The sequence below is a fragment of the Schistocerca piceifrons genome, chromosome 3 (genome assembly GCF_021461385.2).
Source record: "Schistocerca piceifrons isolate TAMUIC-IGC-003096 chromosome 3, iqSchPice1.1, whole genome shotgun sequence".
Lineage (NCBI taxonomy): Eukaryota > Metazoa > Arthropoda > Insecta > Orthoptera > Acrididae > Schistocerca > Schistocerca piceifrons.
In genome coordinates this window covers 385,955,666-386,027,754 of record NC_060140.1, presented here as the reverse complement: position 1 = coordinate 386,027,754, position 72,089 = coordinate 385,955,666, and the positions used below count along the sequence as shown (strand labels likewise).

At 44.1% G+C, this 72,089-nt stretch overlaps 1 non-coding gene across 1 annotated transcript; it reads right to left on the bottom strand.

The window, feature by feature from the left end:
* Positions 1 to 43,282: 43,282 nt before the first annotated feature.
* On the bottom strand, positions 43,283 to 43,354 carry Trnat-agu. The gene has a single exon. It is a non-coding gene; the product is annotated as a tRNA-Thr (tRNA).
* Between the last annotated feature and the right edge of the window lie 28,735 nt (positions 43,355 to 72,089).

The following is a 72,089-nucleotide window of genomic DNA, read 5'->3' as shown; positions in this document are numbered from 1 at the left end:
TGAGACGACGCTTCATCCAGTCCCAAACATGCTCAATGGGGGACAGATCCAGAGATCTTGCTGGCCAGGGTAGTTGACTTACACCTTCTAGAGCACGTTGGGTGGCACGGGATACATGCGGACGTGCATTGTCCTGTTGGAACAGCAAGTTCCCTTGCCGGTCTAGGAATGGTAGAACGATGGGTTCGATGATGGTTTGGATGTACCGTGCACTATTCAGTGTCCCCTCGACGATCACCAGTGGTGTACGGCCAGTGTAGGAGATCGCTCCCCACACCATGATGGCGGGTGTTGGCCCTGTGTGCCTCGGTCGTATGCAGTCCTGATTGTGGCGCTCACCTGCACGGGGCCAAACACGCATACGACCATCATTGGCACCAAGGCAGAAGCGACTCTCATCGCTGAAGACGACACGTCTCCATTCGTCCCTCCATTCACGCCTGTCGCGACACCACTGGAGGCGGGCTGCACGATGTTGGGGCGTGAGCGGAAGACGGCCTAACGGTGTGCGGGACCGTAGCCCAGCTTCATGGAGACGGTTGCGAATGGTCCTCGCCGATACCCCAGGAGCAACAGTGTCCCTAATTTGCTGGGAAGTGGCGGTGCGGTCCCCTACGGCACTGCGTAGGATCCTACGGTCTTGGCGTGCATCCGTGCGTCGCTGCGGTCCGGTCCCAGGTCGACGGGCACGTGCACCTTCCGCCGACCACTGGCGACAACATCGATGTACTGTGGAGACCTCACGCCCCACGTGTTGAGCAATTTGGCGGTACGTCCACCCGGCCTCCCGCATGCCCACTATACGCCCTCGCTCAAAGTCCGTCAACTGCACATACGGTTCACGTCCACGCTGTCGTGGCATGCTACCAGTGTTAAAGACTGCGATGGAGCTCCGTATGCCACGGCAAACTGGCTGACACTGACGGCGGCGGTGCACAAATGCTGAGCAGCTAGCGCCATTCGACGGCGAACACCGCGGTTCCTGGTGTGTCCGCTGTGCCCTGCGTGTGATCATTGCTTGTACAGCCCTCTCGCAGTGTCCGGAGCAAGTATGGTGGGTCTGACACACCGGTGTCAATGTGTTCTTTTTTCCATTTCCAGGAGTGTATTTACTAAAATGCCTAATGAAATGATGAGCTACATTTTACATCTATTGTCTTTCTAGTTGAGAGATTGCTCATTTTGTTTAATATCTGGTCTCCAGCTGTGTTGCAGCATTGGTTTTATAAAATAAACTTAAATGCATCTGCTAATGTGAACACTATCTGTCAACAGATCCATTAAATAATTATTTTCTGATCCACATTCTTCGAAAAAGGAGCTCTTGGAATGGAAAGAACAATAAGAAGGGACTAATAACAGTAACTGCTCATATAATTTTCTTTTCAAGTACTTGGTAATTTTTTTTGTAGAATTAGTTTTGTGGTGCACCACTTTAATTATATAGACATTAAGATGTAAATATACATTTCCCTTATCTGCATTGTTGTCTTTAGTGTACTATTTTTTTTTTTTTTTTTTTTTTGCTTGAGCTATGTCATGTTTAGATATAAGTTATTGCATTTGCTGCTGCTGTTTGCCAGGCATAGTGCTACTAAATTTCGCTTTACATTACTCTGTTAAGCCAGTTTTGCTAAGAATTTATTTTTCTTGTTTGCTGCGCATTGCCTTATATTAGTTGTAATATTGCATTTGCTTTGCTAATTTATGCTGCTTGCTTTGCCATTTGTATTTTTTATCATTGCTGTTTGTGTTAATTGTTTTGTGCTGCTGCATTGCCTCATCCCTTAGTTTATGCATCTGAGCTCAGTAGATTTAAGTTAGCTTAAGAGGGGGCAGACTATGTAAGAGAATGAGTTGCGATGAATTGGAAGAAATGCATTGAGAAGTAATATGAAAAAAGTACAGAAAGCAGGTATAGGTAGGATTTTCTTGGAAATAAATGATGAGGTAAGATAATGGAAAATAAATAATGAGGTAAGAAATATGTGTACATATAAATACAGAAAGCATGCTTGGATAGGATTTTTTTTGGTGGAAACACATGTTGAAATAAGATGAAAGATCTATGGAATGAAGTTTTGGGTTGGACTGCAGTACCAAATGTTACACTGAGCACAAACCCTGTCCTTTCCTTTTGTGTTATCCCACTATGTGTTTGTGTACCCTTGTGTATATGTTTTCTTCCTGTCTCTGTGTACTGTTTCATAGAATTTTTTCTCTTCTAATACTAAGCTACATTCACTATGATGAGGAATACTGTTATCCTCAAATATAATTTGCATTAATAATATGTTATTTACTTCGTAAAGATTTTTAGACATTATTTATTCTGTTTTGTTTTAATGCTCATGTGTGAAATTGATGTTTCAAAAGTTATTCTAATCTTTTATGTATTTACTTAGGTCATAATTCCTGTAACACTGATGTATATGTTTATTTCTATTGTTTTGTAAAGCCTGTACTACAAATATTATCTGTATTTTTATGTTCTTTAATGATGTATTTTGTACCTTTGTAATTGTATTCTTATTTTATAAAATTGTAATTGACACCAGTTCATCAAATTAAGTGACTTGTAAGTTCCATTTCACTGCACACGTTTCTGTTGGTCATAGTATATGGACAATATGTGAGAAGTAGGGACTGTTAGTGTTTGCACGTGTGTTAATAATTCAGCAAGGGACTGGATAACAGCATTGCTGGTTCTAAGGACAATTCCAAAAACTTTGTGAGTGCACAAGTGGTGGTTATGAACTTGCTATATTATCCGCAAGACTCTTCAATGGTGATTGTGCACCTGCACAGTCACAACAGATGGCTGATGGCCATCTCTACAAGGACTACTGTAGGTCTGCATCTTTGATGACCCACTAATACGATTATTTCTACAAGGACTACAGTGGGTCTACACCTTTGCTGACTCACCAGTACCATTATTTCTACAAGGACTGCAGTGGGTCTGCACATCTGGTGGCCCACCAATACCACAATCTCTACCAGGACTACAGTGGGTCTGCACCTCTGGTGGCCCACCAATACCATAATCTCTACCAGGACTACAGTGGGTCTGCTCTGTGATGACCTATCTACCAATAGTCTTCAAAACTTCGAATGACTCTGTTGTGGGTTTGCTCTGTTGTGGCCCATTACCTATCTGCATGTCAAGAGTCAACACTGTCTTTTCGTTGGAAGGACAACACTACTTCTTCAAGACTGCATGGAAATCCACTACTTCCGTGTGCTTTTTCTTCTACTGCTCAGACTTTGAGAAAAACACTGCTATTTTACTGTGATGAACGATCAGGACTGTCTTTATGGACTGTGAGAAAATTTTAGCTTTTGACCAACATTGTATCAATAAGTGTGTGCATTTGATATCTTTGTTATTGTAATTATGAAAAATTTTATTAAATCGTTATTGGCCACTGCCCAAAACAATTTGTAAATTTTTTTGTGGGGAGCATGGGGGCTATGTAAGTAGACTGTTTATGTTTTCTTATTGGTAACGCCACGTAGCGCTCTGTATGAAAATCACTGGCTGTGCTGTGTGCAGTCTGTGGCTAGTTTGCATTGTTGTCTGCCATTATAGTGTTGGGCAGCTGGATGTGAACAGCGCGTAGTGTTGCGCAGTTCGAAGTGAGCCGCCAGCAGTGGTAGGTGTGGGGAGAGAAATGGCGGAGTTTTGAAGTTTGTAAGACTGGATGTCATGAACTGCTATGTATATTATGATTTTTCAACACTATTAAGGTAAATACATTGTTTGTTCTCTATTAAAATCTTTCATTTGCTAACTATGCCTATCAGTAGTTAGTGCCTTCAGTAGTTTGAATCTTTCATTTACCTGGCAGTAGTGGCGCTCGCTGTATTGCAGTAGTTAGAGTAACGAAGATTTTTGTGAGGTAAGTGATTTGTGAAAGGTATAGGTTAATGTTAGTCAGGGCTATTCTTTTGTAGGGATTATTGAAAGTCAGATTGCGTTGCGCTAAAAATATTGTGTGTCAGTTTAAACACAGTCATGTATAATTTTTCAAAAGGGGACGTTACAATATGTGATTACATTTTCACGCAGTTTGGGTGCATAGATCCTGAGAAATCAGTACCCAGAACAACCACCTCAGGCCGTAATAACGGCCTTGATACGCCTGGGTATTGAGTTCAAATGGTTCAAATGGCTCTGAGCACTATGGGACTTATCATCTGAGGTCATCAGTGCCCTAGAACTTAGAACTACTTACACCTAACTAACCCAAGGAAATCACACACACCCATGCCCGAGGCAGGATTCGAACCTGCGACCATAGCAGTCCCGCAGTTCTAGACTGAAGCGCCTAGAACCGCTCGGCCACCGCGGCCCGCTGGGCATTGAGTCAAACAGAGCTTGGATGGCGTGTACAGGTACAGCTGCCCATGCAGCTTCAACACGATACCACAGTTCATCAAGAGTAGTGACTGGCGTATTGTGACGAGCCAGTTGCTCGACCACCATTGACCAGACGTTTTCAGTTGGTGAGAGATCTGGAGAATGTGCTGGCCATGGTAGCAGTCGAACATTTTCTGTACTCAGAAAGGCCCGTACTGGATCTGCAACATGCGCTCGTGCATTATCCCTCTGAAATGTAGGGTTTCGCAGGGATTGAATGAGGGGTAGAGCCACGGCTCGTAACACATCTGAAATGTAACGTCCACAGTTCAAAGTGCCGTCAATGCGGTGAGCGAGACGTGTAACCAGTGACACCCCATACCATCACGCCGGGTGATACGCCAGTACGGCGATGACGAATACACGCTTCCAATGTGCGTTCCCCGCGATGTCGCCAAACACGGATGCGACCATCATGATGCTGTAAACAGAACCTGGATTCATCAGAAAAAATGACGTTTTGCCATTCGTGCACCCAGGTTCGTCGTTGAGTACACCATCGCAGGCGTTCCTGCCTGTGGTGCAGCGTCAAGGGTAACCGCAGCCATGGTCTCCGAGCTGATAGCTCATGCTGCTGCAAACGTTGTCGAACTGTTCGTGCAGATGGTTGTTGTCTTGCAAACGTCCCCATCTGCTGACTCAGGGATCGAGACGTGGCTGCCCGATCCGTTACAGTCATGCGGATAAGATGCCTGTCATCTCGACTGCTAGTGATACGAGGCCGTTGGGATCCAGCACGGCGTTCCGTATTACTCTCCTGAACCCACCGATTCCATATTCTGCTAACAGTCATTGGGTATCGACCAACTCGAGCAGCAATGTCGCGATACGATAAACCGCAATCGCGATAGGCTACAATGCGACCTTTATCAAAGTCGGAAACGTGGTGGTACGCATTTCTCCTCCTTACACGAGGCATCACAACAACGTTTTACCAGGCAACGCCGGTCAACTTCTGTTTGTGTATGAGGAATCGATTGGAAATTTTCCTCATGTCAGCACGTTGTTGGTGTTGCCACCGGCGCTAACCTTGTGTGAATGCTCAGAAAAGCTAATCATTTGCATATCACAGCATCTTCTTTCTGTCGGTTAAATTTCGCGTCTGTAGCACGTCATCTTCGTGGTGTAGCAATTTTAATGGCCAGTAGTTTGGGTTCCAAAAGTCCTTTCTGAGATACAAAAAAATTCAGTACGCTATTACTTCTCTGGACTTCGTATTTTGTTACCGTGCGGAACGAGGCCTTCTGAACAGAGCTGCGACCGCTCTACAGACTCTGCTTTCCTGTGCTAAGACAACTGTCAATGGTGTTGGTCATATCGCTTCGCCCAGTATCCAAAAAAAGCAAATAAGCATTGTCAGTCACAAAGGTTAAGGCTGCTTAATTTTAAGGCGCTAAAGGAATCTTGCTTGTGAAATTTTTAATGGAACGTGCTGCGAGATATGAAAAAAACTGAGAAGAGCCGCTAAAAACAGGCTATACTTCGCTACACCTGGTATCGAGTTGCTTAACTCTGGACTACTTGATTTCGACAACGACCTTCAGGATGCTCTGTAGGGGCGTTTGCAGGCTCAGGAAGGAGAATTTTATACAGAGGGTATTTGTCAACTATCAAAAGACAAGATAAATCCTTAAGGTTGAATGGTCTCTATATAAAGAAGTAATGAAAAGATATAGTGTTTATATTTTTCTAATAAATTCTTGTAAGCATTTTATGTTCATTTTTGTCGTGTTGTCAGCGCAGAGCGTTCGTGACCCCTATTGATGTGACTGTGGAGGTTACTAGTTTGTTTTAAGAGACTTGGGGATTGATCACTCATGCCACGTTGTATACACACCCACTGGACAAGGTGTGTTATGGGCTATTGAAAGTATATAATATCCTATATGGAGATAACAGATTTAGCTGTAGCTTATAGAACAGCCATGAATTTCTTCCCTTGGAGCACTGTTAGGCAGTGTGCTCCACCGTCTACTCTGAGACTCTGGAGTGAAATTTAGGGTATCAGCGAGTTCTACTCTAAATACGGTACCCTAGTTCTGGCGTGACCCGTTACGATTCTGTTTAGCCAGCCTCAAATCTTTTCGGGTGTATCGGACACTGACGCTGATATTGTGGGGTCTTTGCAGCCGTTGCGATGGGTCTCTTTGCTAGACTTCCATCTTGCTTTTCATTCTTGCTTCCTCCACGACAAAGATTTGACGCTCCTACGATACCTGTCCACCCTCTAACGCAGGCACAGCCGCTGCTACCCTCAAGCGGACGTTCGTTAGTGTGGCGGGCTAGCCTAATCGTCCGGTGGCAGGCGTGCGGCTTCTCGGACACATGATGTCATAGCGGCACTCCTCAGCTTTCTGTGAGATCTACAACCGAGACACTTACGGCGTCCGGAAACCAGTCGAAACATTATCATTCTGTCAACCGTTGATGGCATTCACGTCGTCTACTCTCCCTTTAGGAGCTATTGGTTGATAAAGCGATGTGTTCGTTGCCTTTCGGAAGGCGGACGATACACTTCCACACTGCCCGTAATAGACAGAATACTAACGTACGGAATATCAGATCAGCCTTGTGACAGGATTTAAGTACTTCTTACTGAACATAACAGGGCATGTCGTTCTGAATGGAGAGAAATTTGCTGATGTAGAAGTAACCTAGGACGTACCCCAAAAAAGTGTTATAGGACCATTACTGTTCACAGTACGTATAAATGACCTAGTGTATAACGTCTCTATGATGCTGTTCGCTATTGCTCCTGTTGTATAAACGGAAGCTATAACCACAGAAAATTGTAGTGAACCGGAGGCTGACCTTGGGAGCATCGCTTGGTGCAGTGATTGTCAGTCGAACCTCAACGTAAGTAAACGAAACGTACGGTGCACAAATAGGCGGAAATTCCTGTTATTCTTTGATTACATGATTGCCAAATTATCATTTGAAGCAGTCACATTCATTAAATATCTGAAAGCATGCGTACGGGAAGAATCCTCAGGGAATGCAGTCCACCCACACTGGAGATAACGTACAAAATCCACTCTCGAATAATATCTAGATATTGGCTTGTCAGTCTGAAACCCCGTATCAACGCAGACGAAATAAAGAAAATCCAAAGAACGGGAGCGCATTTCATCACACGGAAGCGTTAGGAAGATGCTCATCTAACTCCATTGGCAGACGGTACAAGTGAGGATTTGCGCATCACCGTGAGGTTTACTTTAAATATTTCTTGAGTGTACTTTCCTGGATAAGTCAGTTTATTGCTTACTCCCATGTATATTTTACTAAAAGGCCATGGAGGTAAAATTAGATAGTGTTGGGCTCAGACGGAGGCTTCTTAGCAATCGGTACTACACAGCAATCGCGACAGGAACAGGAAAGCATGTAAGCTACAGTGGTAAACAAAGCACGCTGCGGCACACAACAACAAGAGGCTTGCGGATTAAGGATGTACGTTTTGATGTACATGGCATCAAATTCGTTTGCCAGCGTTTTAGCGTCGACAGATAAGGTAGAACGACACACATTTACATCGCACAAATATCGAATATATTTAATTACGTAGTATTTGTGATTTAAAAGACGCGACATGGCAGGTGAAACGCAGTATTAACATGAAACTTTTCTAAAATTCAGTCAGTTTTTGAAGACAAGTTTCAAGAATCAGAAAGAGATATACCGCTCATTATTACTCTACATGTGCTTTCGGCAGGAGTCAAAATTCATGGCTCGTTTTATCTTGTTCTCAGAATATTCGTTCTTGTGATACACAACGCAGTGCAGCTGATTAAGATACCATCAGCGCCAGAGACACACGGTATTCGTCGCTACTGCACCGGTGCGGTTAATGTCACTTCAGCAAATACAGTGTGCTATGGTGTACGCGTAAGTTTGTTTTGACGCTGTGTGCCCTAGGATTCGACTGCACGTCCTGTATGGATCAAATAATCCAGGAAAGGAACGAAACAAATCTACCCGGTATAAAAATCAACTAAAACATGTTGAGGGAAATACGATTACAGTATTTACAGACAACTAGATACTAATGGCTGAAAGCGAACTTAATGTACAAAGATCTCCATACAGACTTTCACAAAGTAAGGCATTGTAGTTTCAGAATATAAAACTAAGGCAATACCTGTAACTGGAATAAATCTTTAAAGATTAAGTATTTGAATCAACAACAAAATAGCAGAACAAATTACAGATTTTGAAAATTGGTAGTGCCGTATTTTTCAATTTACCAACCAGATATAGCTAAAGCTTAAAAAATTATAATAAATTAAAGTGAATATTAAAATGAAACTTTGATTAACAAATGCGAAAAGATATGCAAATTATATTTCGCGATGTGATATTAAATCTGCCACTTCTATGTGGAAGTCAGTATTGGACTTTTCGCAATGATAAAATCGACGGTAAATATTGCACAGAAAATATACCTATGTGCTCCAAGTTACATAATTTCGAAGGACACGGTGAGAATATCATGCGTAAGAAATAGTACATAATATAAAAATATAGCAATCTCAATGACACCTGCATGTTATTAGGACACCGCAAATAGCATGTTATATACAGTGCTCTAATATGAGTCGCAAATAAGAAGAATTTGTGACAAACGCGTTGTCGATGGACTGAACAGTTTGCGTAGTCACAGAACGTGTCATATCCAGTGGTGCTAATGAATGGTATTGATGAAGATGATGATGACAATGACAGTGTGCACTTACCAACCGGAATGTGAATATATAACAAGGTATCTTGACAAAAACGTTTGTCTGGTACAGAGCACGACTTCTAAATTCTTGTTTAACTTGATCCTACGGTTTTGGCTGCAAATACTTCATTGTTCCCACGCAGCTGAACTCAAATGAGCTCTTTTAGCTTTACATTTTTCGGGATAGCAGCGAATATCTGTCGTGACGAAGAGTCTCTTTAGACCGTTTGGCAGCTTTCTAGGTAAAAAATATTGACCATATTAGTTTTGACTCGATAGCGCATTAAAACGCAATTCCTACACTCTATCGTCACAGGTTTGTGCAAGTGACACATGCAGAATCCAAGATAGCTCGGAAACGAAAACAGCTATAGTGGAACAACTGTGCAGATTCCCGTCAGATTCCACACCGAATATGACGAAGAACGGATTCCTCTTCTAGCAGCAGCCAGCTTAATGTCACTGGAACAAGAGGCTGTCAAAATACATTGAGAAAATATATAAAGAAACATCGTCTGGACCACAACTTTTCATTTGAGTTTTATGCCACTGTTGACAAAGTGTACTTTGCAATGCCGGAACTGAAGATGATATGCGGCCTAGGTTGAAATCGGTAGTTGGTAATAAAAAGTTGATTCGATTGCGGTATTTGTCTGATGTGCAGAACTGGAGCCCAGGATCACAAACTCGTCCACTTGCTGGAGTTGTCAGAAAACAAATGAAATCCAAGTACAAACATAACACAAAATTAACTTTAACTCTCCTGTACCATTGCCCAGGAGCAGGGCATTCAAAATTGCTCAAAGTGGTGACCCTGGACACCGGTACACTGATGCACTCGTTGAATGAAAGAATTATCTACTGTTTCCAGTGTTGCTTGCTGAAGAGAATTCAAGCAAGCACGATACGTTCCTGCATGTCCTCTGGAGCTGTTGGAATATCGCGATAGACAACGTCTTTAATGCATCCCCAAAGAAAAAAAGTCCAGAGGATTTAAATCAGTATACCTACCAGGCCAAGTAACTGTTCCTCCTCGACCAATCCATCTGGCAGGATACCTTCGGTTCAGAATACAACGTGCACATAAGGCATTATGTGCTGGACGTCCATCGTATTGATACCACATAAGCATTGTGGTTCTTAGCGGCATTTCATCCAGAAGAGGAGGAAGAATTCGTCTGAGAAAGTTGGCATACGCTGTGCCGTTTAGACTACCATTGATGAAATGAGGACCAATAATTGTAGTACCAAGCATCCCACACCAGACGTTAACTCTCCATTGACGCTGATGTTCCACCTGTCTAAGCCATCGTGGGTTGTCGCTAGACCTATAATGCATGTTTCTTGTACTTACCTGTCCTTTGTTTGAGAAGGAACATTCATCGGTAAACTGAACATTGGAGAAGAAGTTCGGGTTGGGGAGGATTTGCTGCTGTGCCCACTGACACAACTGTACACGATTCTGGAAGTCATTCCCGTGCAATTCTTGATGTAGGTGCACACGGTAAGGATAGAACCGGTGACGTGTAAGAATACGATGTACACTGGTTTTAGGAATGCCAATCTCGTGTTCAGGCTATCGTGTGCTCACATGTGGCTTCATAGCAAATGAAGCAAGAACAGTAACTTTGACAGCTTCGTCTGTGCTACGACGATTCCGTTGCCGTGGGTTGAAACTTCATGTTTCCTGAAGCGTGGCAACAAGACGAGAAACGTGCGTTCTTGCCAGGATATCGCTCTCTGAACAGTTCCACTACCTGCGTAGCATTTCGCCTGCCTTCAACAACAATAATAAAAGAAAGGTAATGTCGATGCGGTTTGTAGGTAGGACAGCCTTTACTGTATGCCTACTCTACACAACAGTATTTAAAATGACTAAACTACTGTACTAAATGTACCCGTACATAAGAAAAAAGTATTGCAGTTACTGTTCTGCTAACTTACATTCCCCATAGATGATTTGAATTTCTACCTTCTCTTCGTTGATGTACATTTTACTCACAGAACTCTTCAGCTGACGATGGTTGACGGAATGACGGGTGTGCATTCTACTTTTGTTTACATTTGTCCTCTGTTAACTTCAGCATGGGGATGAATTCCATTACCCCGAGTACCTGCACTAAGAGCTGGGAGCGTCAACGTCAATGTTCTGTTATGTAATTAATAACGTTTTGTTTCAGTGAACGATACACTGTGATATAGTTTTGAATAGGTCTTTAGGAGAGGAAATGAATTACCGAATAAAAAATACAGGGTGCCATTTAAAAAAGTCATACCACTGTTCATATCTTTGTAAAAAAAAAAAAAAAAACAAAGCTACAACGAAGGCAATCATGCTGATTGATGTCCCCCTGACGGCTAAAAACATTTTCTTGAAACATTTTGTAATTTGCATCTGGACAAACAGTTATTTACGATGGTCAAGATAAATAGGACACCCTGTATACAAACGTAATACATCAAGAAATGCCATACTGGCGACCTTCGTAATTTAAAATACATCGCAACTGTCGAAAATAAATTAGCGTAACCATAGAAAGCCATTTAATGACATCCATACTCCAGGTAAAGCCACACTAGCGAAATTTTGTATATTACAAAACATCGTAATTGCCGAAAAATAATACATGTAGGACATATTTCTGGGCCAGAATGTTGTTTTGTTAACAGATAAAAAGCAACATAGCTTGTACTGGTATGTAAACATCAGGTCACAAAATGATGCATCGTGTAAGTTTCATGTAGAGTGTTATAGCACAATTATCGTACAGAGTTACTATCGAAAGAAATTTTTTACGTACTATGGTGGGCTTAAAAAAGTAAATTACTATTGTTCAAATTGTAGCATAACTTCCCCACCTCACGTGGGCACACCCGTCAAGTATTTGGATGTGACTATTCGAAATGTTCTCAAATGGAACGATCAGACTACACAAGTAACGCGTAAGGCGAACTCTAGATTGCGGTTTATTGGTAGAATCCTGAAGCGATGCAATCTTCAACAAAGGAAATTGCTTACAATACGTTAGTTCGTGCAGTCTTAGAATACTGTATGGGACTATTACCGTTTGGGTCTCATTCAAGAGATTGAAAAGGTCCAAAGAAGAGCGGCAAGATTAGTGACTGGTACATTTAGCTATCGCGAGAGCGTTACAAAGTGGGATACACTTGCAGATTGACGGCGCTCTAAACGGAAGGGGCTGCTCATTAAATTCCGAAATCCGATCTTCACCGAGGATGTAGAGCATATATTATGACCACCATTCAAAGATAAAGGAAATTAGAGCTCGTACTGAGGCGTTCAGACAGTCATTTATCCCTCGTGCAATCCGCGAGTGGAACAGAGGGGGGGAAATACGACTTTGGTGCCAATTGTGCCCTCCGCCGCACACCACTTGGTGGCTAGCGGAATATATATGTAGATGCAGATGTAGACGAAGATGTTGGTGGAAGAGTTTCTGGTCGTCCAGGCAGCACAGGCGCCCGCCAGGATCGTCATATTGTACTCGTAAGGGCAGCAGTGGTAGCTCGCACACTTACCACAGCACAGGTAAGAGGGTTTGTGAACTCAGACGTATCAGCAAAAATCTGTTGCGAACCGATCTTTAGCAGTAGGACTACAGGCACGCGAACCGCCAGCCCGTCTTCCACTCAGGCCACAGCATCGACATGCTCGGCTCGACCGGTGCCGTAAGAGGATAACCTGGAAGATAGAACTGTGCACCAGTGATAAGGGCAGATTCTGCTCCACGCAGGTGATGGTCGTTTATGCGTAGGACGTAGAACTTGTGGCGTTGTCTCGTAGAGCGCATTCGTCCGAGACACACTGGTCCCACACAAACCTTATGGTGTGGGGTGCTATAAGCTGTAATTCTCGTTTACCTTTGAAGGGGATGCTAACCAGCGCTCGGTACTTGCAGTATGTCGTTAGACACGTTTTTTTGCCATTCTTGTAACAGGAAGTTGACGTGTTGTTCCAAGAGGATAATGCTCACCCACACACTGGCCGTGCTCTTGAGGATGTGCAGCAACTTCCCTGGCCAGCACGACCTCCGGACGTGTCTCCAATTGAGTACGTGTGGGATTAATGGGACAGCAAGTGACGCGTGCCACTCGTCAACCAACAACTTTTATAGAACTACATGAACAGATCGAGCAGGCGTGGCATAACGCACGATCGACTGGATGCCAGTGCCAACGCTTGCATTGCCGCTCTCATAGGCAACACCACTTAATAATATTAGTAATATGGTACCTCAGCAGGGGTCGGTGTCTGGTATTGCAAAAGCACTTGCTCTGTTGACCTGTTATCATTTCATGTACTCCATATGCACTGCTGCAACAATGAATTTTGAGTGAATCAGAAACCTCAAGCGTGCACTTTTTCTCTGGCGTTGTATGTTACACCTCTCTGGGTGCTGACTTCGCCGTGCGACACCGTTTCTGTGTATGGCTTGTCTCGCATCTTCAGGCGGTTACAGCCATACGCAATACAAGTAAAATTCTGTTATTTGTTATCCTTCCCGGTGTTGAGTTTTTAATGGCCAGCATGGTAATCTTGCCACGCCTTCTTGTGTGCGCGCCGCCCTCCTGACGCAGTGCAGTGCGAGCGCGTTCTCTGATTTCTCTTGGTGTGACGCCGTGTCGCCGGCTGGTGGGCGGGGCGGCGGCGGCACTGCCGCTCACGGCTCGGAGTGGGCGGCGCGCGTGGGCGGCGGCCGGCGGGCGCGGCGCGCCTTCTCGGAAAGCGATGGCCCGGAAAACGGAAAGGAGAGGAGAGGAACCGGACCGGACCCGCTTTCCTGTCAACAGCTTTATCTGTCCCGCACTGGCTATTAGCAGGAATGGCTTCGGCTCTTCCTCCGACTGTTTAGCGGAAGCGTGAAATATGCTGCACACGTCGACGCACCTCAGCTGTTTGCAGTTAACACTGTGTGTTTCACGAAGAATCATACGATTTCACAAGAATGCACTTCGAAACTTGAGGTGGATTGTGAAGTACGCCTCCACACTGAAACAACAACTTGAGTGATGTTCCAGATTTTAGTGAGCAGCACAGTTCTTAGTTTCCACTCGAGTGACATCAGTTATGTCACAAAAATATATGATTCCATTATATTTTTTGTATTATATGTCTATCTGTATCCGAATCCCGCTCCAGCTACTGCCGGGTCTGGGTGCTGACGAGTCCTCTCCATTTGGCTCGGTCCTCCCACCACTTTTCTTCCTCCACTTGCTGCCAGGTCACAGCTCTCCTTTCAACAGATATTCTCACTCCCATTTTCCACCGTGTTCTTGGGCGCCTTCTAGGTCTTTTCCCATCCATCTTTAGTTCTTCCATAATTTTGGAGAGTCTCTGCCCACACATCCTCTTAACATGCCCATACCATCTTAATTTCTTTTTTTCAATTTCTTCTCTCATACTCTATTGTTTAAGGTCCTTTCTAATCTCTACGTTCCTTACTCTGTCCATTCTTGTTTTTCCCTTAACTGCTCTGAGAAATTTCATTTCCCCTTCTTGCAGTCTGCTCCAGTCCCTTTCTGTTATTGTCCATGTTTCTCCACCATAGGTGAGAATAGGGAAGCAATAATTCTTATGCATAAGGTGTTTTGCTTTTTCTGAAACTTCCTTATTCCAAATCAGGTGTTTCATTTTTTGGTAGAAATTGCCTCCCTTCTGTAACCTTTTAATTTCGTTAGTTATTCTTCCACCCCTAGATATTTCACTCCCTAAATAAGTGAAACTTCCTACCACTTTGAGGGGCTCTCCATTCAAGGTAATATTTCCGTCGATCCCTTTCTCTCTTCCAAATACCATTACTTCACTCTTACCTTTACTTATTTTTAATACATACCTTTTCATTATTTCCTTCCACGCATCAAGCTGCAACTGTACATCTACCTCTTTATCACCCCATATTACCATATCATCTGCAAAAATCATCTTTTTGTCTTTTTATTTTACTATATCTTTAACTGCCCTATTCATTCCCTCCATCACAACATTAAAAAGTGCAGGAGATAAACTTCCTTGCTTAAGTCCTTGTCTTATTTCGAAGTATTCAGAGTTCCCTAGTGGTATCCTAATTCTACAATTGTGTCCTCTGTACATTGTCTTTGTTACATTAATGTATCCATCTTCTATATCTATCGTCTTCATTTCTTCCCAAAGTCTTTCCGTGTTAACTGAGTCATATGCCTTTTCTATGTCTATAAAAACCATTATCACCCATTTGTTATAGTCCCAACTTTTTTCCATCAGTTGATGGATAGAAAATATCAGGTAGATCGTGCTTCTTCCTTTCCTAAACCCATGCTGTTCTTCACTCAGCTCCTTTTCTATCTTTTCACTTATTCGATTTAGTAAAATTCTATGTTATGTCTACTAAAGTGTTATTGTTTTCTCTCTTTCGTGTCACAAGGGGGAGATGCTGGCAGGCGATCCAGCGGCGTTCTACCTACACAGGTTAGCACGATGGACTCACATTCTAGAGGACGACGGTTCAAACCCGCGTCCGGTCCCCCTGATTTAGGTTTTCCGTGATTTCCCTCAATCGTTTAAGGCAAATGCCGGTATGGTTCCTTCGAAAGGGCACGTTCGCTTTCCTTCTCCATCCTTCCCTAATCCGAGATTGTGCTCTTTCCCTAATGACCCTGTTGTCGACTTAACGTTAAACACTAATTTCCTCCTCCTCCTTCTCTACCGACGCAGAAATCAGCAGTGTGGGTCACTTATCACAAGAGCGCCGACGATCAGCGACAGCGAGAACATCATGTCACCATTGTCAGCGTCTTCTCCACACATTATTATAAACTGAAGTTCGAAAGCACACATGTAAACGTGTCACTTTCACAAAAGGTCTCGAGCTTATGTCAATGTCTTGTATGTAAAAAGAGAGTAATGGAGAGAATTAGTACACAATATGCTGCTTGATATTTTATTGTTGTATATAAGCTTATTTCGGCTTTATTGCCTTCAGCAGTACATTTGCAGAAAATCACATTTATTCGTGTTTTACATAATATACAATTTATAAACGTTTTTTACATTGAATGTTGTACGCACGTCCTGATTTTGTAGACGAACATATTTCAACTTTGAGTAAACTATTAGTGCTGTTCGAAGTTGTTAGGTGTAATATCTTTGCAGTACTGTTTTAAAGCTGTTCGATAATTTGATGTTGCACGTATATTATAATACGTATTTTATTATTCTGACAATCATAGAAATTCAAATTTGACAGCTAGTTGTTTACTCAAAGATATTTATGTCATCGTGGGTTCTGTATCTATGGAACTGTTATTAATGTATCTGTAATCTCTGGTGTTTTGTTTACCCGTTATCTTCGCATAAAATTTAAATAACTATTTTTTTAGAAACTGTGTGTGCTTGAAATCGGTTTGCTCATTTAGTATGTCGTGTGGATAATCCTTAGTGTGCATGTATATTCCAAATTCCTCCATAATGTTCGTGAATGTACCTTTTGGGACTTTATTCAGGATTTGTAAGCGTTTTCAATGTTTTCAACTTCGTGTTTTTAATTTTTGAGGTTTGTAAAGAAGTTGACCGTGTTTTTAATTTTTGAGCTGTGTAAAGAAGTTGACAACATTGAAAACGCACTACAAATCCTGCACAAAGTCCCAAAACGTCCATTCATGAATGTATTGGACGAATTTCAAATATATATGCATACTAAGAATTATCCCAACGATATACGAAATGAACAAGCATACACAGTTGCCAAAAAAAAAGTTATTGAAAATTTGAATAGGGTTAAAGAATAATCAAAACACCAGAGATTACAAACATATCAATAACGGTTACATAGATAGAAAACCCACAACAACATATATATTTTTGAGTAAAAATCTAGCTATCAAATTTGAATTTCTAGGACCATCAAAATAACAAAAAACGTGTTATAATGTACATCCAACATCAAACCATCGGACAGCAATGTTACAAATCAGTAGTATACAGGGTGGTCCATTGATCGTGACCGGGCCAAATATCTCACGAAATAAGCGTCAAACGAAAAAACTACAAAGAACGAAACTTGTCTAGCTTGAAGGGGGAAACGAGATGGCGCTATGGTTGGCCCGCTAGATGGCGCTGCCATAGGTCAAACGGATGTCAACTGCGTTTTTTAAAATACGAACCCCCATTTTTATTACATATTCGTGTAGTACGTAAAGAAATATGAATGTTTTAGTTGGACCACATTTTTCGATTTGTGATAGATGGCGCTGTAATAGTCACAAACATATGTCTCACAATTTTAGACGAACAATTGGTAAAGATAGGTTTTCTAAATTGAAATACAGAACGTAGGTACGTTTGAACATTTTGTTTCGATTGTTTCAATGTACATTTGTGAACATATCATTTCTGAGAACGCATGCTGTCACAGCATGATTACCTGTAAATACCACATTAATACCATAAATGCTCAAAATGATGTGCGTCAACCTCAATGCATTTGACAATACGTGTAACGACATTCCTCTCAACAGCGAGTAGTTCGCCTTCCGTAATGTTCGCACATGCATTGACAATGCGCTGACGCATGTTGTCAGCCGGTGTCGGTGGATTACGATAGCAAATATCCTTCAACTTTCCCCACAGAAAGAAATCCGGTGACGTCAAATCCGGTGAATGTGCGGGCCGTGGTATGGTGCTTCGACGACCAATCCACCTGTCATGAAACATGCTATTCAATTCCGCTTCAACCGCACGCGAGCTATGTACTGGACATCCATCATGTTGGAAGTACATCGCCATTCTGTCATGCAGTGAAACATCTTGTAATAACATCGGTAGAACATTAGGTAGGAAATCAGCATACATTGCACCATTTAGACTGCCATCGATAAAATGGGGGCCAATTATCCTTCCTCCCATAATGCCGCACCATACATTAACCCGCCAAGGTCGCTGATGTTCCACTTGTCGCAGCCATCGTGGATTTTCCGTTGTCCAATGTCGGTTTACGTTACCGCTGTTGGTGAATGACGCTTCGTCGCTAAATAGAACGCGTGCAAAAAATCTGTCATCGTCCCGTAATTACTCTTGTGCCCAGTGACAGAACTGTACACGACGTTCAAAGTCGTCGCCATGCAATTCCTGGTGCATAGAAATATGGTACGGGTGCAATCGATGTTGATGTAGCATTCTCAACACCGACGTTTTTGAGAATCCCGATTCTCGCGCAATTTGTCTGCTACTGATGTGAGGATTAGCCGCGGCAGCAGCTAAAACACCTACTTGGGTATCATCATTTGTTGCAGGTCGTGGTTGACGTTTTACATGTGGCTGAACACTTCCTGTTTCCTTAAATAACGTAACTATCCGGCGATCGGTCCGGACACTTGGATGATGTCGTCCAGGATGCCGAGCAGCATACATAGCACACGCCCGTTGGGCATTTTGATCACAGTAGCCATATATCAACACGATATCGACCTTTTCCGGAGTTGGTAAACAATTCATTTTAACACGAGTAATGTATCACGAAGCAAATACCGTCCGCACTGGCGGAATGTTTCGTGATACTACGTACTTATACGTTTGTGACTATTACAGCGCCCATTTATCACAAAGCGAAAAAAGTGGTGCAACTAAAACATTCATATTTCTTTACGTACTACACGAATATGTAATAAAAATGGGGGTTCGTATTTTAAAAACGCAGTTGATATCCGTTTGACCTATGGCAGCGCCATCTAGCGGGCCAACCATAGCGCCATCTGGTTTCCCCCTTCAAGGTAGACAAGTTTCGTTCTTTGTAGTTTTTTTCGTTTGACGCTTATTTCATGAGATTTTTGGCCCGGGCACGATCAATAGACCACCATGTACATCCAACAACTACGGATAGCAGTAACAGTTTACTCAAAGTTGACATACGTCCGTCTGTAACGTCAGGACGTGAGTACAATATCCAATGCAAGAAACCCTTATGAATTATATATTATGTAAAATATGAATAAATCTGATTGTTTGCAGATGTACTGATGAAGACAACATAGCCTAAATAAGATTATATACAAAAATAAAATATCAGGCAACATTATGAATACTAATTCTGTGCATAATGTCTTTCTGTGACGTAATACAACTTCAAAATTTTATTACGACGGCAGTTGTTGAAATATTATAACAACATTTCTTTTTTTCTAATCAGGGTTTATAAAAGTTTTTTCGACAGTGTTTAATAGACCTCTAAACGGGCGCCTTTAGTTGCACTAAGCACATCAAGACGGTACTAGATTTCTTGCCATGTTCTGTAGCATAGCGTCATCAGTGGTGGCAATGGCACTACGAATCCTTTTCTTCAAGTCAAGAATGTCCCGTACCTGTGTTTGATACACGATATGCTGGCCGAAGTGGCCGAGCGGTTCTAGACGCTACAGTCTGGAACCGCGCGACTGCTACGATCGCAAGTTCGAATCCTGCCTCGGGCATGGATGTTTGTGATGTCCTTAGGTTAGTTAGGTTTAAGTAGTTCTAAGTTCTAGGGGACTGATGACCTCAGAAGTTAAGTCCCGTAGTGCTTAGAGCCATTTGAACCATTTGATACACGATATCTTTTACATACTCCCATAAAAAATGTCCAAGGGAGTGATATCTGGCGAACGCGGTGGCCAAGTGGCTAAGGAATTGGCCCATCCCTCCCAATCCACCTGCCCGAAAATATTTCATTGAGGAACCGACGAAAATGCAGTCCCCAATGTAGTGGTGCACAATCTTGCTGGAAAATGATAGTTGGTTGTAAGTTAATCAGTCAGAAGGTCGAGGTAAACATCTGCAGTAATTGTTGGCTTGTTGAAGAAAAATAGACCAATTATTCGGTTGCACATGATTCCACACGACACATTCACTTTTGGACTATCCCGGTGAAGTTTCATAGTCACATGGGGATGTTCAGACACCCAGATTCTCACATGAAAAGTTGCCTCGTCACTGAAACAAACTCGCTTGAGGAATGCTTCATCCTCCGAAAGACGTTCCAGCATGTTGAGTGCAAACTCTGTCCGTTTTGGCTTGTAATTTGGCTACAGTGTCTGTAACAGTTGCACTTTGTAAGCGTACAACCGTAAGTTCTTGTGGAGAACCTTATGCACAGTTGAACGTTGTAGTTGGAACTGGCTGGCAGCAGTGTGGTTGGACTTTGTAGGTGAACGTGTGAAGATATTTAAAACGCGATCGATGTTTTCCTCAGATGTTCTTGGTCGCCCGCTCCTCCCTTTATCCGACACTGTTCCTGTCTCCATAAATTTTTTGTACCATGCACGGATTGAAGTGCGCAATGGTGGGCCTCTTCCATACTTCGTTCTGAAGTTTCATTAAGTCTGAACATCCGATTTTGTCTCAATTAACCAAGACACAGATTGTGCCATCTCTTGAGGAGTTGCCATTTTATAGAGGTTCAGTTCCTTCCATCAACAGAGTATCTGAAACACAAAGTTTTAGTATATATAAAGCTTTAGTAAACAGTGATCACAATAAAAGAAATTTTGTTAAAATATTTCAGCAACTGCCGTTGTAATAAAATTTTGAAGTTGTAAAGGGACTTTATGGACACCCTGTATATCCTGCAGGTCCCACAGTAATGGAAAAAGGAAGTTATTTAAATGTTTTGTAATTACGCCTGTTGAGTAACGTAATAATTGGATCAACCAAAAAGACAGAAGTTTCTGCAATTTGACTTACCGTCAAGTAATATTTAAAAAGATGGGTATTTTAAGAAATACAGCAACCAGGCACGTTTTAATGTATTTCTGTTTAAACTAATACGCCTTTCGGGCTTTCAACTACTTTCAGTTAGGCTAACACGTACTCATATTCGAGTCTTCAGAACGTACATCGCTAAAACGTCGACAGCAAATTGGAGTCTGCAGCAACCCTGTGCAAAATAATAATTTGATTTAGCTACTACTCATCGCGTGTTGTATGTTTACGGTATTTTGCTGGTTAGGTGTACTTACATCCTACTCTGCTTTAATATAATCCATTATGGAGTCGAGGTAGCTGTTGTCGTTATACTGGTTATCACTGTTAGCATTCAACCGAGATTCTTATACATATATTTTAACAACGCGTTTCAAGAGACAATGCTCTCATCATCAGGTTCTAGAGTCTATGTCATGAAATTAAACGGACTGAAAAGACAAAATACTATCACAAATAGTTGGGAAGTCCATAGAGTAAAACAGAATTAAAAGTATATTGGACTGTGGGTCCTCGTCTTACATTGAAGTTGTTGACACATGTCGATGGCCGTCCCATAGCTACCAACTATGCTGTCGCACTGTGCCGGCTCGGGAGCTGTTGTGGACTGACGTGCCTAGGTGTTGTGGCGTGGTTGCAGCCGTGTGCTTGACGGTAACGCTATGCTATTGGGCGCCTTATTTCCTTATTGCATTGGTCTGCCATCGTTAGCCTCTCGCAACTCCGTCAGTGACATGCTACAAGTTTAAAGTCGCATACCTACCCTAAAATAATTCTAAAAACCCGCTAAAAAGTCTCATTTCTTTAAAATTATCTTGTACATTTAGAATATTGCTTTGTTTCTTTTCATGGATAGCTATCTCGATTTCCTCTAGTAAATCAAGTTTCCTCCCTTTCTTTTCTACATGCAATATTTCTACGTTATCTTCTATGCTATTAAGGGGATTGCCTGTTTCATATATATGGTTCGCAACAACTGATTTGTCATAATTTCCTAACCTGAACGCATCTTTATGTTCTTTATATCCGATCGCGAATGATCTTCCTGTCTGCCCCATATATTTTGCATCACAAGTTCTGCACTGAATCTTATAAACTCCCGATCTTTCAAAATTATTTCTCTTCTCGCCAATTTTGTGCTTAAGGCTATACCTCACTAGGTTATTAGTCTGAAAAGTTATTTTAACATCGTATGGCTTAAAAATATTTGTTATCTTTTGTGAGACTGTTCCGTAGTATGGCATCGTGATAATTTTCACTTTCTCTCCATCAGGTTTTCTCTTTTTGCGCTTATTACTTTTCCGTAACAATTTTTTAACCATATCTATTCTGTAACCATTATTCATCGCTATTCTCTTAACGGTATTAATTTCAGTCTCCCTATCTTTTTCGCTCATAGGTATATTGACTGCCCTATGCACGAGACTACGGAAAGCAGCTTCTTTATAAGCCTGCGGATGGCATGAATCATTCGGGATCACGGCATCAGTCGTAGTTTGTTTTCCATAAACGGAGAACGCATGTTTGTCGCCCTGATTTTTTATATTCAGGTCCAGGAACTGTAAACAATTATCAGTTTCATACTCCACGGTAAATTCTATTTTTATTATGTGCGTCGTTGAACTTTTTTACTATTTCCTCAATGTCCTCACGGGAACCACCGACAAGTAACAGAGTGTCGTCAGCATAACGTTTGTAATAAACAATTTTATCCATAATGTTATCGTCAGAATTTAGAACTTTATCTTCAAGGTCGTTGATAAAAATGTCCGCCATAGTTCCTGAAATACTGGACGCCATGGCTAACCCATCGTCCTGAATATAAAATTTGTTATTAAACGTAAAATAATTAAAAATTGTAATAAGCTGTAGGAGTTCAATAAATTCAATTGTCTCTTGCGTTGAAATTTTACCGTATTTAAGGAAATTTCTCTTAATGATTTCTATAGTTTCGTTAACCGGAACACTGGAGTTTAAGTTCTTAACTTCCAACGAAACCAAACGGGAAGTGTCAGTGACTGGCGTATCTTTAATTTCACCTATCATGGTCATTCTACCACGCACCGAATAGTTATTTTTATACACGTAAGTCTTTTTCAGAATTTGGTTGAACAATTTCGTTATTTTATATGCTGGACTATTTCGACCGTTAACAATCGGACGAACCGGATGCAGATCTTTATGTATCTTCACCTGTGACCTTAATTTGGGGGCCGTTGGATTCATGATAACACATCTTCTTTTTTCGGCTTCTGTCAGCAGGAAGTGTGTGCGTTTAATTTGGAAACATTAGTCATCTCGAAAAATATAGTGAAGTCTCGTCTGTTTGAGAAGAGTCCGAATTAGGATTCTGGGCCATTAGAAAGAGTGAAAACTTAATTTTCTTAATGTGTGTAACGTTGAATGATTTTGCCAAATAGTTTCAATTTATCGCTTCAGTGTAAGTTTGATTTTGGTAGTGAGTCAGCAGTATGCCAATCTCCGAGCCTTACAGTTACGCGGTCTTTACTTCCAGTAATTTATTGTGTAATTGAAATTTAAGTGGGTGTAGGAGGAACAAAGTTGACGTTCTCATTGCAGATATTAACTGACATTTTAAGAGGAAAAAAGTCAAATAGTATCTGTGGGCGACAGAAATTTAACGAATCAAATAGTACCTGTGGGCGACAGAAATATAACAAATCAAACAGTATATAAGGGCGACAAAAATTTAACGACGCGATTTGTCATTATTTTAGTGCAACGGAAAAAACGATTCTCGCACAACAAAGACGATTTATCCGAATTTTAAAACAGAATCTCTTCTCAACTAGGCAGATTAAATGATTCTACTATATACAGAGGGGTCCAAAAAAATGTATCCACTGTTTAAAAGTCCATAACTGGCAAACTGATTGACGGAGTTATCTCATCTTTGGTTGTGCAATAGTTTGTAGTTCCGGCAATCGCTACACAAGCGTTGTATTGCGTTGTTTTGTTTTGTCAGATGACACTCGCCAGATAGTCAGTGTTTTGTTCTTAGTTGCACCTAGTTACTCGAGTGAACATGGCTGGCGCAAGGCTTACATTCGATGAAAGGAAGTCAGTCTTGAAGTGGTATTTTAAGTACGAAAACATTAATGAGGTTCAACAGCAATGGCGAAATGAGTGTCAAGCAGAGGCACCGACACCTTTAACGATTCGTCACATTCGAGACAAATTTGAAGCCGAAGGCTGTGTTAAAGATGTACACAAACAACGATCTGGAGAGACCTGTAACAGTAACAAGTCCAGCTAACTCCCGTCGTGTGTTACAACAATTCACTCGCTCACCACAGAAGTCTGTGAGACAGTGTGCTCGTGAAACTGAGTGAGTCGCTCAAGTGTTCGGCGAATTCTGAAGACAGCAAAGTGGAAGTGCTACATCCCACGATTGCTACACGCAATGAACGAGGACGACCCAGGTCGTGGAATGGAGTACTGCGAGTGGTTGACTAACATGGTGTGCAACGATTAAGAGTTTGCAAAATAGTTCAAATGGCTCTGAGCGCTATGGGACTTAACATCTGAGGTCATCAGTCCCCTAGAAATTAGAACTACTTAAACCTAACTAACCTAAGGACATCACACACATCCATGCCCGAGGCAGGATTCGAAACCGAGCGAGGTGGCGCAGTGGTTAGCACACTGGACTCGCATTCGGGAGGACGACGGTTCAATCCCGCGTCCGGCCATCCTGATTTAGGTTTACCGTGATTTCCCTAGATCACTTCAGGCAAATGCCGGGATGGTTCCTTTGAAAGGGCACGGCCGATTTCCTTCCCCATCCTTCCCTAATCTGAGCTTGTGCCCCGTCTCTAATGACCTCGTTGTCGACGGGACGTTAAACAGTAATCTCCTCCTCCTCCAGGATTCGAACCTGCGACCGCAGACTGTAGCGCCTAGAACCGCGCGGCCACTCTGGCCGGCAACAGATTGGAGAGATGATTGTGTGGTCTGATGAGGCACAGTTCAAACTCAGTGGTACAGTAAATCGCCACAATTGCATTTACTGGGCCGCCGAAAATCAGAACGTCCATGTAGACAAAGCCGTGAATTTGCCAGGAGTAAATGTGTGGTGTCGGTTGTCATACCGGGGCTTGATTGGGCCATTCTTCTTTGACGGCACAATTACCGGTGTGGTGTACCTTCAGAAGCTTCAGAAATCCATTTTACCTGCCATGCGAGACTTGTATGGAGGCGGAAGAGTTTGCTTTCAACAAGATGGTGCCCCAGCCCACTATCAAAATCGTGTTAGGGCGTATCTCGACGAAAATCTACCAGGAAGATGGATAGGCCGTAGAGGTGCTGTGGAGTATCCACCACGTTCCCCAGACCTAACTCCTCTGGACGCTTACCTGTGGGGCACACAAAAGGACGTCGTTTATCGACAAAAGCCACGCACATTGGACGAACTTCGAGAATCCATCATACATTCATGTGAAAATATCCAACTGAACACGTTGCAGTCAGTAGTTCGTGCTGCAGGTCGGCGGCATCGTTTGTGTGTGGATATTGATGGTGATCATTTCGAACACCTACAGTGATATCTTTAAGTTGGACTTAAAGCTACACTTTCACCAAAAATGAGACAAATCCGTCAATTAGTTTGCAAGTTCTGGACTTTTAAACAGTGGATACATTTTTTGAATCCCTCTGTATAAGCAGAAACTGGAATCCATTTTCTATAAGGAAGATATTCATTGATTACTTAGATATTTTTATATGAGGTGTGATGTGTCGATTAGCACGGTCGTTTGTGTCAACGAAAGAAGACATTTGAAGAATATTACTGAATTTATAAAACATTCGAAGAAAAAGTACAACGTATTATCGTATCCAGACTACACCGGCGGGGATCACAGGTTACTGAAGACAGTAAGGCATTCAACTGGCCATGTTGTATTCAGTATGGGAATGCGCAATGTGTGGAGGATGGCGTCGTGCTGGTACTGGGACGGGTCACCTCACTTGGCACCAGTTGTAGGATGCCGGTTCATTTGCTTGCAGGAAAAAGAAAAATGTCGTCCACATTGTCACGATGATAGCAAGGGCAGACAAGTGCGAGAAATACCGCACAGCCAGCTTAACAGCTCATCCATCCAAGCTGCTGACGAGAATGATATACAGAAGAATGGAAAATACGGTTGAGGATCTGTTAGATGACGATCAGTTTGACTTTCGGAAAGGTAAAGGCACCGGAGAGGCAGTTATAACATTGAGAATGATAAGAGAAGCATTACTTTTTGAAAATCAAGATACCGTCTTAGAATTTCTTGACCTACAGACAACTTTAGATAATGATAAATGTTGCAAGATCTTAGAAATTCGAGGAGTAAGCTTTGTGGTAAGTGAATCAGAGTGCATGTAGGAATGCCTGCAGACGAGAATGATATACAGAAGAATGGAAAAAAACGGTTGAGGATCTGTTAGATGACGATCAGTTTGACTTTCGGAAAGGTAAAGGCACCGGAGAGGCAGTTATAACGTTGAGAATGATAAGAGAAGCATTACTTTTTGAAAATCAAGATACCGTCTTAGAATTTCTTGACCTACAGACAACTTTAAATAATGATAAATGTTACAAGACCTTAGAAATTCGAGGAGTAAGCTTTGTGGTAAGTTAATCAGAGTGCATGTAGGAATGCCTGCAGAAAGCTTCCCTGATTAAAATGCTGTTTTGGATCAAGTACGACTCCATCTCATTAACAAGTTAACACAGCAAACACTTCGTGCACTATTTAACACTGGGCATAAAAAATGTTTCACTTTTATGATCAGGCTTCCTAATAAGTATTAATTGACCTTGGAAAAGTATAATAAGTTCCACCTTACAGCCAAAACATATGCGGTGAGCATTCTTTTCTCGTAATTGTGATTCAATCACTATTCTGCACAGAACCTGAAGATATTCAATTACAGGAAGACACTGCTTGGAACATGGTACAGTATTTGCTGCCGTAAAGATCCTTCCAATACCTATGAAAATCTTACTAAAAATTCTGCTAGCAATCTCACGCTTACTGAATGAATGAACCACACGAAAAACAATTCACACTAAATAAATGCGCTTGCTGAAGGCAGATGATCATACTACGATCCCCATTACTGAATAAGACCTTGGCCACAGGGCTTCTTGGAATGAAGCGTTATACAAAGGCTCTTAATTTAATAATGGAAGGCTGTATGAATAAAGATATCAAGATTTTGTATCAATTGTTGGTAATTGTGACTCGAAGATATAGCCATTTTACGTGAAATAATTTAGTTAATGTTACATAAACCGCATGATAATGTACTCATGAAAGCAACGAAAATGCATAGAATCTTTAGATGAATGAAGAATGGATTTACACAACTCGGTTACGAATCAAATGGATGACACAGGGAAAACAGATTCTGGCCCACACTAATCGAAACTGCACGTCCCACAATATTACTCATAATGCCTTGCATCAGTATGATGCGACAAATAACGCATTTGCAGCAAATACAAGTTTACCTTATGTTTCGCCGCTTGTGCACAGGGAAAAGCAGGTCGCAGTTCTCATTAAAAGTTTTCGCATCCAAATCAGTATGATACGACACATAACCATTTGCAGCAAATACACGCGTTACCTTACATTTCGCCGGTTGGGCACAGGGAAAAACAGGTCGCAGTTCTCATTATAAGTTTTCGCATACAAACTCAGATTCTAATCACCAACCAATCTCTTTCTCTCTCAGTATATATCAGACCAGCCAGGCTTCGTCCTTGTAAACCACGCCACAGATAAAACTAGAACGGAGGAGCATCTTTGTTTTTCTTTGAAACACACAGGGCAAGCTGTCGCCACTGCCCATGCTGGATTCTCATTGGTCGAGTATCCACTAACCCCAGAGAACGTCGTTAAGACAAACGACCACAGTTGAGCCAGGACTGGCTACTCCACAGGTACCACTGGGAACAATATCATAGCAAAACTGCTCGCGAGTTAAGAGACCAGTAAACCATGAGGAACTGGAAGCTGACAATTGAAACAGGCAATTTTCAGCTACAAGGAAAGACAAGTAATATAGAATATGTACATGAAACACGAGGGATCAATTTAAATGGAGACCAAGAACGAAATGTTCGGACTGTAATTGGTATAAGATGGGGCTGCAGTCTTTTGCATTCACTGTTCAAGCTCTACATCAAAGAGGTAATGACGGGAATAAAAGTGGGATTAAAATACAGGGTGAAAGGATATCAAAGATAAGATTTACTGTTGACATTGCTATCCTCAGTGAAAGTGTGGAAGGATCACAGAATCTGTTGACTGCAATGAAGAGTTTAATGAGTACAGAATATAGACTGGATGTACACCGAAGGGAGTAGAACGAAATGAGAAATATTAGAAACATGATTAGCGAGAAGCCTAACATCAAAATTGATGAATATGAAGAAGATGAAGTTAGGGAAGTCTGCTAACTTGGAAGCAAACTAACATACGTTGGGCAATGCAAGGAAGACATGAAGAGCAGACTGGGACAGACAAAGAATGCATTCCTGACCAAAAGAAGCCTACTGGTAGCAAATATCTGCCTTAATCTGATACAAATTTCTGAGAATGTGCCTTGGAGCACAGCATTGCACGTTGATGAATCATGTACTGTGGGAAATTCCGAAAAGAAATGAATCAAAGCGTTAGACATGTGGTGCTATAGATAAGTGGACTGATTAGGAATGGGAAGATTCTCTGCAATATTAACGAAGAATGGAACATATGGAAAACACTGAGAAGGAAACAGGAGAAGGTGATAGGACATACGTGAAGACATACTGAATAAATTCCGTTGTGCTTGAGGGAGCTGTGTGGAGACTGGATTACACTCCGCAAATAATTGAAGACGTAGGGTGTAAGTGTTACTCTGAGATGAAGGGATTGACACAGGGGAGGTATTTGTGTCGTGTCACATCAAACTAATCAGAAGTCTGGTGCGCTCGCTTGCTCATACGTAAACCGATATGTGCGAACTCAGATTGTGATAACTCTACAACAAAAGGCGATTTTCGTTCTCTGTTTCAACAGGTGCGATGCAGTTAGGAGTGGATCGCGTGATTTTCTACGAGAGTACGACATTGCACGACCTCAGCTCAAAGCGTTCAGATCTCGCACTGTCCCATTGACCTCCAGTGTCACCTGATATCTGGGTAAATGGGGTAAGTGACTTTTCTTTGACAGGACTTTTTGAAAGGCTATGTGCGTCTCCTTCCAAAAAAATGTAGGTGAACATCAAAGTGAATGTAATAACTCCAGACTTTCCTGCATGAATTTGACTATCGGCTGGATTTGTCTTGCGACCGATAGAAGGTAGAATTGTATTTATTTATTTACTAATTTATTTACTACGTTTACAGTCAGGTTTCCATCTATCTTTCAACCAAGCAACGATGTGTAATAACCATACCAGGCTTATTCTTAACGTTTACAGTAACTGGTCGACCTTCGACAATACGCTTCAAAACAGATGCATTCTGACGCCACCTCGACCACTCAAATTCTTCAAAAACAATTACTTTGTGAATACGACTATCGTAACCGCCAAATCCGAATTCGGAACAAAATGGCAAATATACGTGCTGCTTTTTAGACAACACCTTCTCCACTAAGGTTGACTTGCCAATATTTGTATCGCCAAATAAATACATTTGCTTATTACGAACCTCCGTGTACCGAGAGGCCTTGTTGTACCAGCGTACGACGCGACCCGCCCAGCCATTATACACTCCTGGAAATGGAAAAAAGAACACATTGACACCGGTGTGTCAGACCCACCATACTTGCTCCGGATACTGCGAGAGGGCTGTACAAGCAATGATCACACGCACGGCACAGCGGACACACTAGGAACCGCGGTGTTGGCCGTCGAATGGCGCTAGCTGCGCAGCATTTGTGCACCGCCGCCGTCAGTGTCAGCCAGTTTGCCGTGGCATACGGAGCTCCATCGCAGTCTTTAACACTGGTAGCATGCCGCGACAGCGTGGACGTGAACCGTATGTGCAGTTGACGGACTTTGAGCGAGGGCGTATAGTGGACATGCGGGAGGCCGGGTGGACGTACCGCCGAATTGCTCAACACGTGGGGCGTGAGGTCTCCACAGTACATCGATGTTGTCGCCAGTGGTCGGCGGAAGGTGCACGTGCCCGTCGACCTGGGACCGGACCGCAGCGACGCACGGATGCACGCCAAGACCGTAGGATCCTACGCAGTGCCGTAGGGGACCGCACCGCCACTTCCCAGCAAATTAGGGACACTGTTGCTCCTGGGGTATCGGCGAGGACCATTCGCAACCGTCTCCATGAAGCTGGGCTACGGTCCCGCACACCGTTAGGCCGTCTTCCGCTCACGCCCCAACATCGTGCAGCCCGCCTCCAGTGGTGTCGCGACAGGCGTGAATGGAGGGACGAATGGAGACGTGTCGTCTTCAGCGATGAGAGTCGCTTCGGCCTTGGTGCCAATGATGGTCGTATGCGTGTTTGGCGCCGTGCAGGTGAGCGCCACAATCAGGACTGCATACGACCGAGGCACACAGGGCCAACACCCGGCATCATGGTGTGGGGAGCGATCTCCTACACTGGCCGTACACCACTGGTGATCGTCGAGGGGACACTGAATAGTGCACAGTACATCCAAACCGTCATCGAACCCATCGTTCTACCATTCCTAGACCGGCAAGGGAACTTGCTGTTCCAACAGGACAATGCACGTCCGCATGTATCCCGTGCCACCCAACGTGCTCTAGAAGGTGTAAGTCAACTACCCTGGCCAGCAAGATCTCCGGATCTGTCCCCCATTGAGCATGTTTGAGACTGGATGAAGCGTCGTCTCACGCGGTCTGCACGTCCAGCACGAACGCTGGTCCAACTGAGGCGCCAGGTGGAAATGGCATGGCAAGCCGTTCCACAGGACTACATCCAGCATCTCTACGATCGTCTCCATGGGAGAATAGCAGCCTGCATTGCTGCGAAAGGTGGATATACACCGTACTAGTGCCGACATTGTGCATGCTCTGTTGCCTGTGTCTATGTGCCTGTGGTTCTGTCAGTGTGATCATGTGATGTATCGGACCCCAGGAATGTGTCAATAAAGTTTCCCCTTCCTGGGACAATGAATTCACGGTGTTCTTATTTCAATTTCCAGGAGTGTAGCTTAAATGACACTCGCTCAATGAATGCACAACGACCCCATTAGCCTGAAACGAATAAAAAAAAAAAAATGGTTCAAATGGCTCTGAGCACTATGGGACTCAACTGCTGTGGTCATAAGTCCCCTAGAACTTAGAACTACTTAAACCTAACTAACCTAAGGACATCACACACATCCATGCCCGAGGCAGGATTCGAACCTGCGACCGTAGCAGTCGCACGGTTCCGGACTGCGCGCCTAGAACCGCGAGACCACCGCGGCCGGCGAAACGAATCAAAGCACTTCTCAATAAAGCATATACGACTCCAATTATTAACAAGAAATGGATCTGTATAATCAAATCTAGTTGTTCGCTCGGCCCATCTACGTAAGCGAACATTAAATGACAATGCAGAATCATTGCAATTAGATAATGGTTGTCAGTCATGTTTAGTAATGTATATTAAAGCAGATTTCCGGCTTCTACAATTTTGAACATTTGAATATTTGGCGATACAAATATTGGCAAATCAACCTTAGTGGAGAAGGTGTTGTCTAAAAAACTAGCACGTATATTTGCCATTTTGTTCCGAATTCGGATTTGGCGATTACGATAGTCGTATTCACAAAGTAATTGTTTTTGAAGAATTCGAGTGGTCGAGGTGGCGTCAGTATGCATCTGTTTTGAAGCGTATTGTCGAAGGTCGACCAGTTACTGTAAACGTTAAGAATAAGCCTCGTATGGTTATTACACATCGTTGCTTGGTTGAAAGATAGATGAGAAGCTGACTGTAAACGTAACTGCAAAAATATCGAGATATTGTGAGAGTAAGCATGTAGAAGATATACAGTTGCGGCGTCATATGCTTTTTCGCATATAAAACCTACATAGTCCTATCTGTGAATTAAAATGTATCCCAATTTCCTGTCGTCATTCATGCAGAACTTACTCCGTGGGGCAAATGGAACTGGCCCGAACGAGTGAATACGATTGGATGTGAATGTATGCATATAACCACACCCCGTGACGCGCACCCCACGTGTACGCCCTCCACGTGGTTCACACCGGCTCAGAGCGTAGTGCGGCTTGTGTTAGTATGAGTGGAGCAGTGCAAAGGGGGCGATGGTACTCACAGTGGAGCAGCGGGTGCTCGTTGTGGAAAGCTGCGTGACAATAAAGTCGTGGAAATGGTGTTGGCTGTTGTTTGCTGAAGTCTAAGGTGTTCCGCAATAACTCTCATAGTCTTGAAGAACTGCGGCAGAACATTTAGGATGAGACTGCAGCAATTACAGCAGTCCAGCTTCGATCCTTCTTTAGCAACTTGCTGACCAGTGCCCAAAAGTCTGAAGAGATGAATGGTGGTCACTTTCTACATCTGCTATAGTCAGGTTAGTACTGTATTTCCTTTCCTCTGCTCTGTACCGTGGAAATCTGTTCTGCAGGCCAATTTTATTTGCCCCACCCTCTATGATCTTGTGAAGTCTGATAAATCTTTTGAAACTCCCTGTACTAATGACTGCAGTATTTGACACTGTTTAAGGTTACAGCATTTCATTCTTTATAATTTAAGGATTTACTACGTAAAGTTGCCCAACATATGAGTGTAGGTTTCCACAGCAAGATTCATTTTAATGAAGGAAGGGAAGCTGGAGTTTGATAAAAAATTGAGGTCGTTTGTACCTCCTGAAAAGACCAATGGCCCATATATCAGATTTGATTATAAAAGTCGATGTCTTGGTCGTATAACGCTTTATTAAAATTGATTACCGGTTTCAGTTTTGCAGGCATCATCGGATCTAAAATTTTTAGCACTGACTCTTAGGCTCGTAGTCAATAAATGTGCATGGCTCTGCTAAAATTTTTACATCTGATGATGGCTGCAAAGCTGAAGCGGGTGAAACCTTCCCGTCTCCTCTATATATCTTTTGCTTCGCAACCTTCCCTTCTACAATAACCTATGAAACCTTCCCTTAGGATTTCTATCTCTTGCTTAATAATAAAATGAAATCTTCTCTTTGAAATTTATTCTCTTTCTCAATCTTCGCATACAAATTTAATTGCTGATTATTAAAAGTGATTTTCTGATTATTTCGACGAAACATAGAATGTGTCGTCATCGTGGCCCTCAGGAGTTATCTGCAATAACCCAAAACTGTTCCTTACCTTTTTTTTACTGTTGCTGTATCGCCATCGGACTGCTACATCGAACTGCGACATGAATATACTTATTCTGTTTTAGTATACTCTATTAGCTGCTGGTGGGCTGTCATAATAAGTGGCTGTATTTATTACCAAAGCTGACGTTATTCTTTAATAGCAAAGCTGGCGTCATTCTTTAATTAATTTGACTGACGTTACGTAATTCATAGTTAAACTTTTTCTTGACAACAATTAAATTTTGCCAAGTTTTACGTTGATGGCTCCTGGGATGGATTATAATCAGTAATGCAATACTGCTGGCAAAAATTAATTATATTCGGAATGAAATGATTTTACAAACGTTCAAATGGGACATTTTACAATAATCTTACAACTAGCATTTCGAAAACATACCGTAAGTAGTCTTGAGTTTCGCAAAGAAAATAATTCAATAATATTAGTTCCTCTCATGACAATAGTTAGCTGATGTCTCTGTACATCCGTTTATAATCTCTTGTAAATCATAGCTGGTGGCTGGCAGGCACGCCGCTCCTCTCAACCTCTCGCTTCAGACCTGCTACCGACTCGCTTCACTTCTCGCTTACTACTGAATTCCTACGAACGCTAAAGCGCGGTCTCTCCCGCCAACAATGCTTTCTGGTGCAGACAATCCCTGCGACCATTACAAAATGTATCAATGCGCGGTCTTTCCCGCTCTTTTATTAAAAAGTATCCATACGCGGTCTCTCCCGCCCTTTTTAAAATTATATCATGTGCGGTCTCTCCTGCCAACAATACTTTGGTGCAGACATTCCCTGCTACCACAATTAGTTACAACGTGACAAATATTAATTATTCCTACTTAATCCTATTAATAAAATATAAACATCTTTCATAAATTGTGGTTTGACAATAACAATAGAAATATACACGTCTTACACGGGTAATTAATTTTAATAAAATATCCTGCGCAAAAAAAAGTATCACTTTTTCAAAATCCCATAGCTGTCTCTTATTACGACATGAAGTTTTGAAATTTGGCTCAAAGGTGTGTACAGCCTTCCTTTGTAATGATGCAGAAGTGGGGCGCTCTGCGGGTTGCCCACGGGCTCGGCACGGTGTCGACGTATGCGAGAAAAAGGCTACAGCTGATAAGTTGATGTGACGTGTAAGGTGGGTTAATGGCGTCACGTTGGTACATAATTGCGCCACAGTTCTGCCCAACACCATCGTGGACGTGTCATATGGTGGGGAAGTCCTCACACCCGCTGCTTTTTACGTCTCTGCAATGAAGGTCAGAACCGCGGCGCCCAGCATTGAATCCACGCTAATTTCTTATGGGTGGCCGAGGGAAACATTTCAGACACACCGGCGCTCGGAACCGACACGAAAAGCCCTCAGGAGTTGACATAAAGGGCGTCAATGAAACCACCTCTTTCCTTGGGGCGTTGATTCCCGCAAACTTCGCGGTCGAAAAGAAAGTTCGCAGTGCAATGAGCAGCATGATGTTCATCTACACCTACATCTACATCCATACTCCGCAAGCCACCTGACGGTGTGTGGCACGGGGTACTTTGAGTACCTCTATCGGTTATCCCTTCTATTCCAGTCTCGTATTGTTCATGGAAAGAAAGATTGTCGGTATGCCTCTGTGTGGGTTCTAATCTCTCTGATTTTATCCTCGTGGTCTCTTCGCGAGATGTACGTAGGAGGGAGCATTATACTGCTTGACTCCTCGGTGAGCCGGCCAGTGTGGCCGAGCGGTTCTAGGCGCTTCAGTCTGGAACCGCGAGCCCGCTACGGTCGCACGTTCGAATCCTGCCTTGGGCGTGGATGTGTGTGATGTCCTTAGGTTAGTTAGGTTCAAGTAGTTCTAAGTTCTAGGGGACTGATGACCTCAGATGTTAAGTCCCATAGTGCTCAGAGCCGTTTGAATCGTTTTGACTCCTCGGTGAAGGTATGTTTTCGAAACTTCAACAAAAGCCTGTACCGAGATACTGCGCGTCTCTCTTGCAGAGTCTTCCACTGGAGTAATACTTTCGCGATTACTAAATGATCCTGTAACGAAGCGCGCTGCTCTCCGTTGGATCGTCTCTATCTCTTCTATCAACCCTATCTGGTACGGATCCCACACCGCTGAGCAATATTCAAGCAGTGGGCGAACAAGTGTACTGTAACCTACTTCCTTTGTTTTCGGATTCCATTTCCTTAGGATTCTTCCAATGAATCTCAGTCTGGCATCAGCTTTACCGACAAACAACTTTATATGATCATTCCATTTTAAATCACTCCTAATGCCTACTCTCAGATAATTTATGGAATTAACTGCTTCCAGTTGCTGATCTGCTATATTGTAGCTAAATGATAAACGATCTTTCTTTATATGTATTCGCAGCGCATTACACTTGTCTACATTGAGATTCAATTGCCATTCCCTGCACCATGCGTCAATTCGTTGCAGATCCTCCTGCATTTCAGTACAATTTTCCATTGTTACAACCTCTCGATATACTACAGCATCATCCGCAAAAAGCCTCAGTGAACTTGCGATGTTATCCACAAGGTCATTTATGGATACTGTGAATAGCAACGGTCCTACTACGCTCCCCTGTTCTTGATCGCGTTTGGCACTGCCGGCGCCTCCCTCGCTCCTCCCCCCTCTTCCCGTGTGATTCAACACTACTCTACGGACTTCATGGGGCTGCAACTCCATTGAACGTGATCTGATTCCCTTTCACTGTGGCATGACCACACGCCATGCTCTAGTGTATGGGGTATAACAATAGAGACCATTCAAAACCGTACGACGAAACTGGAACGTGATCCGAAGCAACAAAGGATGTTTATGCTTTTCAACCTTCCTGTTTCGCGCCTTTCTGTGGTGTGATCACGGAGGGGTGCAAGATTGACATGTGCGAGAATAAAACGGCAATGGGTCCCTCTAAGACTCCTAGTTCGGCAACGTCCTCTGTGTTACCCACACACCTTTCTTGAGTAAGTTACTGATGTACCTGTCAGAAACTTCGACGCCCATGTACTAGGGCTATTTGTAAGATAAGATCTGATGGGGTACGAAATCTAAACCACAGCGAAAATCCGATGAAGCTTTGCAGAGATGCTTTGGGCAGTGCCTCTAGTATGCCCATCGAACGCATAACGTCGCTCTTTTCAGTTCTGAGCACGCAGTGAGCATGTACAGATGCTTAGAAGAATAGTGTCTCCCGCCAAGTATTAGGGCCTGGTGTGAGGTTTCGCCTGATGTCATGCAGCCCACATAACATAGCTGTGAAGCGTTTCGTTCTACATGACCGTACTCTGCAGGGGCAATGAAGGTGTTCCTGCAGCGTTTTCGTTGGGAAGTGTTTGATCATCCACAAAAGAGCCCGTAATTGGCTCTCCCTGTGTTTCATGTGTGCTCACATGAACCGATGGCTATGAAGACAATATTCTGACACAGACAACGAGCTGTAGACCAGCGAAGAAAATTGGCAGGAAGCACAGCGGCTGCCTTCTATGACGGGTGTATTGGAAAGTTGGTACCTCTCTACGGCAAAAGTCTAAATCGGAGTGGCGACTATGTAGATAAGTAGATGGAAAGTGGACCTAACTGTTGCAAATAAAACATTTTTGATTTTCACAGTGTTTTCCAATTGCGACCGATCGGATCTTACTTTCCGAATAGGTCTCGTAGTTGAGAGGCACCTCGTGACTGGCCTAGTGCTGAGGGCAAGTAACCCCACCTAATGGGTGTCAGAGGGGTTGCCTGCCCCATCTAAGAGTTGTCGAAGGGGATGACTGCTCTAAGGCGCGAGTGCAGCAATGGATGTCGCTGTTCTGGCCTCCATCGCAGAGGTGTCAAAAGAATGGGTGAAATGAGCGTAAGGGAGAGTGTGACGCCCTTACTGTCGTATAATACAACCACGATGGCGTTGGTCAGAATTACGATGCAGTTTGGTGCCAATATGACACCATTGCCTCACAGTACGCCTCACATGAACTTCTGAGCGATGGGCTTTATTTCGCATGCATCGCCACCATACTGTTATAAGCGTCGCTGAGCCCTAGGGTGACGTCGCAGGGCGCCACTGTTTTCAGAGGAAAGTTGTAGGTACACGTGAACCAAATTTCAAATATATGTGTCGCACTGGAAGACAATTACGCGATTCCGAATAAGTAATACATTTTTCATTTTGTGCAGTGTACGAATATTGTGCACTGGAGCGCCAAAGAAACTGGTATAGGCATGCGCATTCAAATAGAGAGATATGTAAACAGGCAGAATACGGCGCTGTGGTCGGCAATGCCTATTTGAGACAATAAGTGTTTGACGCAGTTTTAGATCGGTTATTGTTGCTACAGCTGCACGTTATCAAGATTTAAGTGAGTTTAAACGTGGTCTTATACTCGGCGCAAGAGCGATGGGACACAGCATCTCCGAGGTAGCGAGGAAGTGCGATTTTTTCCCGTACGACCATTAAATGAGTGTACCGTGAATATTAGGAATCCAGTAAAACATCTAATCTTCGACATCACTGCACCCGGAAGAAGATCCTGCAATAACGGCAGCAACGACGACTGAAGAGAATCGTTCAACGTGAGACTTCCATGAATTGCTGCAGATTTCAATCCTGGGCGATCAAAAAGTGTCAGCGTGCGAACCATTCAACGAAACATCATCGATTTGGGTATTCGGTGCTGAAGGCCCACTCGTGTTGAAATGTGGCTACACTGAGTCACAGCGCCAGAGATTGCGCCAAAGAGTATTATTCAGCCGCCTCCACTGGCAGTGCTTGTTGAGATGTGGCAGTGGAGAGTTCTTGTCGAGAAGTCGTCGTGGAGAGTGCGTATTGAGAAGTGGGCAGTAGGAGTTCCGATGCAGCCGTGACTAGTTGTGAGCATGTTGTATGCAGTTGTTCTGATGGGCTAGACAGCCGATGCTGTTCGATTGCGGATGTTGTAATGATCAGAGTGTATGTTTCGTCAATATGTATGAAGGTAATAAATTTTTATTTTTTATTTCAAATGTCTTAAACAATAATGCCTCTTGGTCACAGGTTCAGTCAACAAAGCATCTGGCTTGTGTTCATGTATTAGAGTGTAATTCTGGTTTCTATGTGCAAGTATAGTATTTCAGTTTTATTTAATTAATTCAGAGTTAATGGTATTTAAAATATCTTGTATTTTTGAGGAAGAACCGTGCCAGATGTGTACGTTGAATCACACTTCCACACACAGAACAGTTACACTTGTGTTTTGTTGTTTCGTAGGTTTTATAGTTGCTGGGGACTTAATTAATTAATTGTGTTAACGGAAATTTTCTTTCATTCTTTGTTGTTATTCTATGCAGTCAGATTGCGTACTAATACCAGTCAGGGCCAACCGGTTACGAGACTGCGTAACCGGACAGACAGCTACTAAAATTAAAATTATTTGCATTATATATAATTAAGCCCCCATGCAGTGTACCCTTGATGACTGCACGACACAGAGCTTTACACCTCGCCTGTGCCCGTCAACACCAACATTCGACTGTTGATGACTGGAAACATGTTGCCTGGTCGGACGAATATCGTTTCAAATTATATCGAGCGGATGGACGTGTACGGGCATGGAGACAACCTCATGAATCCGTGCACCCTTCATGTCAGCAGATGACTGCTCAAGCATATGGAGGCTCTGTAGTGGTGTGGGGCATGTACAGTTGGAGTGATATGGTACCCGTGATGCGTCTAGATACGACTCTGACAGGTGACACGTAGGTAAGCATCCTGTCTGGTCACCTGCATCCATTCATGTCCATTGTGCATTCCGACTGGGACAATCCAGCAGGACAATGGGACACCCCACACGTCTGGAATTGCTACAGAGTGGCTTCAGGAACACTCTTCTGAGTTTAAACACTTCCGCTAGACACCAAATTCCTCAGACATGAACATTATTGACCATACCTCGTATGCCTCCTCCTCGCACTCTTACTGATTTATGGACAGCCCTGCAAGCCTCATGGTGTCAGTTCCCTCCAACACTACTTTAGACATGCCACGTCGTGTTGCGGCACTTCTGCGTGCTCGAGGGGGCCCTACACGATATTTGTCAGGTGTACTAGTTGCTTTGGCTCTTCAGCATACGACAAAGACATTGATTTTCATAATCTTATTTGAGTTTAACGTTGATATCGTTAAGTACAGGGGTCAGGCTTTGGTACGAGAAGGACGGTGAAGAAACCCGACCATGGCTTATTTAAGGACCCATCCAGACACTCTCAAATGATGAGAAAAACATTGGAAGGTGTACTGGTAGGGTACTGAATCCTGCTTTATCCGGTTTACAGTCATGTCTCTCAGTCAATGAATGATGTCTCCGACTGACGTGTGGAACAACAGGGCCAAAATCAGTGTTACGGAGCAGTACGGGAGGTGCGCTTATGAGACAAGAACAAAACTCGCTCTCGGGAGGACGAAGGTTCTATTCCCATTCCCATTCTAGCCAACCATATTTAGGCTTTCCAGGATTTCCTTGAATCGCCTAAGGAAAATGCGTGGACGGTTCCTTTGAAAGGGCACGGCCTTCCCACATTCGTACTTTTGCTCCACCTCCAGTGACGCTTGCAACGTGCCGTTAACTCTCACTCTTCCTTGCACAATGTGGACTATCATTCGCAGGACAAAAGTCGTATTGCGGTACTTACGGTTTGTTACACAGAGTAAGTATTCAAACTGTCTTTCCTGCTTATTGCGTTGTAAATTGTCACCACATGGGATGTATCAACTTATCAGCATTGATTCGAATCCGATGAACATACCCCACATCATAAGCCTCAAGTATCTATTTATCATCAGTAATGTGTTTCAGTTGTCCATAAATCAAGTAGTCATCGTAGTTCCCCAGTTTGCTTGTTTCTTGAGATTCAAAAAGTCCCTTTCAGACGAGTTACTGAAGTATGAGAGAGTATGTTTCCATTCCGCTCAGTCTCAACCCTCCCTTCAAAGTGGAGATCAGTTAGTTGACAGTCGGTATTCATAAGTGCCTGACACAGAACCCTTGCGATGTAGGAAACGTGTTACAACGATGCCACAAGGTAACACCTAGGAGGATTTGGTAGCAGGTAGATTTCTACGTTTTTGCAGTATCCGTCAATATGCTTCATCAACACTGTCTCCGTAGTGAAGTGAAAATACGAGCAGCAATATCACTGAAAGAACCTGTCACAGACAACCAATAGTCAAATGTGATATCCGATTGAGGAATCCGTTGCGTGATCTTTCATTATGTACAGAACATGGATGGCGTCACTCCTACACACTATGTGTGACTGTGCTCAAATGGAAAGCATTTCCATATCCATGCATGTAGTTCCCTTCATGACAAGGTAACGTTAAATGGGAAACAAATTACAATTACAGTTGTAATTTTATTTTTTAATCCTTTGAGTAGCAATGGTTTCTCCCAGGAACCATCATTTTATTAATTTTGTTTTGAAGTACCAGTGCCTTTCGCACGAAAACACCAATGCTATTGCAAGGCAGAGACACCTTGTAGTACTCTGAGGTATTTCTATGGACGTAGTGTATTGTAATAGTCATTTGTAGAGTTCAGAACAACAATCTGAGCTGAGATTGTGCTGATTGGTTGTAAGAGATAGTGACATGTTGTGGTTTTGGTAATGATGGTATTGAGGAGATTTTTGACAGTGAAAGTAATTATATCTAAAGTAATCTTATCGCAAATTTGAGTATGTGCTACTACATTTATCAGTGATTATGAAAAGAAACCAATAGGTTGTATGTACTTAAGATATGAATTTATAAAGTTTTAGGCCTACTTTTGCTTCTTATTTAGGACTACAATTTGTCTTAGGCTTTATGAACTCGTAGAAGCTTCGAAATGTGTGATTGTGTCTAGGAAAAATGTGAAATTTCTTTCAAATATAACACATGAAATGATGGATTGTGGAAAACTACACTGACGGAAAAAATCCAACACCAAGAAGGAGTTGTGTGACATAAATGAAAATTGGTAGACGTGTTTCTACATCTAAAAAATGATGTCTATTCACATTCAGCGCCACTATGAGGATGCAAATACGGTTTGCTTTAAATACTTGCTGTAACGGTCGTGAGCGTTGGTTTCCTTTGGGACGTAAGTTACCCTTGGGATTGGATGTGGTAAACTGATGTTAGTCAAGAATGATTTTAAGGCTATAAAGACGCCATTGTCAACACCTCACTGAGTTTTTCGTGTAATAGCGATACGAAAAGTTGGACGTTCCTTCTGCGATACTGCAGAATGTCTTGACAGGAATGTAACCACCGAAATTCTCACATTTTAGGTCCCCTTGGTTGAAATGATCCAAATAATTTTGAAGGTTGTTGTTGCAGAATTTTTGTTTTTACGTTAGTATACCTTGTCACATTTTAGTATATCATACTGTCTTCTGAATTTTCATATTAACAAAGCCGAAATTACATTGTTCGCCCAGAATACAAAAATACGTCCGATCACATCAGAGGCTTGCTTGCTCCTACTTCACTCCGCGGTAATAACCATATTCCAAAGGGTTACAATTTTTCTTGGCAAATGAATTTCTATTAATTTCGATTATTATTTCTTAAATGGATCCAGAAATAAACACGGTAAACAGTACTAGATAGCGTAATTAATAATAGAAATTTTAAGTGTGCTAAATAATTCGTAATTTCAAATGTTTCTAAAAAAATAATTTTAATTGTACATGCAGAACTAGTACTAAACGATTATAATATCGAAAATAAAGTAATCGCTGTTCATAAATTTTAGCTTGAAATATAACATATGGTGTATAAAATTATATGAAAGTATTCAGAAAAGCAGCTGAGATAATACTGTCATGTCCAAAATTCGAAAAATAATACTGGTATCGACAACTACTGTCGAGGAAAAGTAATGCTAGAGGAGGATGTCCCGTTACAGAGTGTACTTGGCTTCCGTGACCAAATTATCTACTTCTTAATTTCCCACTGTATGCCGTCACTCCAGAGAGAGCGAAGTGGCGTCGTGGTTAGCACAGTGGACTCGCAGTCGGGAGGACGACGGTTGAGATCCCTGTGCGACCACCAAGATTTAGGTTTTCCGTGATTTCCGTAAATCGCTTCAGGCAAATTCCAAGATGGTTCGTTTGAAAGAGCATGGCCGAATTCTTTCCCAATCCTTGAAACATTCCAAACATGTACTCCGTCTCGCATGACCTCGATATCGACGGGACGTTCAACGCAAATTTACCTTCCTTCCGCCGGCCACTGTGGCCGAGCGATTCTAGGTGCTTCAGTCCGGAACCGTCCTGCTGCTACAATCGCAGGTTCGAATCGTGCCTCGGGCATGGATGTGTGTGATGTCCTTAGATTAGTTAGGCTTCATTAATCCTAAGTCTAGAGGACTGATGACCTCAGATGTTAAGTCCCATAGTGCTTAGAGCCATTTTGAACCTTCCTTCCCCCAACAAGTTACGAAAGTCTTATTTAGACGGGAAAGTTCCTAATCTGCTTCTATAATGGGGCATAGCAGATAATTTTTGGTGTTCGTTACATCGTTGCATTTTAAATGCATCATCGCTGACCATGAATCTGATTAAAAATGATTTTTTTTCTTCCTGTACGCCTTTTGTGTATGTAAGTCCTTCTAGAACCAGTATAACTTTTACAGTGAGCGTAGTGGCTACTTCAAGGAGCTTGAATTTGACCCCTCTGTTTGTCACTTAAGAATGCGCTTCCTGCTCCGTCTTTTTGTTTAGACCCTCTGCGGATGTCTTTCTTGGGGATAGCCATGTTGCTAAACTCAAAATGGCTCTGAGCACTATGGGACTTAACATCTGAGGTCATCAGTCCCCTAGAACTTAGAACTACTTAAACCTAACTATCCTAAGGGCATCACACACATCCATGCCCGAGGCAGGATTCGAACCTGCGATCGTAGCGGTCGCGCGGTTGCACACTGAAGCGCCTAGAACCGCTCGGTGTTGCTAAACTGTCATCTAAAATTCTCACTTGAAACTATATAGTTCTAGAGACATTTTCAAGCCTCAAAAATCTATGATGTATATATGCCGGCTGAACTGACGAATGAAAATTTGTGCCAAGGCTGAGGTTCGAGCTCAGGTCACCTGCTCACTAGGCAGATGTGCTAACCATTACGCCACCATGGCACTCTGGCCTTGTATAGCTGCATAGACTACCCTAGCTCGTCTCAGTCCTCTGTCCAAATTCCTATTCGCTTCTAAGCCCACAGTATTCCCCCTAAGCTCTAAAAGGATTGCAGAGGTTCTGTGGGTGTATTGGAATAGTATCTCAATTTCGAACACAACAGGAGATCCTGCCTGAAACCCAGTCATAGATGCCTTAATCAAAATGACGCTATATGGTTCCGGAGACATTTTCAAGTCTGAAACATCTATGATGCATTAATGAAGGCTGAAACGACGGATGAAAATTTGCACCAAGGCCGGGTTGGATCCCGGCTCTCTTGCTCACTAATAAGCCGCAGACCCTGCTTCGAACGTTAGACGTGGTACAAATTCACATTCGTCGCTTCAGTCTGCGTATATACTACTAAAATTTCTCAGTCATTGTACGTTACAAAACGAGATACACTAAAGAGCCAAAGAAACGGGTAAACCTGCCTGATATTGTGTAGGGTCTCTGTGAGCACGCAGAAGTGCCGCAACACGACGTGGCATGGACTAGACTAAGGTGTGTAGTGCCGGAGAGAACTGACACCATGAATCCTGCTGGTGGCCAGTGGAAGTGTTTAAATTCAGAAGAGTGTTCCTGGAGCCACTCTGTAGCAATAGTGTACATGTGGGGTCTCGCATTTTCCTGCTGGAATGGCCCAAGTCCGTCGGAATGCATAATGGACATGAATGGATGCAGGTGATTAGACACGATGCTCACGTACGTGTCACTTGTCACACCTCACGCCGTTGCAGAGCCTCCACTGACTTAAACAGTCCCCTGCTGACGTCCGGGGTTCATGGATTCATGAGGTTGTCTGCATACCTGTACATGTCCATCCGCTCGATGCAATTTGAAACGAGACTCGTCTGACCAGGCAACATGTTTCCAGTCATCAATAGTCCAGTGTCGGTGTTGACAGGCCCAGACGAGGAGCAGAGCTGTGTGTCTTGCGACCATCAAGGGAACACGAGTGGGCCTTCGGCACCGAAAGCCCATATCGATGATGTTTCGTTGAATGGTTCGCACGCTGACACTTGTTGATGGCCCAGCATTGAAATCTGCAGAAATTTCCGGAAGTGCTGCACTCCTGTCATGATGAAAGATTATCTGCAGTCGTTGTTGGTCCCGTTATTGCAGGATCTTTTCTCGGCCGCAGCAATGTCGGAGATTTGATGTTTTAACGGATTCCTTTTATTCACGGTACTGCTCCAGACACTTGTTGTCTTATATAGGCGTTGAGACCGCAGCGCCGTGTTCTGCCTGTTTACATATCCCAGTATTTGAATACGCATACCTACACCAGTTTATTTGGCGCTTCAGTGTAAAACGAAATAAATTACATAAAAAGAAAGACGTAAAATTGCTACTTTAATTTTATCCATTTACTTGAGTTATGGATACCAGGAAACATCGGTTTCCAAATATAGAAAAAAACTGACTGAAGTTCCTCAAAATTTATTTATTTAATCGTATGGCTATGGCCCCCCGTCGGGCAGACTGTTCGCCCGGTGCCGGTCTTTCAATTTGACGCCACTTCGGCGACCCGGAGTAGATGAGGATGATAGGATGATGATGAGGACAGCACAACACCAAGCCCCTGGGCGGAGAAAATTCCCCCACCCAGCCGGGAATCGAAATCGGGGCCAGAAGATTGACAATCCGTCACGCTGATCATTCAGCTACCGGGGGCGGACTTCTTCAAAATGAGAAATCAGAAGCCCCGAGCTGAATGCACTAAAAAGAATTTTTTATAGGCAAGATCGTGTTCGAAAACTTTCTTTGACAGGTTCCGACTCTCATTTTCACATCTTTGAAATGTTAATATGACATGAGTAATGGATGCACAGTGGATTGGTTCAAATGGTTCAAATGGCTCTGAGCACTATGGGACTCAACAGCTGAGGTCATCAGTCGCCTAGAACTTAGAACTACTTAAACCTAACTAACCTAAGGACATCACACACATCCGTGCCCGAGGCAGGATTCGAAGCTGCGACCGTAGCAGTCACGCGGTTCCGGACTGAAGTGCCTGGAACCGCACGGCCACCGCGGCCGGCGATGCACAGTTGAACACGATGTACAACGAAAACACTTTTGAACCATCTGAAGACGGCAATCTTTAGTGTTGAAACTGGCCAACAAAAACAGTTTCCAGCGCGACCTTGGCTACAAAAAAATTTTTAAAACGCAGAAAAATCTGTTTCTTGCATGCATGCTACACAGTGTTGCAGTTTTAATGAGCATGTAGAAGACATTAGCGAGCAGAACGCGCCGAGGCACCGCCCCGTTGCGGGAAGGTAGGCCGCTGCGGCCCTCGCGGCTGGCTGCCCGTCTTGAGCCTTAATAAGAGCCTTCCGCATCCTATGGCGTGGCGCTGGGCCGCCTCGGCTTTCCGGCGGCCGTTGACCTTCGGTTTGAGGAGAGGAGCGGACGCGCACCGCAGGCTCGCTGCTCGTTTTTCCCTCTCCCCGTGTGTAGCATTCTCATCGCCCCTCCCTCCCTCCAGCGGAATAAATTGCGCGCCGTGGCGTACAGATGGGGCGATTAGGGAACGGGCCGCGCCGCGCAACGCCGAACGTCGTCACTCTGCCGGCAGCAGCAGCGCGCCCTGGGCTGCCCCTGCACGGGGCACGGAGGTCACCTGTGTCCTGTCAGGGGGCTGCGTAAAAGAAAGTTACTGCTACATTTCAGTACAAATAATGCCGGCCCTGTTCTCAAAGAACAGTAAGAGTGGAAGACTGAGGCCGAAGTGCTCGAGACGATGTACAGCAGGGATGTAATACATATGACGAAGCCGCATTGAAGGAAATGAAAGGAAGGTGAATGAAATGAAATGATCGTGAACTGACGTCGATACCCAATTGTTATGTGAAACTTATAGCTGCTTTTTTGGCATACGGAAAAATAGTTGTTACAATTTTCTGATATCCGACTGGCGCAAGCGGGGCTGCCTCAAGGTTCCGTTCCATCCCCACTAATATTTAATCTCTACGTCAATGACATGCCAACTGTCACAGGGGTACAACGTGCGCAGTTTTCCGGTGGTACAGCTTTTCTCATCAGCGGCAGACATATTCACGTCAGCAGCGCTGGGTAGCCACGCGGTCTCAGGCGCCTTGCCACAGTTGGCGCGGCTCCCCCGTCGGAGGTTCGAGTCCTCCCTCGGGCATGGGTATGCGTGTTGTCCTTAGCATAAGTTAGTTTACGTTACATTAAGTAGTGTGTAAGCCTAGGAACCGATGACCTCAGCAGTTTGGTCCCATAGGAACTTACCACAAATTTCCATTTTATTCACGCCAACATTCGACGTCTTCAGTGTTAACTAACCGCCACAGCCGCTTGGTGTAAGACCAGTAAAGTGCAACTAAATCTGTTTCAGCGAGAAACGCCCCTCGATGCCTACCAACTTGAGACTGCATGGGAGGGATATCCCCTGGGGGCAACGGTGACTTGCCTGGGGGACACTTTGGACAAACACTTCTTTCCCCATAAACATGTTGACCTTCTGAGGATCAAAGCTTTCGGTATGGTCAAGAAACTCCATTTTTTCAAGAGTACTGACCGCAGTACCACAGCAAACTTTGGTTATACAAGGCGACGGTGCTCTCTAAGATACTGAATGGCAGCTTGGTCTGAGGTCTTGCCAGTCCAACACAAATTGGCCGTCTACATGTTTCGCAAAATATGACGCTCAGATGGATACTTCGTGCCAGCAGCTATACTCGCATCGTTGACTTGCACGCTGTCCTCCATATGGATACAGTACTAGAAGCAGTGCGCAAATGGACGACGACCTTGAACAACAAAGCAGACACTTTGCGAAACTCGGTGTACCACATAAGAACGCTGACAGGATAATACTCCCTTCATGGCATCGGTATAAGGTACCATGTACCCTGGTACTATGACATCCTAACCCATTCCATCAACTGGCGGTATCTTACGGATCGACAGGCTCTAAGAAGTTGACCCCAAACGTTTATTCATAATAAAGTGAACCCATGCACCTAATTACCTTCCACCATGAAGTCTGGATCGTCGTCGGCGATGTCACTTCGATTTACAGAGTGACAAATTTAAAAAAAATTAATGAAATGATCGTATGGCATTGACGGCCGGGAGTCCACACCCGGGTAAGTTCCGCCGCCGAGCTGCAAGTCTTTTCAGTTAACGCCTAAATGCGATACTTGCATGTCGGTGAGGATGAAACGACGAGCAGAGAAAATCTCCGGCGCTGGTGGGAATCGAACCCGCGACCGTTGCATGGCAGTCACCCACGCAGACGACTCAGCTAACGAGGAGGATTGAAAAAAAAAAAAACAAGGTTTAGGTGTGGGATTGAAATTTCAGAAGAAAGACTATCAATGATAAAATTGGCTGGCGAAATTGATATCCTCTGTGAAATTACGGAGAGCTACAGAGCGGAATGCAATGGATATTCTAATGATCGAAGAATAGAGCGGCAGGCATGACATTAACGATAAATTTATCATCGAAGCTGGGGACCATGTAGTACATGAAATGAAGGAATTCCGCTAAGTAAAGTAATGCATGACGGCGTAATACAGCCGTAGAGGGTATATTTCGCCGAGAGAAGGCTACTGGTATCAAGCGAAGGCATTAATTTGAGGAAGTGATTTCTAACAACGTACGTCTGAAGCGCAGTACTGTTCGCGTAAGACTCATGGACTGTGAGAAAATCGGAAAGAAAGGAGGAGGTCCTCCGCAAAATACATGAGAAAAGGAGTTATGTGAAAAGCACTAAAGAGAAGAAGGACAGAGGACGATAGGATATGCGTTAAGACGTGAGGGGATAATTTTCACGGAAACAGAAGGAGACGTAGAGGGCAGAAATTGTAGCAACTAATGGGTATTAGAATAATGAGAGCACACAGGACAGTAAATCGTGGGGAGACACATCGTACTATTCCACAGTTGGGGGCATCTGGAAGAGCACCGTGGACCTCTCTCGTCACAAATGAACAACAGAGCCGGAAAATTTCTGTCGGAATCACAGTTGATAACTGATTATTTTTATGTCCTTGAAGTCTGCAGGGTACTAACTGTAAGCGGGCTTTCTAGAATTTACAACTGTCCTGTGAATCATGCTCTTCATCCCGTTATAATACCATAATTCGCAGCTCATTGCGTTGTTACGCCACAAGCATAGACACATACCGGGGTCATTTTAGAATGAAAGAATCTATGGACACTGAAGTAGAAGCGGTGTCACTATCTGAACTCACGGAATAGGTCTTCTGCTGTCCTGCAGATTAGAATAGGCAAGTCTATGAGTCACTAGCTCCGCCCCGCTGCGTTTTCCGCCGTTAAACCGTTATGTATAAAAAATGCCCGAGTATACAGCGTGGTCCAGTGGTCGTGACCGGGCCAAATATCTCACGAAATAAGTGTCAAACGAAAAAACTACAAAGAACGAAACTTGTTTAGCTTGAAGGGAGAAATTACATGGCGCTATGGTTGACCCGCTACATGGCGCTGCCATAGGTCAAACGGATATCAACTGCGTTTTTTTAAAATAGAAACCCTCATTTTTTATTACATATTCGTGTAGTACGTAAAGAAATATGAATGTTTTAGTTGGACCACTTTTTTCACTTTGTGACAGATGGCGCTTTAATAGTCACAAACATATGACTCACAATTTTAGACGAACAGTTGGTAACAGGTAGGTTTTTTAAATTAAAGTACAGAACGTAGGTACGTTTGAACATTTTATTTCGGTTGTTCCAATGTGATAGATGTACCTCTGTGAACTTATCATTTCTGAGAACGCATGCTGTTACAGCGTGATTACCTGTAAATACCACATTAATGCAATAAATGCTCGAAATGATGTCCGTCAACCTCAATGCATTTGACAATACGTTTAACGACATTCCTCTTAACAGCGAGTAGGTCACCTTCCGTAATGTTCACACATGCATTGACAATGCGCTGACACATGTTGTCAGGCGGTGTCGGTGGATTACGATAGCAAATATCCTTCAACTTTCCCCACAGAAAGAAATCCGGTGACGTCAAATCCGGTGAATGTTCGGGCCATGGTATGGTGCTTCGACGACCAATCCACCTGTCATGAAATATGCTATTCAATTCCGCTTCAACCGCACGCGAGCTATGTACTGGACATCCATCATGTTGGAAGTACATCACCATTCTGTCATGCAGTGAAACATCTTGTAATAACATGGGTAGAACATTAGGTAGGAAATCAGCATACATTGCACCATTTAGACTGCCATCGATAAAATGGGGGTCAATTATCCTTCCTCCCATAATGCCGCACCATACATTAACCCGCCAATTTCGCTGATGTTCCACTTGTCGCAGCCATCGTGGATTTTGCGTTGCCCAATAGTACATATTATGCCGGTTTACGTTACCGCTGTTGGTGAATGACGCTTCGTCGCTAAATAGAACGCGAGCAAAAAATCTGTCATGTCCCGTAATTACTCTTGTGCCCAGTGGCAGAACTGTACACGACGTTCAAAGTCGTCGCCATGCAATTCCTGGTGCATAGAAATATGGTACGGGTGCAATCGATGTTGATGTAGCATTCTCAACACCGACGCCGGCCGCGGTGGCCGTGCGTTTCTGGCGCTGCAGTCCGGAACCGCGGGACTGCTACGGTCGCAGGTTCGAATCCTGCCTCGGGCATGGGTGTGTGTGATGTCCTTAGGTTAGGTAGGTTTAAGTAGTTCTAAGTTCTAGGGGACTTATGACCTAAGATGTTGAGTCCCATAGTGCTCAGAGCCATTTGAACCAATCAACACCGACGTTTTTGAGAATCCCGATTCTCGGGCAATTTGTCTGCTACTGATGTGTGGATTAGCCGCGACGGCAGCTAAAACACCTATTTGGACATCATCATTTGTTGCAGGTCGTGGTTGACGTTTCACATGTGGCTGAACAGTTCCTGTTTCCTTAAATAATGTAACTATCCAGCGAACGGTCCGGACACTTGGATGATGTCGTTCAGGATATCGAGCAGCATACATAGCACACGCCCGTTGGGCATTTTGATCACATTAGCCATACATCAACACGATATCGACCTTTTCCGAATTTGGTAAACGGTCCATTTTAAGACGGGTAATGTATCACGAAGCAAATACCGTCCTCACTGGAGGAATGTTACGTGATACCACGTACTTATACGTTTGTGACTATTACAACGCCATCTATCACAAAGCGAAAAAAGTGGTCCAACTAAAACATTCATATTTCTTTACGTACTACACGAATATGTAATAAAAATGGGGGTTCCTATTTAAGAAAAACACAGTTGATATCCGTTTGACCTATGGCAGCGCTATCTAGCGGGCCAACCATAGCGCCATCTGGTTTCCCCCTTCAAGCTAGACGAGTTTCGTTCTTTGTAGTTTTTTCATTTGATGCTTATTTCGTGAGATATTTGGCCCGGTCACTATTAATGGACCACTCTCTACATTTATTCCAGTCTTTCACTATGAGAATGAAAAAAATGGTCCAAATAGGCTGTATTATTTTTGTCTGTGCGATCGGTCAGTTTCAACTGAGGTCAGTTTCAAGCACATATATTCAACTTCGAGCTTCATTTTACGTTGACGTACATTGCTAGTAGTCCTGTCCACATGTATCATCGATGTATTATACTGTAAAATAAAGCTGGAAGATTAATATACATGCTTAAAAATAACCCAAGTTTGAAACTGGCCAGTCGTACAGATAATAAAAGGAATACAGCCTACTTGGGCCATGTTTTCATTCTCTGGAATAAATATATACCCGGGAATTTTTTAACCACGGAAAACACAGCGGGCTCTTGCCAATTCTACGCTGCAGGACAGCAGAAGAGCTATTATTTGAGTTCAATGGGGACGTCGTTTCTGCTTCATTATACGTATATTCTTTCATGACGAAATGACGTTACTCTCAGAAGTGACCAATGCATTAGGTGAACTGCGGCCCTCATAATACATTCTTCCTTCAGCGTGATGCAGGGACTGTATTTTAAGGTGGAAATATTCGTTCATATGATGCGAGTCATGATAAGAACCTGCTGCATGCACGAAGGATGCGGATTTGTTCTAGATTTTGCATTCCGCGTGTGACATCTTTGTTGTAGTATTGCCGTACTGAGAGCCGTTAACTCGTGTGTCGAAGGAGACTGTACTCGGTTCGTAGCTAAGGAAAGCGTTCTTCGGATTAGCAATCAGTCTGTTGTTCATCCAAGTTATCTAAGTCTGTATGCACCACAGCCTCTTGCTTCCCTGCTGATTTGTCTGCATCAATTGCTGTAACGTCTGAAATATGTGTCTGTGGTTGAGAGGTAATCATTCATTCAAAAAAATGTCGGCATGTTAGTTGAAACTTCTATTTAACGAAACTTGCAGGTAAGACTACGACCGTACACAGTACATGGTCTCCAGCTAACGCTAACCGTATAATCGCTTGTGTGCCCAGTGACAATTCACGTCGATGGGTAACTGGGTATAAATTAAGGCGAACCGCCGATTTCATTCTGTTGCGCATTCAGATACTCAGGTCTTCATATTTTTGCATCGAACCTACTGTCGGAAATAAATTAGTTTCGACCCTATAATCTCCCGGTTTCAGCCCACGTTTCCGTGGGATTTCTCTTGGTGTCAGGAAAATGCTGGAAGTGGTAATGTTTGTTGCATCGGGCTCAGATCAGCTGAATTTGCTGCCTAAGACATCAGTGTGACTGCACCATCATGCTCCCCAAATCCTGCAACACGTATCGGGCCTTGTGACACGGACAGTTGTCTTGCTGGAAGTTGCCATCGCCATTGGGAGGAACGTCACGCACGTGCCCTGCGATAATGTCCACGGTTGTCAAGGAGCTTCGATTACTAATAGAGGTCCCATACCAAAGTACTGACACCACCGGACTGTGTATGTGGCTTGGTGAATGTTTCGAGCTGGCGTTCCGGACACTACTACACACCTGGTACAAGTAGAAATGTAATTTGTCGGACAGGGCGACACATTTCCATCGATCAACGGGTCAATCTCTACGATCCCATGCACGCTGGAATCGTGACTGGCAATGTCGATGGGTCGGCGTAGAGGCACGTAGGGATCGTCTGCTGCAAAGTCCCATCTTCAATAATATGCGCAGAACGGTGCGCTCCGAAATTTTTTTCCCTGGTCCAGCACTCAAACTGTCATAAGATCTGTCGTACTTTACAGAGAGTACAGCCCTCCGACCTCGTAGTTCTGTGATGAGGCGTGGACGTGCAATATTTTCTCACCTACTCGTTTTTTCACCGTCCCTCGACTAGTTTTCACAGACGCTCACGACAGCAGCACACGAACCGCCGACCATCTTTGTCCTCTCCGAGATGCTCGTTCTTAAGCGGTGGACCAAAACAATCTGCCATTTGTCAAAGTCCTTTAAATCAATGGATTTCCCCAACTGCGGTCCGCATCGTCGCTTGAATGATTGCCCGTTGGTGTATGCTCTGCTTATGTACTCGGATATATTCCTTACTGCCCGATGCCCCCGCAGCGCCACCAGGAGGCTTCCCGTCTCATGGTTGCTAGTGGGCTCAATGTTCTGAATCATCAGTGTATAAAAGAAGTACCCATTCCCATGCTGACAGTAAGAAGTTTTTCATGACTGCGATCGCGATGACAGCTGCAGAAAGCTCTACAGTATTTACTGAAACAGACGTCTGGTGAAAAGAATGTACTGTAAGTTTTATTTACGATTGTCGATGCACAAGTTGATTAAAAGTAAGTCTCCTTCTCCCACCCCCCGCTTTAATAGCCTAGTGGTTCTACGAATTTCATTGTTAAGTGTTGGTGAATTCTAACCACTCTGAAGAGTTTTTGATTCTTACGTGATTGGTAGTATATATTCTGTATTTATTTTCAGTGGCCTAGGAGGGTAATCCCGAGGGTCAACTACAGCACTTCTTCCTTGTTACGTGAGTTTTCAGTGATGAACTGTAAATTGCAGGTGGAGGAGGGAGCTGGGGATGGCCTACGGTGCTGCTGTTTTCTTGTGCATTGGAAGTTGTTTGTAACCTGCCCAGATCTTGAAGCAATTAGTGCCGATAGTACCTTTAACATTGTCCCGCTTGAGGGAGTGTGGTGCCAACTAAACGGACTTGCCTCGTAACCAGGCATTCACTCTCTGATACAAAGTATCCAGACACCTACCAGTGGACATTAATAGGTGTGCGTGTCCACTCTTCACCTCTCTGACGGCTTTGCCAGCGTCACTTTCGATGTCGGTGAGGGAATGAAAGCCCATTCTTCACCAGGAGGCGCAACGAGAGAAGGTAATGATGAAATGATACAATTTCAGAGACTTTACTGGTCTCATACAGGTATGATTTTATGTATATAGACTGAAGTGGCGAGTGAAAATTTGTACAAGACTGGAAATCGAAACCGAGTCTCTCGCTTGGATCGAGAAGGGAGGCGAACTGGGGTAATTCATGCAGTTGTGGGAACTGCTACGCCAAGGTGGCTTAGTGCCTAGCGCACCTGCCTAGTAACGAGGAGACCCGGGTTCAATTCCCAACTTTGGTTCAAATTTTCACTTCCGCTTCAGTCTATATGCCTAAAATAATGTATGTATGAGACAAGTAAAGTCTCTGAAATTGTGTCATTTCTTTTGTATAAGTACCTGCAACTGGGTTTCAGGTTGTATCCCATACTCGTGCTGAGATGCTATTCCAGAACATGGAGAGCATTGACAATTCCGTTTGTGCGGAAGCAGAAATTTAAAGTAGACTGGGGCGGCAGTGGAAACTTGGACTGAGGAGAGAGGCGTGCCAGGGTAATCCGCACAGTTGTGCAAACCACTGTGCAAAGATAACTTGGCGGCTAGCCTGTCCGTCAGTACGTGAAGTCTCCTTAGTCTTGGTTTAGTTGTAGGTGTTCCTTCGCGTTCCATCTTCACAGTCACATCACCAATCTACGAAATGGGAAACTTTAGAAGGGTTGAAAGGCCCCTGATGGATAAGTTACTCAGGTGACACCCAGTGACCGCGATCGAAGTCACTGAGATCTCCTGATGGACCCATTCTTCTTCTGCTGCTGCTGCTACTTCTGTACTGACAACACAATACTCCCCACCTCCTTTTATGCTGGCGGATTCACGTCTCGTGACGTCTAGTGACGAACACTGCATCAGATAAGAGTGTCGAGACGCTTTTGACCAGATACTGTACAGCTCCCGTTTACTTTTCCAGTCTCTTTAATTTGATCCTATGGCTTCTCTAAGTGTAATCGATGTTGGAGACCAAAGTTCCTAGTGAGCACTGGAGCGTGGATTATCTACCGGAGACACCTTTATTCTACCACCTGGATACGTTGCAATAAGTTGTTACTGGTGAGACCCCATGACATACAGTCGTACAGGATTGCTGGTAATGCAGTCGATTTGTAGAGATCTACCGTGACCCATCTACACAGAAGCGCCAAAGAAACTGGTATAGGCATGCTTATTCAAATACAGAAACATGCAAACAGGCAGAATGAGGCGCTGCGGCCGGCAACGTCTGTGTCTGGCGCAGTAGTTAGATCGGTTACTGCTGCTACAATGGTAGGTTATCAAGATTTAAATGAGTTTGAACGTGATGTTATTATGGTCGTCGCACGAGCGTTGGGATACAACATCTCCGAAATAGCTATCAAGGGGGAATTTCCCGTACGATAATTTCACGAGTGTACCGTGAATGTCAGGAATCCGGTAAAACATCAAATCTCCGACATCACTGCGGTTGGAATAAGATCATGCGAGAACGGGACCAACGATGACCGAAGAGAATCGTTCAACGTGACAGAAGCGCAACCCTTCCCAAAATTGCCACAGATTTCAATGCTGGGCCATCAACAAGGGTCAGAGTGCGAACAGTTCAACAAAACATCATCGATATGGGCTTTCGAAGCCGAAGGCCCACTCGTGTACCCTTGATGACTGCACGACACGAAGCTTTACGACTCGCCTGGGACCATCAACACCGACATTGGACTGTTGATGTCTGGAAACAGGTTGCCTGGTCGGATGACAAATTGTATCGAGAGGATGGACGTGTACGGGTATGGAGACATCCTCATGAATCCATGGACCCTGCATGTCAGCAGGCATCTGTTCAAGCTGGTGGAGGATCTGCAATTGTGTGGGGCGTGTGCAGTTGGAGTGATATGGGACCCCTGATATGTCTAGATACGTCTCTGACAGGTGATACGTACGTAAGCATCTTTTCTGATCACCTGCAACCATTCATGTCCACTGTGCATTCCAACGGACTTGGGCAATTCCAGCAGGACAATGCGACACCCACATGTCCAGAATCACCGTAGAGTGGCTCCAGGAACACTCTTCTGAGTTTAAACAATTCCGCTAGCCACCAAACTCCCTAGACACGAACATTATTGCGCATATCTAGGATGCCTTGGAAAGTGCTGTTCAGAAGAGATCTCCCTCCACCCCCTCGTTACTCAGTTCCCTCCAGCATTACTTCAGACATTAATCGAGTCCTTGCCACGTCGTGTTGAGGCAGTTCTGCGTGCTCGCGGGGACCCTTTATGATATTAGGCACGTGTACCAGTTTCTTTGACTCTTCAGTGTACATCGCAACACCTATTTAGCGTCATGCAGTCCTCCACTCGCAGCTGCCTCGCTGACGACGTTCGCTGTAGGCTGGTAAGAGTGCTGGGTGCTGGGCGCTGGGTGACCACCAGCCGACTGTCAGGAGCGCCGCCGCCGCCGCTGCCGTCGCCACCGGCTGAGTCTGGGCTGGGCTCGCCGGGCCGGGCTGTCACTTGAGTCGCGGGTAAACAGTCATTCGATAACTGCCGCGGCCGGCGTTGCCGCTTCTCGGCCAGCGCCGCCCCGCGCCCCGGCGCGCGCCCTCTCGCTACTCGCTACTCACTACTCGCTACTCGTCGTCGCGGGTCGCGGATTTCGGGTTGCCTGGGACACCTCTGCTCGCGAGCACGTCGTGTGGCAACAATAGCTCTCCGTCCGATTTCCTGGGATACGCTCTTCCGGCTGGCGGGATATCGTGCTCTCCTCTGTCGATTACGAAACGGGCAGTCGCCGTTCTGCAGTGTGGAACAGCCTCTTCGTCCGCGATCGTAAGTTAGGGTTTAATTAGCACTTGCCTCTCCGTGGCGGTCAAACACGCCCAGGGCTATGATCTGGGATCAGTTCGTTACTGTCGCCCCCTCACCGTCTCATTTTCCCCCCTTTTTTGTTATTTCATCCCCTGGAGGAGGAAGAGGAGGAGGAGGAGGAGGAGGAGGAGGAGGAGGGGGGGGGGGGGGCTGGTAGCGGTACAGTCAACCCGCTCTCGAGGCAGTAGATACTTTTCACTGATTTAGAAGCTCAACACAAAACAAAGAGGCAAATGAATTTAAATGTTTTAAATACGTGACGTTGATTGGAAACTATAAGAAATGATGCTGTTTTCATAAATAGTTTAAAAACAGTGATAAAAATATGGACCCGCAACATAGTCAATAACACTTCAAAAATACTTAAAGAACACTAAAAGCACTTTAAAAAAGCGCTTGAATGACATTGAACACGGTAGATGATGATGATGTTGATGTTTGGTTTGTGGGGCGCTCAACTGCGCGGTTATCAGCGCCCTTACAAATTCCCAACCTTGGTTCAGTCCAATCTCGCCACTTTCATGAATGATGATGAAATGACGAGGACACCACAAACACCCAGTCATCTCGAGGCAAGTGAAAATTCCTGACCTCGACGGGAATCGAACCCGGGACGCCGAGCTGGGGAAGCGAGAACGCATCCGCGAGACCACGAGCTGCTGACAACACGGGAGAAGAGACACTGATAACTCAAAACGGAGCACTGTATGCTTTCGCTAAAATTGTAAAAGACCTCCCCTGTGATGATATGGTTCGAATGGCTCTGAGCACTATGGGGCTCAACTTTTGAGGTGGTGGTGGTGGTGGTGGTGGTTAGTGTTTAACGTCCCGTCGACAACGAGGTCATTAGAGACGGAGCGCAAGCTCGGGTTAGGGAAGGATTGGGAAGGAAATCGGCCATGCCCTTTCAAAGGAACCATCCCGGCATTTGCCTGAAACGATTTAGGGAAATCACGGAAAACCTAAATCAGGATGGCCGGAGACGGGACTGAACCGTCGTCCTCCCGAATGCAACTTTTGAGGTCATCAATGTCCTAGAACTTAGAACCACTTAAACCTAACTAACCTAAGGACATCAGACACATCCATGCCCGAGGCAGGATTCGAACCTGCGACCGTAGCGGTTGCGCGCTTCCAGACTGAAGCACCTAGAACCGCTCGGCCACACCGGCCGGCACCGCCAATTTAGCACGTCGCAGATGTGTACTAGATAAATAATAACAGTAATAAAATATACAAACTGTTTTAATATTACGGGTCGTGCTGAAAAGTAATGTTTCTGATTTTTTTAGGTGAAAGCTTTTAAAGCTTTTTCAAAATGAAACAAACGTTATTAACATTCTACATCTTTATTTTTCATGTTTACGTATTTCCGACCCTCTGCTGCTGAAGTGCTCCGAACTGTAGCGTTTAACGTAACGATGTGTAATGTAAATATGTCGGTAAGCGAGACACAGCGTGCTGTAATCGAGTTTAATCGAGTTTAGACTTCGAGGAGTTCGTCCACAGATAGGGCACAGCAAGGCAATCTCAGAACACGCACGAGCGCTGCGACATCTGCAGCAATCCGACGCCTTGGGAGCAATGTCATCGATCATCCTCCATACAGTCACAACTTGATCCAATCCGATTTTCATCTGCTTTCAGAACTTAAAGAGCATCTTCGAGGACGTTGAAAGTAATGAAGCGGTGTAAGCAGAGCTGAGGGTGTCGCCTCGTCAACGAAGTCAAACGTCCTACAGTGACAGTATCAACAAAACTGATCTCTCTTTGGGACAAACCTGCTCGTCGTCAGGAGACTATGATGAGAAATAAATGACATGAAGAATAGAGATATAGAAAGTTAATGCCGTTTGTTTTATTTAAAAGGCTTTAAGATATAACATGTTACAAAATCCGAAGGCGTTACTTCGCAGTACGCCGTTGTACAACGACAAATTATTTAATTACCACAAAATGGATAAAATATTTTAATGTAATAACAATAATATTAATATCTTTATAACTTTAGTTAACAGTACATTGCTACTTTTCAATCAAGTAGCTCCTCAGTTTGGCTCACAAGAGCCGAGTGCACCCAGCTTGCCAACAGCGCTCGGCAGACCGGATGGTCGCCCATCCAAAAGCTAGCCCAGCGCAACAGCGCTTAACTTCGGTGATCTGACGGGGACCAGTGTTACCACTGCGAGAAGGCCGTTGGCATTAAATTAGAAAACTTTTTTAAATTTTGTCTACATAAATATTATTTGCAATGTCTTCATTAATTTTCTATAAATGCTTTACACTGAAGACTAGGATACTGTACCACCGGCAGCTCTCTCCCCTTGCGCCCCCCCCCCCCCCTCAATGCTTTAAACTCAAGTCCAGGATACTGTACCACTGGCAGCCTTCTCCTCCCGCCCCCCCTCCCCCCCCCAGCCTGGCCGCATGGTACATGGTACGAGAAGGGTAAAGAAGAAAAGAAAAAGAAAAAAAAATTCACCTTCCTCCACACTAACGTGTGCAGCGTAATATATGTGACTACAGCTTTCCACTGCGACAGAGGGGTGTAAAAAGTTTTTAGAAGCTGCTGTTACTTTTGTCATTTGTTTCACTACGAGGCAGCTTGAAAGAAGCCAGGGGGAGGAAAATTAGGTAATGGCACAAAAGCATGAAATAAAGTGTTTGTATTAAAAATAAAAACAGCCAACGCCGGGCAATAACTTCCCTCAAGTAACAGTGAAAACACGCAGTCCAGTGACGTTAACGTGATCAGTGCCCATGTTCGGAGTCAACGTGCAATAAGCATTCACATTCGGTAGGTGGCAGCACTAATGATGGAGCGTGTATAGGGCGTGTCAGTGGAGGCGATAAAAAAAATGGTTCAAATGGCTCTGAGCACTATGGGACTTAACTGCTGTGGTCATCAGTCCCCTAGAACTTAGAACTACTTAAACCTAACTAATCTAAGGACATCACTCACATCCATGTCCGAGCCAGCATTCGAACCTGCGACCGTAGCGGTCGCGCGGTTCCAGACTGTAGCGCCTAGAAACGCTCGGCCACTCCGGCCGACGGAGGCGATAAAAAGTGCAGTTGTTGTCGGAAGGAGGAAACGGAGAGTATTACGTGGCGTTTAAGAGGTCATGATCATTGACTTTCGGGCCAGGGTGGAAGCATTGCCGTAGCGTCTCAATGTGTAAACTGTTCGCGCGCCGTCGTGGTTAAATTGTAACGCGCGTGGCCAAAAGGCGCTAATCCAAAACAGGCGCCTAGGCAACTGTGGTATCCAAAACCGGCGCGGGGCAACTGCACCACAGGCCACAGATGGCAGTGGTGAGCGACGGCTGCGGAGATGTGTACGGGCGAACAGACGTGCAGCTGTTGAGCAACTGATCGCCCTCATGAACCAAGGGGCTGCCAATAGTGTCTCCTCAACAATTGTTCAGCGAACGTTGCTGCGTGTGGGCCTCGCAGCAGGCGCTTGGTGCAAGCACCCCTGCCGACTGCTATTCATCTCTGACGAAGGCAACTGCACGTCCACTGAGTGTCAACAGGAGTCATTTTCAGATGAATAACATTTTATTCCCCATCGGATGTATGTTTGTTGACGTATACGGGGTGAAAAGTCTGAAAGCCGTCCGATGTGGCCGAGGGGTTCTAGGAGCGTCAGTCCGGAACCGCTCTGCTGCTACGGTCGCAAGTTCGAATCCTGCGTCGGGCATGGTTGTGTATGATGTGCTTAGGTTAGTTAGGTTTTGGTAGTTATAAGTCTAGGGGACTGATAACGTCATATGTTAAGTCCCATAGTGCTTAGAGCCATTTTTTTGGAAGTATGAAAGCAAACATCCTGGAGTAAACGTTGGAAGGAGCTAGGCCAGAAGAGGAAGCGTTATGGTCTGGAGAATATTTCCGTGCCATTTCCTAGGTAATTTCGTCGTTCTGGAAGGCATAATGGATCAACAGAAGTGTCTACCGCTACAAGCAGTTTATTTTTTCCTCGGCACTACGGCATCTACCAGCAGGAAAACAGTACGTGTCACACAATTCGCAGTGTCTGTGCATGGTTCCAAGAGCACCAGGATGAGTTCGCCGTACTCACCTGGCAAACTAGACTCCCCAAATTTAAACCCAGCCGAGCACCTGTGGGACCACCTCGATCGGACTGTTCGTCCCACGGGTCGTCAGCCGAGAAACCTGGAGCAGCTAGCGACGGCACTTGAGCCGGCGTGACTCCACGTCCCTGTCGGTGCCTCCAAGTACCTCACTTACTCTCTTCCTGCACGTCTGCACAGCAAAAAGTGATTATTCAGGCTTTCGACAGGTGGTCACATTAATGTGAATGGACAACGTACCTTCTCAACAGTGAAAAATCCTGTGATATGAAGTCATCAAAATGCATACCACGAAACACAAAGTAATGCAACAGTCCTCACATGAAACACGTACACTTTGATCACAGTGCACCGAATCATTTCTGTAAGTGTACAGCAATGCATGTAACAGATGCAGAACTGTTGCATGTCTACGAACTCTCAGTCAGTAAACCTGTCAGTACTTCTGTGTATCACTCTGTTAACGTGCAACTAACATTTCTGGAAAAGGGGAACATGAGACAAAACCAACCAGTACTAAATGCAGACTTGGAGAAGAATAGAGTTGTGGGCATTACTGTCAAAAGAAAGCACTGCCGACTTAACGGAACACACTTTTCTTTTTCTTTTCGAACAAGACACACAGCGTATACCACGACGTTTCCACTGTCGTGAAGACATTTGCAATGCAGTACGGATACAAAATTACATGCGGGTAAGAAACCAATTAAAGTACAATTACGCTGCAAGGAGCCCCGGGAGACCACGAGTCCTTTGTACAGAGACACTCAAGAAATATCTCTGGGCATACTCCAAAAAATTCGTCGCTGGATTTGGGTTCATGTGGTATTTATTAGAGCGTTGGAGACTTATTCTGCCTCTCATAGCCTGTAATCTGAATTAATGCTCCACTAGCAGGTTTTCTCGCGCGTTCATTGTGGCAACAACCGACTCACGCTCCGTCTTTGGGAATGGATTTCTTTTTTTTCTTTCCCCGACGATAGTGGCTGCTGAGAAATTCAGGAGGTTAGGCGCCGACTGAGAACAATACAGGACCGGTCCCGCGATTGCCATAATCCGGCCAGCGCGCCCCCAGTTGTGCACAAAATAACAATAATAACAGAGGTGCGCCAGCCGAGGCCGATAGCGGCCTGCCCTTATACAGAAGCTTGCTATCAATGAAGGCAGCAGCCGGCTACAATGGGCCGCGCTGCGACCGTAACCTGTTGTCCGCGGCCGTTCAAAATTTCGTTACCGCCGCCGTGCCCGCCGGCTTACGTAATTCTCGCAGCATTCCCCCTTAATCAAATGCGCGCAATTTTCCTGTCCGCCGTTTTCCCTTGTTGTTTCTTTTGTGGACGGAGTTTGCCAGTTTTTCAGGTTATTAGCGGCGCCGGAACGGTGTGCCAGCTACGTCGCCCACTCCTATTCAGTAACCAGCTCCGGGCAATCAGCGCCGTCCGTCAAGAAGTCGGCGAGGGGTACGACATTCTGAACGGCTGTAGTGCGTGCCTCGTACGAAATGGCCAATGATGAGGCACCGGACTGAAACGATCCTGTCTCACATTATAATACCTGTAGTACATTATACTTTTGCATAAATCCGTGATCTGTTGGTAGCTTCATGAAACGAGGTTATAGCACGGGCGTCAACTAAAGTAAAACGCAGGTAATGGACAGTGGTCGAATTAAGTCAGGTTGTGATGGAGGAATTACACTACTGGCCATTAAAATTGCCACACCAAGAAGAAATGCAGATGATAAACGGATATTCAGTGGACAAATATGTTACACTGGAACTGACATGTGATTACATTTTCACGCAACTTGGGTGCATAGATCCTGAGAAATCAGTACCCAGAAGAACCACCTCTGGCCGTAATAACGGCCTTGATACGCTTGGGCATTGAGTCAAACAGAGCTTGGATAGCGTGTAGAGGTACAGCTGCCCATGCAGCTTCAACACGATACCACAGTTCATCAAGAGTAGTGACTGGTGTATTGTGACGAGCCAGTTGTTCGGCCACCATTGACCAGACGTTTTCAATCGGTGAGAGATCTGGAGGATGTGCTGGCTAGGGCAGCAGTCGAACATTTTCTGTATCCAGAATGGCCCGTACAGGACCTGCAACATGCGGTCGTGCATTATCCTTCTGAAATGTAGGGTTTCACAGCAATCGAATGTAGGGTAGAGCCACGGGTCGTAACACATCTGAAATGTAACGTCCAATGTTCAAAGTGCCATCAATGCGAGCAAGAGGTGACCGAGAGGTCTAACCAATGGCACCCCATACCATCACGCCGGGTGACATGCCAGTATGGCGATGACGAATACACGCTTCCAATGTGCATTCACCGCGATGTCGCCAAACACGGATGCGACCATCATGATGCTGTAAACAGAACCTGGATTCATCCGAAAAAATGACATTTTGCCATTCGTGGACCCAGGTTCGTCGTTGAGTACACCATCGCAGGCTCTCCTGTCTGTGATGCAGTACACCATCGCAGGCGCTCCTGTCTGTGATGCAGCGTCAAGGGTAAGCGCAGCCATGGTCTCCGAGCTGATAGTCCATGCTGCTGCAAACGTCGTAGAAATGTTCGTACAGATGGTTGTTGTCTTGCAAACGTCCACATCTGTTGACTCAGGGATCGAGACGTGGCTGCACGATCCGTTACAGCCATGCGGATAAGATGCCTGTCATCTCGACTGCTAGTGATACGAGGCCGTTGGGATCCAGCACGGCGTTCCGTATTACCCTCCTGAACCCACTGATTCCATATTCTGCTAACAGTCATTGGATCTCGACCAATGTCACGATACTATAAACCGCAATCGCGAAAGGCTACAATCCGACCTTTATCAAAGTCGGAAACGTGATGGCACGCATTTCTTCTCCTTACACGAGGCATCACAACAACGTTTCACCAGGCAACGCCGGTCAGCTGCTGTTTGTGTATGAGAAATCGGTTGGAAACTTTCCTCTTGTCAGCACGTTGTAGGTGTCGCCACCGGCACCAACCTACTGTGAATGCTCTGAAAAGCTAATCATTTGCATATCACTGCATCTTCTTCCTGTTGGTTAAATTTTGCGTCTGTAGCACGTCATCTTCGTAGTGTAGCAATTTTAGTAGCCAGTATTGTATATTAGAAAATGAAGCATTAAAAGTAGAAGATGAGTTTCGCTATTTGGGCAATCCGTATGGACGACGTAGAAATAAGCATACCTGGCATAGAGAAACAACTGAAATATTTCAAAACAAATAGGTCACCAGGTCCGGATGTAATGTTAGTTCGATTTTACAAAGAGCACTCTACGGAACTGGCTCCTTACCTAGGTTGCATTTACCATGAATATCTCCCCCAGCACAAAGTCCCAAGCCACTGGAAAAAAGTGCAAGTGACTCCAGTATATAAGGAAGGTAAAAGAACGGACCGGCAATCCGTAGACCAATGTCCCTAACTTCTGTTTGCTCCAGAATCCTTGAACATATTCTCAGTTCGAATATAGCGAACTTTCTTGAGACTGATAAGCTTATTTCCACGAATGAGCATGGTTTTAGAAAGCTCCTGCGAAACTCAGCTTACCCTTTTCTTGCATGATATACTGAGCACCATGGGTGAAGAGCAACAGGCAGATTCCATATTTCTGAATTCCCGGAAAGCATTTGACCCGGTACCCCATTGAAGGCTGTTAACGAAGGTACGAGCATATGGAATAAGTTCACAGATATATGAGTGGCTCGAAGACTTCTCAAGTAATAGAATCCAGTATGTTGTCCTCGACAGCGAGTGTTCATCAGAGACGAGGGTATCGTCAGGAGTGCCCCAGGGAAGTGTGATAGGACCACTGTTATTCTGAATATACACAAATAATTCGGCGAACAGGGTGGGCAGCTATCTGCGGTTGTTTTCTGATGATGTCGTGGTCTATGGCAAGGTTTTAAGTGGACTTACTACAGGAAGATGCAAGACGACGTAGACAAAATTTACAGTTGGTGTCCTGAATGTGGAAAATGTAGGCTAACGCAGATGAGAAGGAAGAACAAATCTGTAATGTTCCGATACAGTAATACTAGTGTCCTGCTGGGATACAGTTTAAATAACTGGGCGTAACGATGTAAAGCGACATGAGGTGGAACGAGCATATGAAAACTGTGGTAGAGGAGGTAAATGGTCGACTTCGGTTTATTGGAGAATTTCAGGAACGATTATGAAACTTCCTGGCAGATTAAAACTGTGTGCCCGACCGAGACTCGAACTCGGGACCTTTGCCTTTCGCGGGCAAGTGCTCTACCATCTGAGCTACCGAAGCACGACTCACGCCCGGTACTCACAGCTTTACTTCTGCCAGTATCTCGTCTCCTACCTTCCAAACTTTACAGAAGCTCTCCTGCGAACCTTGCAGAACTAGCACTCCTGAAAGAAAGGATATAGCGGAGACATGGCTTAGCCACAGCCTAGGGGATGTTTCCAGAATGAGATTTTCACTCTGCAGCGGAGTGTGCGCTGATATGAAACTTCCTGGCAGATTAAAACTGTGTGCCCGACCGAGACTCGAACTCGGGACCTTTGCCTTTCGCGGGCAAGTGCTCTACCATCTGAGCTACCGAAGCACGACTCACGCCCGGTACTCACAGCTTTACTTCTGCCAGTATCTCGTCTCCTACCTTCAGGGACGATTGTTTCACCTGTAAAGGAGACCGCATATAGGACGCTGGTGCGACCTATTCTTGAGTACTGCTCGACTATTTGGTTCAAAAATGGTTCAGATGGCTCTGAGCACTATGGGACTTAACTTCTGAGTTCATCAGTCCCCTAGAACTTAGAACTACTTAAACCTAATTAACCTAAGGACGTCACACACATCCATGCCCGAGGCAGGATTCGAACCTGCTACCGTAGCGGTCGTGCGGTTACAGACTGAAGCACCTAGAAGCGCTCGGCCATCTCGGCCGGCTCGACTGTTTGGGATCCGTACCAGGTCGGATTGAAGGAGGATATCCAAGCAATTCAGAGGCGGGCTGCTAGGTTTGTTACCGGTAGGTTCGCACAGCATGTAAGTGTTATGGAGGTGTTTCGGAAATTCAAATGGAAATTCCTGGAAGGAAGGCGACGTTGTTTTCGAGGAACACTATTGAGAAGATTTAGAGAACCGGCATCTGAAGATGACTGCCGATCGATTCTACTGCCGCCAACATACACACCGCGTAAGGACCACGGAGATAAGATACGTGAAATTATGGTTCATACGGAGGCGTACAGACAGTCGTTTTTCCCTCGCTCTATTTTCAAGTGGAATAGGAGGGGAAATGACAAGTAGTGGTGCAGTGTACCCCCCGCCACGCACCGTACGGTAGCTTGCGGCGTATCTATGTAGATATAGATGTAGAACTGATGATGTCCGAAGAAGAGAGGCTATAAATTGCAGACTGTCAATAACATAGGAAGAATCTATGAAAAAAGGAATAAATTTAAGTGTCAGGAAGTATCTTCTGAAAACGTTTGTCTCTAATGTTGCCTTGTAGGGAACTGTAACGGGGATGGCAAGCGATTCAGAGAATAGAACTTTGCAAATCTGGTGCTGCAGAAGAATGCTGAAGATCAGGTGGGTACATCGAATAAGGAATTAGTCGAAATGGGAGAAAAGGAAATTGATGCCACAACTGACTAAAAGAAAGGATAGGTTGATATTATACATCCGCAGGCAGGCATCAAAAGATCATCAGTTTGGTAAGGGAAGGAAGTGTGTGTGTAAGTGTGTGTGTGTGTGTGGGTGCGTGGGTGGGCGGGTGGGAGGTGGGCCGGGGATTTCTAGAGAAACTAATGTTTGAAAATGCACGTAGTAAACAGGATCATATGGATGAAGATTGCAGTAGCTATGCACACATGAGGTTTGGACAGAATAGACTTTGTGATCTACACCAAATCAGTCTTCGGACTGAAGACCACAACAACAACAACAACAACAACATGAGGGAAACGCACTAATAGTTATTTTCGTATCGAGTGACAGAAAGCTGAAGATTGACTTAAAAGAAAAAAAAAGAAAACACGGATTTCAGTCCGACTGTGAAATGGATGGTGCCATAGGTTTCTCTTTGGTTTGTTGCGCATACGTCAAGTTCTGCTATTAAACATGCAGATGTTAGTGGATGAAACGTGAAAGTTTAAGAGTTAAATGTAAATAATTTAGCGAACATGTGGCTTTCGCAGGAGTAGGTATTTAACTGTAACAAAAGAGAAAATGATTGAGACCCCTCGAAAAACTACTCTTTACTATCATATGATGATAAAATCATGATGAAAATGAACATTTTGAATTATTGTAACTTATAATAAATGGAAAACATTATTGGACCCATCGCACTTCAGCAGCTTTCTTCACTATAAACAAGACTGCACAATCAGAAGCTTTTTTACCTAACTTTCACTCAGTAATTTCATACAGTAACGTGCTTTTAGCGCCTTTACGTATTCAGAACAAAAATATTTGTAATTAAAAATCGGCTATCATATGTTGTTATGATATTGGTTTGCGAGCTTCATACAGGTCGTTGTACAAGTGTCTTGGAATTATGACTCGGTTATTTCTAGCCGGCCGGAGTGGCCGAGCGGTTAAAGGCGCTACAGTCTGGAACCGCACGACCGCTACGGTCGCAGGTTCGAATCCCGCCTCGGGTATGGATGTGTGTGATGTCCTTAGGTTAGTTAGGTTTAAGTAGTTCTAAGTTCTAGGGGACTTATGACCACAGCAGTTGAGTCCCATAGTGCTCAGAGCCATCTGAACCATTTGAATCGGTTATTTCTATACGTATACTTCCTCATGAGATTGACGATCAGTAAAACCCTAACTGCAGCATTCATTATACTAACAAACTGAAAAAGACGTTTTGCTCTTCGACTACACATCTTTAATCATCACGTAGAAAAAAAAAGGCCACATTTTTACAGATTTCATAGTTAATAAAGATACAACACGAATGAAAAATTGGAATCGTAAGGTTCAGAGTTGCAAAGCAAGTTTAAAAAAGCCCTTCTGGTGTATATTACTTCACTTATGGACAGAATATCCTTGCAGTACTGTAGTTTTTTTCGCAGTATTGTGTCGTATATGTACATGAAATGAAGTGACCACATGGCATTATTGGCCGGAAGGCACCGTCTTCTGTTGTTCGATCGCCTTGTGCAACTTTTCCTATTTGATGCCACTTCCACGACTTGAGCGCTGACGGAGATGAGAAGAAATGGCAAGGAAAATACAAATCCCCAGTCCCCGAAGGAAGGAAGTCTCCTTCTCGGTACCGAACCAGAGACCCCGCGACCTAGAGACAGCCACGCAAACCAGTAGACGACGAGCTGCAGACTTATAAATACATATTATATTACACATTTCTCTTTTCAGGCTTTTTCTCATTTTAAAGGAAAGGAAATACGATATAATGTGGTTTATGCATTATGTGTAAACAGACTCGTTCCGAAATCGGATATCCTCGACTCAGGTATTGTAATGAAACTAGAGATATACGTATAAATACAGAAAATTGCAACCAATTACTTTTTTGAAATAGTTATTTATTCCCTAAACCGGTTTCCAAATATTCTCAGCCTCATCTTCGGTTGTTGCACAGTGGCTTACATGACTATTACAAAGCACAATACTGGCTGCTGGCTTTCTGCAGTGTGGGCGGCTTTATTTTTACTAGCCATCTATCAGCTTCCATTGTGACTGACAGTTGGTAGCACATCACTCACTTTCCACAAGAAATGTATTTATTTATCGTTGGTTACGAAATTTTGCCAGCATCCAGCATGTGCTGTACAGCTGTTGCTTGTCATTTGTAACAAATGTTGCAAAGGCATCGAGTGCACTGAGGACCGATGTGAGGCATTTAAAATGTTATGTGTGGAAAGTGTAATTCAGCTCGAGGTGGCTCTGTGATAAAAATGGCTCAAATGGCTCTGAGCTCTATGCGACGTAACTTCTGAGGTCATCAGTCGCTTAGAACTTAGAACTAATTAAACCTAACCAACCTAAGGACATCACACACATCCATGCCCGAGGCAGGATTCGAACCTCCGACCGTAGCGGTCGCTCGCTTCCAGACTGTAGCGCCTAGAACCGCACGGCCACTCTGGCCGGCGGTCTGTGATAGTTTGGGCACCGTGAATAAGGGCTCACTCAACCAGAATGTTTATTTCAACATGAACATACTTCGATGATCAAGTGTTATGTCACAACAGTAGTGTTCTAGGGTTGCACGTATACTCCCTAGTTTGGGGAGTGCTGATACTCTGCTTAACTGCCAAATAAATCGGTCTACATCCCACAGAAACATCTGGGACTATTTAGAACAGCGAATGAAACGTAGGAATCAACGTTCAATCAATGTGATAACTGTGTAAGATCTAATCATCAGTGAGTGGCTTTGCTTGGACATGATACGCCTGAAGAAACTCTTCCTCCTCTAACTGAGTTCATTACCAAGGCCAAAGACGTAATTGTATATGAGATCCAGTTTCTGTAGACAACGATACTCTGGGTGATACAATGTTCTTGGTTTTCAGGAAGGCATTTCACACCATCCCTCACTGTCGTCTAGTGAAAAAACGGTACGTGTTTGCCGAGTATCAGACCAGATTTCTGATTGCATTCGAGACTTCCTTGCAAACAGAATTCAACACATCGCTCTTAACGGAACAAAATGTAAAGGTAATTTTGGCAGTACCCCAAGGAACTGTCATACGACTGTCACTGTAAATGATGTAGCAGAAAGCGTCGGAAGCTCCTTAAGACTGTTCGCAGATGATGCGGTTGTCTGTAAGAAAGTGGCAATGTCGAATGACCTGCAGAGGACTGATGAATGATGCAGGCTCTGGCAGTTGACCCAGAACGTAAATAAATTTAACGTGTTCCACACAATTAAGCTACTCGTGGCAAATTCTGGAAGCACTATCTGGCTTAAAATAAATAAGAGTAACAATCAAGAACAATTTTAAGGGGAATGACCACATAAAACAAATAGTATCAAAAGTGGAGGCCAGACTGAGATTAATTGGCAGGATTTTAAGGATCTGCGAAAGAAATGGCTTACGAGACGGTTGTCCGACCTATTCTTAAGTATTGTTCATCAATCTGGGATCCTTACCAGGTAGAGCTGATAGAAGAGGTGGAGAAGTTCATAGAGCCAACGAAGAGTGGAGCATATATCACGCGATGATTTAATAGGCGGGAGAGCGTTACAGGGAAGCTCCAGTGGCAGAGGGTATAAGACAGAGACGTCGTGAATCACGGAGGCGTTTACTAATAAAATTTGGAGAGAACATTTTTCGACAAGAATCGGACAACATATCACTTCCTCCCATACACATGTCGCGAAATTATCACAACCAGAAAATTTGAGAAACTAGAGCTAATAGAGAAGTTTACTGACAGTCATTCTCCCGCACGCCTCTGCGAGTGGAACAGAAAAGAGAGGATTAGTTACTGGTACCAGAAGTACCACAGTTAGGTGGCTTGCAGAGTATGACGTAGATATAGATATGGAAGTTAGGGAATTCTGCTACCTTGGAAGCAAAGCAACGCATGGGGGACAAGGCAGGGAGAACATAAAAAGTGGACTAGCACAGGCAAAGAGAATATTCCTGGCCAAAAGAAGTCTACCAGCATCAAACATAGGTCTTGATTAGAGGAATTTCTGAGAACGCACGTTTGGAGCACAGGATTGTATGGAAGTGAATCATGCACTGTTGGAAAACCGGAAGAGGAAATCGATGAGTTTGAGGCGTGTGGTAGAAGGTTAAAGGAAGGAAGATTGTGTTTAACGTCCCGTCAACATCGAGGTCATAAGAGACGGAGCACAAGCTCGGGTGGTGTCAAGAATGGGAGAAGGAAATCGGCCGTGCCCTTTGAAGGGAACCATATCGGTATTTGCCTGGAACAACTTACGGAAATCACGGAAAACCCAAATTTGTAAATTAGGTGGGGCGATAAAGTATGTGGAGGTTGACCTCAGACTCGGCGAAGAAAGGAAGATAACGGAAACACTGAGAAGAAGATGGGAGAGGAAGTAAGGACATGTGTTATTACGTCAGGGAATAACTTCCATGCTACTGGAGGTAGCTGTAGACGATAAAACTGTATGGGAAGACATAGAATACATTCAACAAATAACTGAAGGCGTTGGTTTTAAATGCTACGCTGATATGAAGAGTTTGGTACAAGATCGGAATTCGTGGAGGGCAACATCACACCAACTATAAGACATGATTCAAAAAAGACTGGAAAGACCCTTGTTGATGGTGCTGTCCTGGTCTACCTCCATGGTCAGTACGTTCTTCAGTTATCTCGCTCACTGAAATCATTTTGTTATGGCTTGTTGAGAGAATAGTACACCGCCACTCGCCAGCCACTAGACTAACATAGTGAAAGGGTCCTGTAGCCACCTTTCATTGCCAATTCTCGTAGTGGTCAAGTCGGCAAAGAGGTTTCCGCTACTTGGGAGAAATCCACCTGCGTTAGGTTGGTGGCGGAAATGGCATCCTGGGGTTTTCCGGTCCACGCGGAGCGTGGAAGAGGCTGGAGAAGCGGGAGGCAGTCTGCCGCCGGTACGGGAAGCGTACACAGCTGTGCTCCAGTTGAAGAAGGGTGAGTTGGACTGACCGCGTGGCGCGTTGTCACATAGAGAGGGGAGCTTTTAGCTTTTGGTCTCGAATTTCGTCTTATAAAGATTTACTTGCTGGGTTGCAGCAGGGAATGCAAGGCTTTTGTAGACTTTCAGTTTGATTCCCAATGCAGTCTTGACTTTGATCTGTGAGAGGAACGCAGCACAAGGGAGTTGCATATGTTGAAGTGCCCTCGGTTCAGTGTGAGTGTTTATGTGCCTACAACTGTGTGTGTATGCTTCTAATCTTTTCCGGATCTTGGTAATTTTTGTGTATTTGTGAATTTTCTTTGTCTCATGTGATTAAAATTTGGCCACGGTCCATAGAAATTGTCTCCGCGGACCGAGTGGGCACGCGAGTCTGTTATGAAACGTATAGTATTTCACAAGCAATTGTACATAGTTAGCATGCAACAGCAGTCTATAGATGCACTACATCAATGTCTTAAGGAATAAATAATTTTGCCTTCAATCTTATCTTGTGTACCGATGTTACGTCGCCGTTACCTTCGCCATTTACCTTGTAGTTTTCCTTGTTGGCCCACCTATAGCGTTTCCATGTGCACAGGTGTAGTGATTAGTGTCCCTTTTTTTATCTGAAACAAATGCTCTGGAAAAGATCGTGTTTTCACGAATCTTGCTGCAGGCTGCACTTACGCATGGTGTTCACGACCTATTTTCTTTACTCAATATTGGATTCACGGGAAGAATGCCTGGATCACATTAATAACTACATCCCATTCTTTATCAATGACCTTACAATGAATGTTCTTTTGTGAGTTTTTCTTATTAATAAATTAAGTAATTT